Source organism: Cornus florida, unplaced genomic scaffold, assembly GCF_030987335.1.
Source record: "Cornus florida cultivar Cherokee Brave unplaced genomic scaffold, ASM3098733v1 CherokeeBrave_3.0.0_Hap2_Chr09, whole genome shotgun sequence".
NCBI classification, from domain to species: Eukaryota; Viridiplantae; Streptophyta; class Magnoliopsida; order Cornales; family Cornaceae; genus Cornus; species Cornus florida.
The window spans coordinates 97200424-97272512 of record NW_026775579.1 but is presented as its reverse complement, the minus strand read 5'-3'; the positions used below and the strand labels follow the sequence as shown (position 1 = coordinate 97272512).

General features: G+C 38.1%; 3 protein-coding genes across 3 annotated transcripts; 1 reads left to right on the top strand and 2 right to left on the bottom strand.

The window, feature by feature from the left end:
• The first annotated feature begins 34412 nt into the window (after nt 1-34412).
• Nucleotides 34413-40475, top strand: LOC132273213 (type I inositol polyphosphate 5-phosphatase 13-like). Its single transcript, XM_059774229.1, has 6 exons — nt 34413-35055; nt 35686-35938; nt 36213-37026; nt 38742-38866; nt 38996-39080; nt 40362-40475. The coding sequence occupies exons 1-6, from the start codon at nt 34413-34415 to the stop codon at nt 40473-40475; spliced, it is 2034 nt and encodes a 677-aa protein (XP_059630212.1).
• A 5006-nt stretch (nt 40476-45481) lies between these two features.
• LOC132273212 (uncharacterized mitochondrial protein AtMg00810-like) lies at nt 45482-46252 on the bottom strand. Its single transcript, XM_059774228.1, has one exon. It carries the CDS (start codon nt 46250-46252, stop codon nt 45482-45484), a length of 771 nt encoding a protein of 256 aa, XP_059630211.1.
• Nucleotides 46253-59465: 13213 nt separating this feature from the next.
• LOC132273211 (uncharacterized) lies at nt 59466-60330 on the bottom strand. The gene is made up of 3 exons (XM_059774226.1): nt 59835-60330; nt 59635-59753; nt 59466-59537 (listed from the first exon to the last, which is right to left on the bottom strand). The coding sequence occupies exons 1-3, from the start codon at nt 60328-60330 to the stop codon at nt 59466-59468; spliced, it is 687 nt and encodes a 228-aa protein (XP_059630209.1).
• Nucleotides 60331-72089: the final 11759 nt, after the last annotated feature.

Below are 72089 nucleotides of genomic sequence, written 5' to 3'. Positions count from 1 at the left end.
AAATTGTCTAAGGAAGGTACATTATGTTGACAGTACTTTTTATAGGCCAATTAAGGTTTCACTCAGGTTCAGAAGGTGTATTTTGGCTACAAATGCTTGCAAGTGATGTGAAGCAATATACAACCACTTGTAATAACACAAATCTTTGCAAAATAGGGCTATATTAAGGGTGTCTAACCACAGAGACTGTCGTAGTTTATTGAAGCATCCAATTAATATGATTTTGATTCAAAGAGAAAAGTTTGATTGATTTGATTATTTTTCATGAACATAAAATTAAATAAAAACTAAATTAAAATAAAGATAAGATCAAGAGAGAGAAATTCTTAGGGATTGACTTCACCAAGAATCTCGTATTACGGTCAACCATTCAACTTTGGGATTTCACAGTTTATGTATCATAAGAATTAAACTCAATAACATTTATTTAATTAGGGTTTTAAAGAAAAATGTTCCATGAATTTTGACGATTGTAGAATTATAGATTCTGTCGTTGTTTTTCTACACTTCATACAAAAATAAGAAAAACCTGCAAAAAACTAAATTAAAGATGGTATAGAATAAGCAGGGTCGAACCATACAAGATTTAAACTCGTGAATCAAAATTAAAACCAAAATTTAAGGAAGAATAACTTTTAAAACAATTTAATGATTTATTATTAATAAACTAAAAATAAAATAAATAAATAAGATGAAATAAATTTTGATCAAATAATAAGAAAAATCTCAAGGAAAGAATCCACCACCACAGCTTACTATAAATAAATTTGTATATTTCTCTGTATGTAAATTTTCCTATTATAAGCAAATCACTCCACCAGTCCAATTACAACTTGGAAAGATGAAGGAAAATAATAGCGTGAAATAATAATTGCTTGAGAACATATTTTACTTAATCTGATATATCTTTGGAAAATAGAAATAGGCATTCTCCGAATTACCATTAATTGGCAAACACGAAGAATCCTCTTTCTAATTTTTTTTATCAAAATAAGAACACAGAATAGAAGAGTAAAATAATGCTCTAAAGAGAAAATTTCATAAAAGAATTAAACTAAATTTACTTATATTTCAGCCATGGTGGCTTCATCACTCCCTTGAGAAGGGGTGTTTAAGCTAGCATAATAAGAAAACAAAATAAAAAAATAAAAACAATCTTCATAACAAAAATTATAAGAAATAAATTGAAGACAAAAATTCTCTCTAACTTTTATTATTTTATCCCACTAACAATGTATATACACCTCCTCTACATATGTCCCTATTTATAGAGTTTGAATAGAACGATTGAGAGGATAAAATTTTAATTACAAAAGTGGAATAAAATAAAATAAAATCTTCCTAAAATCTTGCTGCTTTCCAATTTGGTTTGATCTTTGACTTAATGTGATGGAAAGTCAAATTTGAATTTGACTGATCGTATAATCTCATAAACTTGCTATTTTTTGTCTCTTTTCTTCTTATTCTGAAATCAGCCCCTACAAAAATATGAAAAACAAGGATAAAAACATTTATCTAATAAAAAAGATTAATTAATCATTTATTATTAAGTATAAAATAACAAATTTAGTGTACTTATCAAATTTCAACTAACTATAAACCTATCTTCGGTTGGCACGAATTATTTACCTACCTACTTCTAATCTAATGTTGCAGTATAACTCGTCTTCCCTAGGCATAGTTTATGAAAACATTCATTCATGAAAATCATTTGAACACCATTGCATAATCTCCATTCTTATGTCTGATAGGCCTCTACCATATCGTTCAGTAAGAACAGATTGAGAATAATTTAAGAACAATTATATCTAAGACAAGGTTATAATTATGCAAAAACTATTATTTCATTAAAACGCCAACTGATCTGTAATCAGTTGCTCATAATTATGCAATCAAGATACATAAACATATAAATCCCCAAAGTTAAGAACGATCAAATAATAATACTCGAATTCGGATTACGTCAATGCCAAAAAAGAGGAATTAGCTACTCATATCGATGGAAGATATCATCTGTATTGTTGTAGACTTCATCATCATGAACCGCAATTCTCTTCTTGGGATCTCCACCTTTGAAACCCTAAAAGCCGCCACTAATTGAGAGAAAATTACTAAGAGAAGGGATTATGAATTTGTGGCCTTGTGCCTCCTTTTATAGAAAAATTAACTTCTAATAGGGTTTGGACGTGCTTTTAGGTTTTTTGGGGAAATCTGGGTCCATCTGGGATGAAAGATGACTTAATCAAGACAAATCCCACATCTGATAAGTCTGACTAATTGACCAGGGCTCGAGCCTAGAAGTTATGGCTCGAGCTTTTTGGCTTAGACTCGAGGCTTAAGGTTATGGCTTGAGCACAATCTTCAATACTTAGTCAAATTTCATCGAATAATTTTCGAAGCGTCTTTTTCTTCAACATTTATAATATTTTGGGAATATTTCTTCATGGTGCTTGATCACTGTATCATGGTGCTCGATCACTATCTGTGAGGCTCGAGCCTTGGAGTTATGGCTGTGGCTTTTTAGGAAAAGACTAAAGCCTTTTGACTTTGGCTTAAGCTCTAGCAACTTGGATCTTCCAAAGTGTCTCTTCATATTTCCGACGCCATTTGGGTTCGAGCACCTTTGCAAAGGCTCGAGCACCTTTGCAAAGGCTCGATCACCTTGAGTATGGCTCAAGCCTTAAAGTTATGGCTCCAGTTTTTTTGCCTTGATTGGAAATCTTGCTCTGTTTTGAACTCTGGCTCGAGCCTTAAGAAAATAGGCTCGAGCCCTGACAATTAATTGAACTTCTCCAAAACCATCATTTTGACTCTGACCTTGCTTCAAATGACCAGCAATGACTCTGTAATCTTCAATGTCAGTCTTTTCATCATAAAAGCTCGATTTTAACCATTCTTTTGGGAAAGTACCTAAAAACACGAAATAAATATAAATCAGTCTAAAACTGGATTAGAAGTACTACTTTAGGTCTTAACATATGCGTATTTAGGGGCTCGAATATGCAATATTTAGCGCTCATCAATAGGGATAGTTAGGTCATTTTACTCATGTATCACATCATTTTACACTTGTTTGGGATATTTCATTGTAATGCATTGCTCAGAATTACAGGTTAATCAAGTGTTCACAACTGTTGTTCTAAAATTCTGTATATATTGACAAGTGTCCCTTTTAGGGGGTATTTTGGACTTCACAAATGATGAACAAGTGTGTGAAACGTGTCTTGTGGTCCTAGTGTGACAAAATAAAGCTTGTTATGCATTGCTTAGTGATTAAGCTTGATATATATTGCTATGTATACATATATACAAGTTGTTAAACAGCATGCTCATTAGTAGACAAAACAATGAGTTGTATTATAAGCGCTGAATATTACATATTTGAGCCCTTAAATGTGCGTATTATAATGTTTTCAATTTTTACCATTTTTCAATTTATGGAATTTTCTGATTTTTCGAGGGCAGTTTCGTTTTTCTCGTTTTACGTGCCGAACACCATGGGGTGTGCCGGGTATGTCTGAGAGTTGATTGAACCATTTCATTGAGTTTGGAAGTCTTTGAAATACAAGGGTTGCCATTTCGGCATTTTTCAGTTTTCCGGACCGGAAAGTCCTGTGTGGAACCGGTACCAAAATTGTTGCGTACGGGAGTTTTGTTTGGTCCAGTTGCACCTCATTTATTTTATTTTATATGTTTTATGTGGCTGTGAAATATTCTGTGTATATATATGTATATATATATATATTGGTGGTAGAAAAAATAAATAAATAAAATAAGCCAAAAAGATATTTGTTAGTGGTGGGACCCACCACTTATGTGAATTAGTGGCCAAAAGGCCACATTTTGGCCTCATTTCTCTCATTCTCCCGTAAGCTCTCTTCTCTTTCTCATTTATTCATTTTTTTCTTTTTCTTTCTTAAGCAAAATTTCGATCTCTGATTTCTCTTTCATCCCTTGGAATTTTTGGGTGCCTTTTGCGGCAAATCGAAGAGTACGACAAGATCTATGAGTGGGTGTAAACAATCCCTTGTTTGGCCAAATCTTGAGTGGGGGTTTTTGCATCTAAGTGAGGTAGGGGTGTTTAATACACAACTTCTTAGATTTTTGTGAGTTATCTTGTGTAAATTGTTGCCTAGTATGCTTTAATTGTGTTAATACCTTTAAAGTGACTAAATTGTTGTATATGGAGCATATGATTATGTGTATTAGTTCCTATTGTGTGAGAAAGCATGCTAAAATGTTTATATTTCAAGCCAATTATGTTACATGAGTTGAATTTTGCGACTTAGAAGCATGATATAAAATGTTGGTGATTTTCTACAAAACATGTATATTGTGAATCTACTTGATTTGCATAAAATGAAATTTCTTGTTGGTATGGCATTTAAATATATAAAATATTTATGCACTCACTGGAAAGGAAAGGGAAAATTGGCTTTGAAAGTAATAAAAAGGGAAAATTGGCTTTCAAAATAAATAAATTTGGGAAATGGTTGTGGAAATAGGGAGTGGCATTGCATGACATTGCATCTCATTTCACGGCATGTTCATTCTTGACTTGGGTTGTTGATATTGATATTATGTTTACCCGGCATGGTATGATCCTAATTCCTGTATTTCTATTCGCTATGTGGATTCACGGGGTCTTAAAAGGTGTACATTAGGCGCCTCCGACTGAGCTTTTAGCTCACCCCATTATTTAACATTTTTCAGGTTTAGGAAATGAAGGGGCAGGCGACAACCCATCGCAAATTAAGACTGAACTAGAACTCTTATTTTGTTATCTTTTGTATAGAAACATGATCATGTAACTTTCATAAAAAAATTAGGTATAACTTGTATAGTGTTGTAATGGTAGAATTTGTGTAAATAAATATATTTCATGGACTGTAACTTAATGTAATTAAAGTGATTCCTTGTTTGGAGGAGATGGAGGAATGGGACATTTTGTACGTATGTGTTGATTTTGGGGATGTTGTATATTATTACATTATGCGTTGGGACAGGATAGATTAGTTTCGAGGCCAAGTGAGGCCATTGCATTTTATATGTGTTTTAGCAGGTCGTAGTAGGACCTTTTTTTGTTGAGATCATGCCAAAATTTTTATTTTTATTTTTATTTATTTTTTTATTTTGGGTCGTTACAAATTTGGTATCAGAGCGTTAGGTTCAAAAACCTAAGGACGATGGATAAGGTTGACCTAGAAGAGTTAGAATTGAGTTTAAAGGCGTTGCATGTTTATGTGATTATTACTTGTTTAAATTGAAAGAATAATTTATCACTATGTGTTTACTTACATGCTAAATGATAACGTGATAATTAATATTAAGTAAATGTGAAAGCATGCTTATTTGCTAAATGTTTATGTGTAGCTGATTATATGATTAAGTTGCCTAATATATGCTTGAATAATTACATGCTTAATTGTTAACCGTTTACTCTTGATGCAAGCATACTTAATTGATTACGTATTTCATGATTAAGTATTTATTTCTTATAACAGCATGAATTATATGATGTGATGACTTTTATTTGAGCACGATAGTTATAATCCTGTTTTGGGACGTAGTTACACACTTAGGCTCATGTTGTGGTCATTCATCCACTAAGGAGTGGATGTATGCATGACCTGCTGGTTTCTTTGTTGACGAGTTTGAGTGTTCGGGACAGTGTTGTATGTTGAGTTACGGAAGGTTTTGACCCACGTAAATGAGGGGCTTGATCACTTCTAAGTTTCTGAATGTTTTAGTTCTTATCAAACGAATAGTGTGAGCACCGTAGCTCGTAGATTGAGCTACTTTATGAATCCTTGTTTTAATCATTTGGTTGTCTTTGTAGAACCACGTTTAAAGACTACGTGAAGTGATGGATCCGGATGAAGTTGGGGAGCGAGCATGTGAAGGGCCATCCCAACCAGATAGGGTTTTAATGGGACAGGGCCGAGATAGAGAGGTGGATGATAATCTAAAAGTACCGGAGGACGATGTTCTATTAACAATGGTTGTAGCCTCAGCCTTTCAAAATTTAGCGAGTACCATAGCTCCTCAAGTGGTACCACAACCGACTATTCAGCCACAGGAGACAGAGATGGAGCAGAATCTTAGATGCCTGCTCCAGTTTAATAAACTAATGAAAATAACATTTGAGGGAGGTCCAGATCCGTTGGTTGTAGACGACTGGCTTGATGAAGTTGAAAAGCATTTTAGGGCAATAGCCGTACCCGATGATCGGTTAAGGATCACCTTAGCCACGTATAAGTTTGTTAGCAATGCGGCAGTATGGTGGATGACCATGACTAGCACGCATGATATTGACAGTATGAGTTGGGATATATTTAAGAGTCTTTTCTTTGATAAGTATTTTCCGCAGACTAAGAGATAGGAATTAAGGACGCAGTTTGACGGGCTTGAACAAGGTGACATGTTAGTGACAGAGTATAAGAATAAGTTCACTTCTCTTTCACGTTTCGCTACAGATATGTTAGGGAACGAAGAAGAGAAAACATGACGGTTTGTGTACGGTCTAAATCGTTTTATTAGGCCAGGAGTAACACTTTTGGGATTAAAGAATTATTCGGAAGCAGTTGTGAGAGCACTGATGGCAGAGGCAGAAACCAAGGATTGGCAAGTAAGGAGTGGTATTATAGGTTCTCAGGAATAAAGTATGAGTGTGGGTACTTCTTCTCGGAGCCAGGGCAGGAAGAGGCACAGAGGTGCTTCATTGTTTTCTCAGGAGCAGCGAACAGCATGTGTTACTCTTATTATTGGTGCTTCTTCAGGGTCCCTTAGGACGAGTTTGGTATGTTACCATTGTAGACAACCAGGACATCATAAGGCGGAGTGCCCTCTTAATAGACCTAGCTCTGGAGTTTGCTTTCGGTGTAGTAAGCCGGGACACATGAAGATGGATTGTCCACAGAGGAAATGAGATATTATTGTAATTAATCATGATGTAACGGGGGCGACCTGTGACTGTGATGTAACAGGGGATTACTTGTAACTAGGTAACGGGGATACCTGTGAGTTTTGTAACGGGAAATACCTGTGAGTCATGTCGTGTTGTAACAGGGGACACCTATGAGTCATGTCGTGTTGTAACGGGGGATACTTGTGAGTCGTGTTGCATGGTTGTCTGTGAGTCGTATTGCATGGTTGTCTGTGAATCGTGTTGCATAGTTATCTGGGAGTCATGTCGCATTGTTATATGTGCGTCTTGTCATATTGTTGTCAATGCATCGTGTCGTGTTGTAATGGGGGTTACCTGTGAGTCGTGTCATGTCGTAACGGGGGATACCTGTGAGTCTGGTGTAGTAACGGGAGCTACCTGTGACTGTTGTAATGGGGGATACCTGTGAGTTCTGTAATGGGGGATACCTGTGAGTTCTGTAGCAGGGGATACCTGCGAGATTGGGTGTGACAAGAGATGCTTGCACACTGTTGTTCTGGTAACGAGGGCTACCCGTGAGTTTAGACAGGCGCCTGTGCACTTTGTGCAGTGTCGGGTTCATATGTGCCAGGATGGTGGACATATCCCATAGTGTGGTTCCAGACTGGACGATGTTGACGATGTTTAGTGTGGGCCCTTGGGGCAGGGTATAGTTCGAGATATTTTGTATAAGTTTCAAGTTGTAATGATGTACCAGATGTAACCGTTATGTAGTAAAACAATGATGTATTTGTAAGACTATATGAGTATTCCAGATAGTTTTATTGGATAATAATGCGTATTTTGTGAACAGTTGAGCTCTCATTTAATGATTTTATTGATAGATTAATAACGGAAAGGTTTTAGCCATGTTACTTTAAAGGTTATTGATGTGGTGGTCAGCATTACCTAGTTGTTTGTATAAACGACGGGCATGAATTTTTACTTATAAGGTTCTTCTTTGGGCAGAATGGGACACGATATCTTAGGAGACGTTGTCTAGCCCTAGTGTTTGGGAAGGGGCATTATTCTCTTTTGCATATGGATGTTAAGTGTACAAGTTACGGATCGAGTTGTTTCGTCTCCGTTTAGTTTCTCTTTCTTCGCATAGCTTATGCAAGGTATCGATAGGTGCGTGTTCTGTTCTGTTGTGGTAGAAGGACTTGATCTTCCTTCTTCTTGTGTTAGTCCTGGCAAAGACTTTATTGTCTGTGAGTTTTGTATCTCCAAATAGGAGTTGTGCGTGTCAGCAGGCAAAAGAACTTTTTAGAGTTCTCTTTTTGTTGATGATTCAGAGTAAAGGTTTGTTCTGGATCGTTCGACTTACCTCCACGGTAGGAGGTGAAGTCCTTGGTTTTGTAGGAATTGTTCCGAGAGGTTATGATCGATATGGCATGAGACGTGACTTGTTTACCGGTGTATACGTTTTCTTAGGATCTTAGAGTTAGCAGTAGTATCTAGTAGTTATGGTATGACTCATGTGTGGGGAATGGTTTGTAATACCCCTAATTTTAAAAGGATAGTCCTGGTATTTTAGTTAATTATTTTATTGCATTTTAAATTTATTTAATTGTATAATTGCTTGTTTATTTGAATTACTTGTGCTTGTTTATTTGAATTACTTGTTTTTGGTAGAATGAATTACTTGTTACTTGTTTAATTGTGTGTTTAAATTACATTACTTGTTTAATTTTTTTATTAAATGAAATTATTTGATTTGTTTGCGTTAATTACATGGTTGGATTTAAATTGTGTGATTGTGTATCCTTAGGTGGTTTATTATAATGATTATAATTGTTTAATTAGGTAATTAAGTTAAATGAGTTTTTAAAATACATTCAGTACTTAGGGTTCTTTGAGAAGTCACGTATGTTGGCCGACGTAGATTTTAAATAGGGTTTTCTATGGGCCGACTAGGATTTAGTATAGGGTTTGAATTGAACCTAGGTCTTGTGTAAACCTATAAATATAGGTATTAAGTTTTGCCTAGGGTTTTAGAACCCTATTCACGACAGTGGAGGCAAAGAATGAACAGAGGAGGATTACCGTAGTTCGCCGGAGAAACTTAAGAAAACGACGCTGAGGTTTTGAACTGAAAACTCATAGGCAAGTTCTATTCCTAACTCTATCCCTTAGACTTGTGTTCTTTACATCTCTAATACAATTCCAGGAGTAAATAAATGTTGAAAGTAAACTGGTTCGCATGATTAAATTGTTCTAAACTGTATGTTTATATGAACTGTTATTTTTCGGTGTTAATTCTTCTTTGCATCCTTCTTGGGTTAGTTGAAGTTAATTACTGAGGAATGATTTTAAAACTCTCTAAAACACTAGAACCTAATTTTAAATCAGTAAAAACCTTGTCAACGGAGGACGGAAGTGATGGAAACCGCCAGAGATCAAACCGCGGAAGGAAAACAAGTGAACGGGGCAAACGGAGCAAGGAGACGGCTCCCCACAAGGGTGGAGCCGGCTCTAATGTAGGTTGAGGCGGCTCCACATAGTATGGAGCCGGCTCCACACAAGGGGGAAGCGGCTCCCCATGTGGGGGAGGCAGCTCCACCCCCTTTTGATGCTATCTGGGCGTAGTTTTGCTTCTAGGTTAAGTTTTTAAACTTTCTGGGATATTCAAGGACTGTACATGGGGGTTTAGAGGAGTTCTATGGTTGTATTAGAGCTCCCAAGGATGGGGGAATGAATAATAAATCACTTAAGGTTGTTAGGTTGAACATCAACCAGTTTCTAACAAGTTGTGCAAACTGTTCATGGGTGTGAGTGGTTTGAATTCCTTAAGTTATTCTAGAAACTTTCTGTGAGTAATTATCAAATACTAATCATGTATTTGTAGTATAAACTAAGCATGCTAAAATATATATATTTTTCCTATGCTTGCTATGGAATGATTGGTGTTTAAATTGTTTTATTTATAGCATCAATTATTGGACTGGAATTATAAGTATAATAATTGGTCAAGGCTTATTATGCTTACTGTGGAGTTAATTGATGTAGACTTTTAATCATGTTCTCTCAATTATATGGAATCTGGGGATAAGTTAATGATCGGTTGAGAATTCGATCTATAATGAATCAACCTTCGCAATAGCACGAATCATTGTAAAATAGGGCTATTGGTCGGGTAAGTCGAACCACTGGGACTGCGCTAATCTATGGCAACCTATGTGTCTAGAGTCTTTTTGAATGATACAGGGTGTTCATAGAGGATTTGTTGGTTGTCACTTAAGCTATGAAATTAAGATGCATAAAATAAAAGCTTGCAAGAATTTAAAGGAGATGAAATACAAGTAAAGAGGACTAGGGAAGTGAATCCGCCTCTATCCCTATACACATGCTAGATTAGAGTTAAATTGGGGAAAAAAATAATATATGATGGTCAAGAAATATATAGCAACATATAGTTGCCATATAATCAACAAGATGTACATTAAATCTCAAGCAAGCATGATCCATCAAAGGTGAACATATTTAGACTACCTAACTAAGGTGTAGCTTAACCACATTTATTTGAATGAAAGATTATCAAGCCCTAGATAAAATGATGAAGCACATGAAGGTAAGAAACAAACATAAACCATCAAAGGCATCGCCTAAGCAATGATCTATCAAAGTACTTATCAATATGCCATTAAACCATTTCATAACCTTATCTCCATTCTCACTATGAAAACTCAAACAATATAATTAATATAAGACATCATCTAAAATAAGATAATCAACTTAAATAAATCATCCATACAAATATCAACATTCATTACAACAAATGAAGTACTCTTGGTTATGAAAAGACCATAGAAATACATTGTAATCCCCAAAATAGAGCTTTACTAGATCATGCTTACAAGGAAAAGCTTCATCACCTCCCTAGAGGAGGAATTAGTTACCCATGGAAGCCCTAGAAGAAGGAAGAAGCTTAGAAGATCCCTCCATTTTTGAGCTCCCTATTCTTGGCCACAAGAACTTTATCTTCTCCTCCTCTTTCTCTCTCTAAAAATCTTGCCAAGATGAGATATGATATGTTTTGTGTGGTTCCCCCCCCACCTTGTAGACATCTTCTCCACCAAACCCTACCAAACAAGGCCCTTCTTTTTCTACCAAAAAAATCTCCAACCAATTCATAAAGATGGAAATCAGAATTAAGGGAATCAAGGTGCAAGTGGGCTGAAATGATGGTTCCCGGAGAGCATTCTGCCCAATTTTCGCGTGCTCAAAGTAAGCCCTTTGATCGCTCAAAATTTCATCAGCTTTGTACTCTTCCACTTGATCTACTTTGCACTATTTTGGTAAAACAGCCATAACTTTCTTCTTTGAACTCCAAATGACAAACTGTTTGATGATTTAGGAAGCTAATTCAAAGCTCTAAGTACGCCATGTTTTAATAGAAGTCCAGTTCTCAAGTTTGGTGGGTCTAAAATGAATAGAAAAGTTAAACTTCACTGCTGCCAGGCTGTTCTGTACACCTTTGGTAAAAATGACATAACTCTTTGCTCCGAACTCCAAATGAGGAAAACTTTATGTCTATGGAAAGCTGACTCATAGTCCTTCATATTTTATGTTTTACTAAAGACCAAATTCGCACATGCAAAGGGTCAGAATTGGAGGTCAAAATATGATAGAAAATGAACCGGCGCCCACGCTGTTGCAGCCTTGCACCAATTTGCTACTTGCAACTTGAAATGATTTGGCTTGGCCCGAAGACGTGGCAATTCTTCCTAGAACTTTTTGCATTGAGCGTCATGAGTCCCATGGATCATTAATCTTGGCCAAAATGAAGGTCCCTGACAACGACGTGCTTTGATTCTTTATGAACTCGTCAAAGCATCTCTTTTAACTCTCTTTGGGGAACCAACTTGAAAATAAACAAAAGCATGCAAATAAAGCTAGAATATGTAATATGATAAAATAATGGATTTAACTAATGTAAATAAAGGCGTTTAAATATGCAATATTCGGCGCTTATCACACCCCCAAACTTACATTTTGCTAGTCCCTTAGCAAAACCAAAATGAAAAACTCAATGAAATGACAACAATGGGAATGCTACCACAAAAATATCAATCATGGCAAAATGAAATATATACATAGCTCAAATATAACTCGAAACAAACAAAGGACTAGAAACAGGGTTATTAAGTAAACTACCATGCATATATGAAGCATTGATACAAAAATTGGCTAAACACATTTCAACATACATGCATCAGCATCCAAGTCTATATAAATAATTCAATTGTCATCTCTTGAATGGAAATCAACTCTAACTTCAGTGAAAGTGGATTGGATTCTCAACATGCGACTTTTACTTTCTTTTCCAATTCCAAGACACAAGTCTTCAAATAATTGAGTTCCCCTTTAAATGAAGTCACTAAGGCATGAATTTATTTACAAAACAACTTTTGTTGCTTGCTGAAAAATTATTATAACTAAAAAATAATGCATAAAATGGTTGTGCAATGCTGAAATCCTTTAAGCTTTCTAACCAACCCATGTAACAAGCGTTAGGCCAACAACTCCCAAACCAGATGGCTTTAGGGTGCTAAATGTAGAGACACTCCTAGGGCTTAATAGCTCGAATTGGCAAGGCTACGAATTCCAACGGACCATGTTTATTACAAAAAAAAAAAATTTGAATGACCGTGCAATGTTTAAGTCTTTTAAGCTTTCTAACCAACCCATGTAGCAAGCGTTAGGCCAACAACTCCCAAACCAGATGGCTTTAGGGTGCTAAGTGTAGAGACACTCCTAGAGCTTAATAACTCAAGTTAGAAAGGTTACAAACTCAAACTGGTCATTATTTTCTTCTTCTTTTCTTTTCTCTCTCTTTTTTTTTTTTCTTTTTTTTTTCATCTACTTAGAAAAATCATGCCAAAGGTATCCATCTAATAGGTTCATCAACTCAGATTAACTAGGTCAAGGTCAAGGTCAATCAAGTTGCATACCTCACAGTTAAGTTTCCGATGTGCATCTGTGCATTGTGAAGCATAAAAGAGTGTAAAATCCAGCGAGAATCTAATTGAGACATTTATACAAACTAATTTGAATCCATATGATCATTTTAAATTCAATTTTTTTTTTTATTTTCAAAAATTCATAATTGTTTCTATATACAAAGTATTAAACATATGCTTCATCTCCGACAAGTTTCAAATTATACTATCATTGCTTAGCAAAAATGTGGAACCAAAAATGCAATATTGCACCCCCAAACTTGAATTACACATTGTCCTCAATGTGGGACAACAACTAATAGAGATGACCAAAAATGACAGAGAATAAGAGGAACAAAAATACCCAGTAGGAGGAAAGTGCATGGTGAGGTGAAGAAAACTCCCAAGCAAAATCTAACAAAGAGAGGCCCCCAAACTTGAAATGTGCCACCTGAAATGGGACACAAAGAAAAGGCAGAAACAACTACAAAAATATTAATCATCACTAAAACATGGAAGAAGAAATGCTGAACAGAAGATAACAGAAAAGCTAGAGAATTTGCATTCAAAATGAAGTGGACATGATTACAAAAGGAACTGAAAGTCAAATATGTCTAACTAGAGCAACTCGTGCATCGCACAGTCCTAAAGTTTAAAAGTAAAACAAAAACAAAAAGGAGAAATATACACATGGGGAACAAAAAGATAAAGTCCAACACGGGCAACTAGCTACGGGGCCGGGGGAAAACGGGCGAAGATGGCATTGAGGAGAGATTGAATCTCACACCGTTCCTCCTGCGCCACGCGACGGTCCTCCGCCGCAACACGTCGGTCGTCTGCAGCAAGACGACGGTCTTCTTCTACATGATAATAGTCCTCACGCACGGTCCGAGTGCAGTCTACCAAAGAAATCTCAAAATGATCCATCTGCTCATGAATACCGGTAAGGTTAGCCCGGATGAAGGCCTGGTCCGGCGAAAGATCAACGAGAGGCTCGTCCCATTCAACGTCCTCCGCTATGAGATCATCCTCAGAAAAAGGAGGAGATGGAGAGCAGGGAAATGGAGGGGCAGCGAGCTGAGGGTGCCGAGAATGGCTAAGAACATTGGCCCACCGGCGGAGAGTAAATGTCTGAATCTTTTTGCCTTTTGGTTTATGAGGAGGAACAATGAAGCCTTTGTGCTTCAAGAGCTTGATGATGAAGAATGGCAATGGTAAAGGCCGATTTTTAGCACGCTGCTGCCGTGGATTGATACACTCGTCCCAGAACCGCATAAATATGTCCCAAATGAGCTCCGGGACAGAGAACCATTTGCCTTAGTCCATAGCATACAAGGCTTACAACATCAGGCCTCGGCGCTCGGTGCTGTGCGCCAAGGGGTAAACATTGTGCTTGAGAACGGAGTCAAGGAACCAAACTCGCTCCGGAAAAGTGGATTTGAGTGTAAAGCTCCGGGGTCGATGAGGGTCATCCACGTTGCAAATGGCAGCAACAAACTACTCCACAGTTAAAGTATCCGGCTCCTCATATAAAGGGAGATTCTCACAATTGATAATGTCATCGGGGCACTCCAGAGGACAGCTGGAGACCGCCACCATGTCAGCAAAAGTGAAGGAAAAAGGGACGCCATCAATGGATGTGGTGAGAGAGACATGCGGCTCTTTAGGGCAATTGAGATTTTGGTAGAAGAGGCACACCACACGAGGGTAGGTGACCTTTGCAATGGGTTGGCAAATGTGTTAAAGGCGCCGATTGACTAATTTCACGGTAACCCATGAAGTGGTGGGAAGAGTGTCAAAAACACCTGTGAGCGGAAATAGAAGCTTATAATTGAGGTTTTTGTCAAGCCAAGGGTCTCGGGGCTGCTCATGAGCAACAACGGGGACATTCGCAGAGGGTCTAGGATGACGAGAAGGGCTGGCACGAGACATTTGGAGAGGCGAAAGTGGATGGGGAATTTCAACGAGCACCTAGCGTGCACCAGGAGAAAGAGAAGGTGAGAGTGAGAGTTATGGAAGATCAAACCCAAAAATTTTGTTAACAAAACACGCTCAAGATTAAAGTAACATCAACAATCCCACCCAACCTCCATAATTTGCATTCCCACACTCCTTAAAATGAAGGTAACGAAAATGAAATGAAAAGAAGAAGTTCACATACCTTGAGAGGAAGATAGGGAGAAGGATGGATGAAGTAAGGAAGGAGGATGGGGGAGATGGGTATTTATAGTGGTTGAATGCATAAATGGGGGAGTGGAAAGGTTAGGGAAGTTATGGAGGGGAGGAAGAGGTGGGAGGTCATGGGGGTGTGGTGAACGAAATGGAAGAGTTGGAGAGGTGAGATGAACCAAAGGAAGAGGGAGCGTCGAGATTTAAAAGGGGTGGGGGAGTTCGAGCGCTCGAAGTAAGCCCTTCGAGCGCTCGAAGTATGGACAGTGGGCATGGATGGGCTTTCGAGCGCTCGAAATGGTGTCTTCGAGAGCTCGAACGGAAGGCAGTAGGGAATGGGATGCTACATGGATCTTTCGAGCACTCGAAGTGATGTCTTCGAGTGCTCAAACTTGAGGCAGTAGCCTTTTGAAGGAAGAATGAAAACATCGAGTGCTCGAAGCTTGGACTTCGAGTGCTCGAAATTTGACCAGTAAGCAAAAACATGGTTGAAATGACTGAAATTGTAAATTTTGCAATATCTCTTCAATGCATGGATGGAATTTGGGAAAATTTTTCAAACTTTGCAACATCATTACAATGCATGCATGGAATTTGGGGAACCATGATCCAACAATGCATTAAAAATGAAAGGTTATATACATGTGTAGCATTCCAAAGATCCGATGAAATTGCTGGAAAGAGATGGAAACATCCGGGAATGAAAATTAGAGTTAAGATAGTCTAAACTTTTGGCTTTTCTAAACCATTTTCCAAAAAATTTCAAGGCACAAGCAATTTGAAAAGTAGAGAAGCCTGGAAATAGAAAGAATTGTTTCCCTTGCTTTGCTAAATTTAAAGTCGATAGCTAGACAAAGCTAGAGCAGGCATTAATCTTCATAAATTAGGTTCGTCAAGAGGACTTTCTCAATTTTTCGGGTTGGGACTATGCCGTCAATGCAAGGCTTAAGCCGTTGGCCATTAACCTTGAAGAGCGATCCATTTGCAGGATCTTGGAATTCGATTGCTCCATGAGGAAAGACAGTAGTGACGATGTATGGACCATTCCATCTTGATCGGAGTTTACCGGGAAAGAGTTTCAAGCGAGAATTGAAAAGCCAAACCTTTTGTCCTAGGGCGAAAGACTTGTTGACAATGTGTTTGTCATGAAAAGCTTTAGTCTTTACCTTATAGATTTTTGCACTTTCATATGCATCATTTCGGATTTCCTCAAGTTCATTTAGTTGCAAAGCACGATTAGAGCCAGCCTGTTTGAGATCAAAATTTAGCCTTTTTATTGCCCAAAAAGCACGATGCTCTAATTTTACCGGGAGATGACACGCTTTGCTAAAGATAAGTCGATATGGCGACATGCCAATGGGTGTCTTGTAAGCCGTCCGGTAAGCCCAAAGTGCATCGTTTAGTCTTAGCGACCAATTTTTGCGGTCCAGTCAAACCGTTTTTTCCAAAATGTGCTTAATCTCCCGGTTAAAAACCTCTACTTGACCACTTGTTTGAGGATGGTAAGGTGTAGCAACCTTATGAATGACGGAATACTTAGAAAGGACGGATTTAAAATAACGATTTCTGAAATGTGATCCGCCATCGCTGATGATTGCTCAGGGCGTACCAAAACGACTAAAGATGTTAGATTGAATAAACTCCATCACGACTTTATGATCACTGGTTCTGGTCGCCGCGGCTTCCACCCATTTAGAAACATAATCCACCGCTACAAGGATATACTCATAGCCATAAGAAGGTGGAAATGGTCCCATGAAGTTGATTCCCTACACATCAAAAATTTAAATTATTAAGATGGGAGTAAGGGGCATCATGTCTCTTCGGGACATGGATCCGAGCTTTTGGCATCTTTCATATGATTTACTGAAATTGTATGCATCTCGAAATAGGGAGGGCCAATAGAATCTGCTTTGAAGAACTTTGTGAGCTGTCTTTTTGGCACTGAAATGGCCTCCATAAGCAAGAGTATGACAGAAATTGAGGATGCTTATGGTCTCAGTTTCAGGAATGCATCGCCGGATGATTTAGTCCGTGCAATACTTGAATAGTTCCGGATCTTCCCAAAAGAAATGTTTGACTTGGGAAAAAAACCGGTCATTCTCTTATTTGGACCAATGAGTTGGAATTTTACCTACCGCAAGGTAGTTGACAATATCCGCAAACCATGGAAGGTTTGCATGAGAAATCTAGAAGAGTTGCTCATCCAGAAAGGAATCACGGACGGCGGCGAAATCTGAAGATTTTTCAATAAGTAAGCGAGAGAGATGATCGGCGACAACATTGTCTGCCCCTTTTTTGTCCCGGATTTCAATGTCAAACTCTTGAAGTAAGAATATCTATCGAATCAAGCGGGGTTTGGTCTCTTTCTTTGCTAACAAGTGCCGAAGGGCGGCATGATCCTAGAAAACTATGACCTTGGAACCTAAAAGATAGGAGCGGAATTTATCCAAGGCATAAACTACAGCTAGCAACTCTTTTTCAGTAGTGGTGTAATTTAATTGAGTATCAAAAAGAGTTCGACTAGCGTAATAAATAACATATGGGAGCTTGTCCACACGTTGGCCCAAAACTGCGCCTAATGCATAGTCGGATGCATCACACATGATCTCAAAAGGAAGAGACCAATGAGGCGGTTTCATTATTGGGCAGATGAGAGGAGAGTGCGAAGTTTAATGAAAGCTTCCATGCAAGCTTCATCAAAATTGAATGGAACATCCTTGGCTAAGAGATTACACAAGGGCCGTGAGATTTTGCTAAAGTCTTTGATGAAGCGACGATAGAATCCGGCATGGCCAAGAAAAAAACGGATTTGACGGACGAAATTCGAAGGAGGAAGATTAGAGATTAATTCAACTTTTGCTTTGTCTACCTCGATTCCCCGTTTAGAGATGACATGTCCTAGAACAATGCCTTCTTGGACCATGAAATGGCTTTTCTCGCAGCTTAGAATTAGATTTGTCTCCTTGCATCTTTGGAGCACAAGAGATAAATTTTTGAGACAAGAATCAAAGGAGGAGCCAAAGATGGAAAAATCGTCCATGAAAACTTCCAAGAATTTTTCAACCATATCGGAAAATATGGACATCATACATCTTTAAAACGTTGCCGAAGCATTGCATAGCCCAAAAGGCATGCGTCGATATGCAAAAGCTCCAAAGGGATATATGAATGTTGTTTTATCTTGATCTTGGGGGGCGATTGCCACTTGGTTATAGCCGGAATAACCGTCAAGAAAATAATAGTAGCTTTGGCCGGCTAGCCTTTCTAGGATTTGATCAATAAATGGGAGTGGAAAATGATCTTTCCTAGTTGACGAATTAAGCTTCCGGTAGTCAATGCACACACGTCACCCGGTGGTGGTTCGTTGTGGCACGAGCTCACCCGCTGAATTTTCAACAACGGTGAGACCGAATTTCTTAGGAACAACTTGTGTGGGGCTTACCCACTTACTATCAGAGATGGGGTAGATGATTCCCGCATCTAGCAACTTTATCACTTCCTTCATTACCACTTCCTTCATGTTAGGATTTAACCGGCGCTGAACCTCTCTAGTAGGCTTTGCATCCTCCTCCATATAAATGCGGTGCATACAAATAGAGGGGTCAATTCCTTTCAAGTCAGCCACTGCCCAACCAATAACTTCTTTGTGCTCTTGTAGCACCACTAAAAGGTTGGTTTCTTGGTCCTTTAGAAGGTCCGATGCAATGATGACCAGGAGAGTTTGATTTGAACCAAGGAATACATACTTGAGATGGGCCGGAAGCGGCTTAAGCTCAAGTTGTGGTGGAGATTTCAGACATGGAACCGGAGGAGTAGTGAAGAGCTGAGAAAGTGGCTCTTTTGGAATTTTCCAAGGGGGAATATCCATGATAGCATCAACATCAAGCAGAGAATTAACTTCTTGGATGGATTGATCAATGTCAAAGTTTGAGAAGTCGAAATGAGATATGCAAGTTTCAAGGGGGTCTTTGCTTAAAATAAAGGGGAGAGATTCTTTGACCACTTCATCAATGACATCAACAAGTAAACAATCATCCTCATTGGAAGGATGTTGAGTTGAATGAAAGATGTGGAGTTTGACTTGCATGTTTCCAAAAGCAATGTCCATCACCCCGGTTCGGCAATTAATTGATACATTAGCCGTAGCTAAGAATGGCCTACCAAAGATTATGGGAATGTGCTTTTTTGGATCATGAACCGGTTCCGTGTCAAGAACCACAAAGTCTACCGGGAAGTAGAATTTGTCCACTTTGATGATAACATCCTCAAGAATGCCTCGTGGATGCTTGACCGATCTATCGGCAAGTTGCAAAACCAAGGAAGTCGGCTTTAGATCTCCCAAACCAAGCTGTAAGTAAACTGAGTATAGAATTAAATTCACACTAGCTCCTAAGTCGAGGAGGGCCCTCTCGATTTTGTTATCACCAATGACATAAGAGATTGTGGGGCCACCCGGATCCTTATACTTTGGAGGAGTGCTGTGCTGAATGATAGCACTAACATTTTTAGTTAACCTCACTTTCTTTGGCAAATGATTTTTAAAAGTGCGCTTTTGAGTACACAAGTCTTTGAGAAATTTTGCATAGGGAGGGATTTGCTTGATAGCATCCAAGAGGGGCAAGTTGATCTTCACTTGCTTAAAAACTTCCCACATGTCTTAAATTTTACAATTCTTGTTCCCAATATATGTTGACTCTTGAAGACGTTGAAGAAACTGAGTTTTTGGCTCATAAGTAGTTTCCACATTTGGGTTAACATGTGTGGGATTTCCGTGAATGGTATTTGGACGAGAAGAGCTTAGAATTTGATTGGAAGAGCTTGAATTTGGATTTTGCAAAGGAGGTTCTTTTTCATTTTTGTCTCCATCAACCTTGTTGTCAACTACTCTACCACTCTTAAGGGTGGTGATTGCTTGAACATGCTCATAACTCGGCCCACTCGATGGAGGGGTTTCATCAATCGCATGCATCCCTCTAGGATTTTTAAATGGTTGAGAGGGAAGCTTACCTTTGTCCTTTTGAAGCAATTGGTTCACAGAGTTAGCTATTTGGCCCACTTGATTTTCAAGCTTAGCTATGGATTGAGTATGAGAGTGAACCATTTGAAGAGTAGGCTGCAAAGATGTCAAGAGTTGCTTGTTGGAATCCATAATTTGCTTGTTTAATGATTCCATCATTTGCTTGTTTGCAGCCACAATTTCATCAGTTGGGTACACCGGAGGTTGATTGGAGACATTTGGATTGTACGGAGGTCGGTAGCTTGAAGAGTCCTGAAATGGTCTACCTTGATATTGAGAAGATGGTTGATTTTGATGCCCTTGATGTTGGAATTGGGAATTTTGTGGGGCATGTTGCCTCCACGAAAAATTTGGATGATCTCTCCAACCCGGATTGTAGGTATTGGAATATGGATTATTCCTGGATCTTGAGAACATGGCATTAGCTTGCTCTTGATTTGGATTGGAAAATTGCTCCGGTGTAGGGCAATCTTCCATGAGATGGAATGGACTAGTGCATGATGAGTATACCGAACTTGTCGAATTTTGAGATAATGAAATAGAGAGATGTGATGCCATCAATTGATAGAATTTATGAGCTATGGTATCCACTTGAGATGATTCCTCCCTTCTGATTTTGGTTGACAAGGGTTGGTGTTCTTTGCATTGGTTGAGGTCGGAGCCCTACAAGAATTATGTTGAAGTGAATTTTCGCTCAAATTCTCTAGTAGGGTCCAAGCCTCATCCGCATTCTTAGACATGAACATCCCACCACAAGAAGAGTCAACCATGAATCTATGGTGTTCGATCAAGCCAGCATAGAAAGCTTGCACTAATTGCCATTTTGGAATCAAATGATGCGGATATTTTCTAAGAAGATCTTGTAACCTTTCCCAAGTCTCGTGGAGTTGTTCCCCATCCGTTTGAGAAAAACTAAGAATGAAACCGCGCAACCTGATGGTTGAACAGATCTCAAGGAACTCATCAAGATGTTTATATGGATCTTCATTATCAAAGCCATGGAAAGATGGAAGCATTTGAATGGTACTTGATTTGATCTCATATTGAGCCGCATCGATGTTTGGCATCACTATACATGAGGGTGAAGCATAGGTGGTAGGGATAAAATGGTCTCTGAGAGTCATTGGCTCTACATTTGGAATTTCGGCCCTATCATTATTAATTCCCTCATTTCTGACATTTCCTGCATTTTCAGCCATTGTGTTAAATTCAGTTTCAAGTTCTCTTACGCTAGAAGATTCCCTAAGGTTTCGTCTAAGAGTTCTTTCAAGTGAATTTATGTCAACTAACGAGTCAAGAGTTAGTAAGGAAAGTGACCTACGGCCAAACATCAACAATACATAATGCAATCAACACAACAATTCATCATCATCAACTCCACATATAATGTTCCTTTTCTCCTCAATTTACTAGATAGAATTTAAATGGCCATGACAAGGATCGATGCTTATACACGAAATTTAAACAAGATAATAGCCTCAACAAGGGCTTCAAAACTAAATTATCACTAAGTTTAACACATGCACAATATTCACAATGTCGAACTAGAAGGTCAAAAGACTTACCTGGGGTCCTCTAGACTTACAAATTAGCTAGCTTTCCCTCGGCGAGCTTCGAGTCCTTAGAATCTCACTTACAACACACGATGGTCAAACTACATAAGAAATATTCACTATTCATGATATTAACAATCACACTAAAATTAACCCTAAAACTTCAGTTGCTAAACCGTTTGCAGTCCCCGGCAACGGCGCCAAAAATTAATCAGTTGAGAATTCGATCTATAATAAATCAACCTTCGCAATAGCGCGAATCATTGTAAAATAGGGCTATTGGTCGGGTAAGTCGAACCACTAGGACTGCAGTAATCTATGGCAACCTAAGTGTCTAGAGTCTTTTTAGAATGATACGGGTGTTCATAGAGGATTTGTTGGTTGTCACTTAAGCTATGAAATTAAGATGCATAAAATAAAAGCTTGCAAGAATTTAACGGAGATGAAATATAAGTAAAGAGGACTAGGGAAGTGAATCCGCCTCTATCCCTATACACATGCTAGATTAGAGCTAAATTGGGGGAAAAACAATATATGATTGTCAAGAAATATATAGCAACACATAGTTGCCATATAATCAACAAGATGTAAATTAAATTTCAAGCAAGCATGATCTATCAAAGGTGAACATGTTTAGACTACCTAACTAAGGTGTAGCTTAACCATATTTACTTGAATGAAAGATTATTAAGCCCTATATAAAATGATGAAGCACATGAAGGTAAGAAATAAGCATAAACCATCAAAGGCATCACCTAAGCAATGATCTATCAAAGTACTTATCAACATGCCATTAAACCATTTCATAACCTTATCTCCATTCTCACCATGAAAACTCAAGCAATATGATTAATATAAGACATCATCTAAAACAAGATAATCAACTTAAAGAAATCATCCATACAAATATCAACATTCATTACAACAACTGAAGTGCTCTTGGTTATGAAAGACCATAGAAAATACATTGTAATCCCTAAAATAGAGCTTTACTAGATCATGCTTACAAGGGAGGGGCTTCATCACCTCCCTAGAGGAGGAATTAGTTACCCATGGAAGCCCTAGAAGAAGGAAGAAGCTTGGAAAATCCCTCCATTTTTGAGCTCCCTATTCTTGGCCACAAGAACTCTATCTTCTCCTCCTCTTTCTCTCTCTCTCTAAAAATCTTGCCAAGATGAGATATGATATGTTTTGTGTGGTTCCCCCCCACCTTGTAGACATCTTCTCCACCAAACCCTACCAAACAAGGCCCTTCTTTTTCTACCAAAAAATATCTCCAACCAATTCATAAAGATGGAAATCAGAATTAAAGGAATCAAGGTGCAAGTGGGCTGAAATGATGGTTCCTGGAGAGCATTCTGCCCAATTTTTGAGTTCTCAAAGTAAGCCCTTTGAGCGCTCAAAATTTCATCAGCTTTGTACCCTTCCACTTGATCTGCTTTGCACTACTTTGGTAAAACAGCCATAATTTTCTTCTCTCAACTCCAAATGACAAACTGTTTGATGATTTGGGAAGCTAATTCAAAGTTCTAAGTATGCCATGTTTTAATAGAAGTCCAGTTCTCTAGTTTGGTGGGTCTAAAATGAAGAGCAAAGTCAAACTTCACTGCTGCCAGGCTGTTCTGTACACCTTTGGTAAAAATGACATAACTCTTTGCTCCGAACTCCAAATGAGGAAACTTTATGTCTATGGAAAGCTGACTCAAAGTCCTTCATATTTTATGTTTTACTAAAGACCAAATTCGCATATGGATAGGGTCAGAATTGGAGGTCAAAATCTGATAGGAAATGAACCGGCGCCCGCGCTGTTACAGCCTTGCACCAATTTGCTACTTGCAACCTGAAATGATTTGGCTCAGCCCGAAGATGCTACAATTCTTCCTAGAAATTTTTGCATAGAGCGTCATGAGTCCCTTGGATCATTAATCTTGGCCAAAATGAAAGTCCCTGGCAACGGCCTGCTTTGATTCTTTAAGAACTCGTCAAAGCATCTCTTTTAACTCTCTTTGGGGAACCAACCTGAAAATAAACAAAAGCATGCAAATGAAGCTAGAATATGCAACATGATAAAATAATGGATTTAACTAATACAGATAAGGGCGCTTGAATATGCAATATTCGGCGCTTATCAGTTAATACCTACATATACTGTTGTATTATTAATTGCAGGATTGTTGGTTGGGTAGTGTATAATCAGCATGTTAAAAAGAGGTTAATTAATATGCTCACTTATGGAACAAATGATGTTTAAATTTAATGTTCTTATTCTCAAATGTTGGATTTATGGATTTAAATGATATTTACATGTATGTTCTGTATTATCATTGCTGGATGGACGGGATGTATGCACCGGTATGGGACGGTGACATACTAGGGGGATTAGCTCAAAAATCACTAAGTTCTACCTACTCTGGAAATTAAAGAATGGGATTAACTAAAAGTTAAGTCCTATTAATTTGTAGTGTCATGGCAACGACTAGTTGAGCGACACTACTAGGGATTATGGATGGATTTTATATATATTATTATGGTACCTCGATATGAATTTGAGTCTCAGGATCGATGGTTAGGGAGCATATATGCATCGGGATGCATAGCTGGCTATGATGGTTGTAGGTGTACCCTGTTTAGACTTAGGTACACATGCCCACTTCGTGTGCGTTTTAGCATGTTACCTCTATTTAGGTTGAGACCGGCCTGTAGTCCAGTGAGAGTCATTTAGTGTGATTATATATATACTTATGGACTATTAGCTATTGTTGAATTGTTTAGGATGTACATGCGTATCGAGTCTCTGTTTGGATATTAGTAGGTTAGAATTTACATGTGGGCCTGACCCACTTCTATTTTTCAAGTACATGACAGTTCCAGACTTAGACTTGATTGTGCTGAGCAGAGATTTCTAATCACTCTACCGACGACGTAAGACTTCTTTCCATAGCCTACTTCTGGATGTTCTATCAGTTATTTTTATTACAGTTTGGATTATTATTAGGGGTCTACTAGAGATGAATTTCCGAGTTGTTTAATCTATCGGAGGTTTTGGATTATTGGGATTTAAGTATTTATCTTTAAAGGATTTTATTTTAGATTCTTTCAGCTTTTAATATTTATTCTTATTTCAGTTTGTCATCTGTGTTCATTTAAAGTACTTTAATTGTTTGATATCCCTCGGGTTTGGGCCTGGGCCTAATCAACCCGTGTCTCGGGGTATCACATGGTTAGTGGAAACCATTTCTCTAAGTCAGTCTTTCCTTAACATAATATTGGATTAAAGGTCAATGATCATTGATTTTAGTATGTTTAGTGGAAATTAGAGTACGTGATGAGCGCTGAATATATGCATATTCGAGCCCCTAAATATGTATATGCTAAGACCTAAAGTGATACTTCTATCCATAGCTAAACTAATTTATATTTAATGTGTGTTTGTAGGTACTTTGCCAGAGAAATGGCTAAAACCGGGACTTTATGATGATATCGAAACTTACAGAGTCATTGCCGGTCATTCAGAGCAAGCCGAGAGCTTAAATGGTGAACTTTGAAGCAATTCAAGCCCTAGAGCTCGAGCCCAAGTGTTGAGGCTCGAGCATCATAACAAAGAAGAGAAGAAAAGTCAACAAGGCCCAAAAGCTCGAGCCTTGTACCTTGGTGCTCAAGCCCTAACTTAGGGTGCTCGAGCCTTGACATTCAAGCTCGAGCATGAGGCTTCGGAATTTGAAGAGTTAATTTTAATTGAAAGGCAATGCTCCCAGGTCTCGTGCCTCACCTCTAGGATCAAGCACCATCCACTGATGCTCAAGCCTTGAGCCTCAAATGCTTAAGCCTGGTACCTAGTGCTCGAGCCTATAAAGCTTGGATTGAGTAATGTTAAAAGATTTCAATCCCAAAAATATTCTAAATGTTAAAGAAAAAGACGCTTCGGAAAATAATTGAAGAAAATTGGCTAAGTGTCAAAGTGAAGATCGAGCACCAATTCTTAAAGCTCGAGCATCAATCTAGAGAAGCTCGAGCAATATTCCTAAAGCTCGAGCCTAAACCTTAAAGCTCGAGCCTCTGTTCCTAAAGCTCGAGCCTTCCATGACATGTCAGATACAAAGTACGGAATTACTCTCTTTATCAGCCGTATCTCATCACAGATGGGCCAGAAGACCTAAAAGCCCACCAGATCCTTATTTTCTTCTATAAAAGAAGGCATAAGCCTTGATAGAAGAGGTCCAAAATTTTAAGTTCTTTTTACGATGTTATTTAGAAGGCTGGTAGTGTGGTGGCTTTTATGGTTTCTACAACTTTAAAAGTGAAGATCCTAAGAAGAGAAGGGTCGTCCTTGACGATGGAGACAACTCCAACACAGATGATATCCAACCTCGTCATGAGTAACTAATTCCCCTCTTAAGGCACTAATGTAACCTAATCTAATATTATGGTTTTATTGTTTTAACTCTGGGTTTATTTTAATATATGATGTTTTCTTGATTATATGACTATGAGCACTTGAGATAACTCAAGTAATTTTTATGCTTTAGTAGAATATAAACTATTATTCCCTTATCTTAGATGTAATAGTTTATGTTCTATTCTCAACCTATCTTATTAGACGGTATCTGGCGGAGCCCTGCCAGCCATAAGAATAGAGGTCATATAATGGTATTCCAATTTTTTTACAAAAGAATGTTTTCATAATCTATGCTTAGGAAAGGTGGTTCGTTTGCAAAGTAGTTAAAGTAGGTAGAGTAAGTAGGCGGATAGTCCACGCTAACCGCAGAGAGGTTATAGTTAGCTAATTTTGTAAAACATCTTTCTTTAAAACCCGAATTGAATGAATGTTATTGAGTTCAATTCATGTGAAAAATATCATTGTTAAATTCCCAGAGTTAGTATAATTAACCATAATATGATGGTTGTGGTGAAGTTAAAGCCATAAGATCTCTCTCTCTGTTCATTTAATTTAGTTTAATTTGCTCTAGTTAAATATTTAGTTTTAATTTTAGTTTGTTAAATCGTGACAACCAACAAACTTTCCAACCAAGTTACCTGTAAACCATTAGGACTAAAGTAAAGACTAATGCAAATTGTAATACCCCTAATTTTAAAAGGATGGTCTCGGTATTTTAATTAATGATGTTATTGCATTTTTATTGAATTATTTGTTTATTTGCTTATTTGCTTAATTGGTTAATTGTGTATTTATTTAAATTAATTGTTTAATTGTAATTGTGTATTTATTTAAATTCATTGTTTAATTATTTATTTAATTTAATTATTTGGTTAATTGTTGATTTAATTGACTTGTTTTATTTATTAGATTATATGATTTATTTGTTTTAATTCTGTGTATGCTTAGGTGGACTTAATTGGTTTAGAATTTATATGTGTCGTATCTAGTTTAGGTTTAGGGTTTTTCATTTTATGAAGTTATTAGTCGACTTATAATTGGGTTGGAATTAGAAGTAGGTTTTATAGACGCCTGTATATATATAAGTTATGAGTTTGCCAAGGGTTTTTAGAACCCTATTCACGTATGGTAAGGCAGAGAGAAACAAAGGGGGATTTGGGAGGAAAAGAGAGAGAAACTTAAGAAAAACATAGAGAGGCTCAAGGAAGAAGGAAAGGGTATTGCTCGTGGGTTGAACTAAGAGGCAACAGAGGAGGAGAACAAGGAACCGAGAAGGATAACAGTCTTGGGATTTGCCGAAACTCAGAGACGGTGGTTTAAGGTTTCAAAACTGAAACTGAAGGCAAGTTTTATTCTAACTTCTTCCCTTAAACCTATGTTCTGTGCATGCTATATAGTCTCCAGGAATTAAATTAAACTTTAAAATGGATGTTTTATGCATGTTAAATAAAATTGTAAACTATTGTGGTTTTGTTTAAACTGAAACTGTTTTGTGCATAAACTGTTATCAATTTGCTTTAAAGCTTGTTAATAATTTGTATTGGAATTTGAGGAGTTTCTGGAACTAGTGGGACATGAATTGAACCCTAAGAACTGTATTAGACATCACAATAGGTTTGGTAAAGTCGTCGGAGGCGAAGAAGGTGAACCAGAACGAGTAACGGCTCTCCATGAGAGAAAGAGTCGGCTCCATGGATTGAGGGAACTGGCTCCCTAGGGCACAGAGCCAGCTCCCAAGGTATGGGAGCTGGCTCCCAATGGTTGAGAGCAGGCTCTCATGCCAAACTTAGTATTGGACGTGGTTTGATAAACTGTTTTAGAATTTTTGAAATTCCTGGACTATTTTGGGTGAATAGTAAGGACTCTAAACATTATATTATGCTATATTAGAACCCACATAGCATAATTAATGTCTTTATGCTAATGGATTTAACAATAGGGAAGCTTAAACAATCTGGCATGCTGTTAAAGGATAAAGGATATAATCGCTTAATTTTTATTCTAGCGATTGAACGGACTGTAGCATTATTTTAGACATTGTTTTGGATGCACCATAGGGTCATATACATATCAGACTTTAGCTATGCTTACTCTGGATTTATAGTTAAGGATTAAATGGATATCAAGAAATTTATATATTAATTTGCATACTGTTAAGGATTGTAGAAAATTTAACTGCTAGTTTTGCTTTAGCAAATTAAATGGACTAGTATGAATGTATTTCTGGAATTTTAGTATAATGTGCTCAGTTTATATTTCTGATTATCATTATATCATGCGATGGATTTTAATTGATGAATGATTATAATTTATGTTCTGTCAATTATATGGATATGGATGATTTAAATTGTTTATCTTTACTCTAGCAATTTAAATGGAGGTTATATGATTATAATCATATACTGGATGCATAATAGGATCTTGCATATATCTGACTTCTATTATGTTTGTCTCTGGATGTATTTGATGTTCAAATGAGTGTGCGTCATTTATGGATCATATGCATTATATACACCGGTATGGGACGGTGGCATATTAGGGATGGATTAGATCAAAATTCTAATTCCTACCTATTCATACATACGGAATGGATTAACTAAAACAGTTAAATCCTACATGGATTCATGTCTTGTCAACTAAAACAGTTGAACGACATATTAGATGTTTGTTTTATTTTCTGTATTAAGGAGGATTTATATATATACTTATAGTACCATGATATAAGCTTGAGTCTCAAGATCATAGTTAGGGTGCGTATATCGCCTAGGATGAGTAACTAGATATAGTTGATGTTCCTTGGTAGGTCTAGGTACACATGCACACCGTAATGTGTGAATTACATGTTACCTTCTATTCAGGTTGATACTACACTATAGGCTAATGAGCGTCTTATAGTGTGTATGTATATCTATATCGACTACTTTAGTTATTACCGAGCTATCTAGGATGTATCTGCGTATTGGGTTTCTGTATGGATTGTAGTAGGATAGAACTTGCATGTGGTGCTTGACCTACTCTTATTTTTTAGGTGTTCGTCAGTTCCAAGCTTAGAACTTGATCGTGCTGTGCAGATACAAACACTCACTCCTCCGACTACGTAGGATTTCCTTTCATGTTTAGTTATGGATTTTGTTTCTGTATTTTGCTTATATTTGGGATTATTAGAGGTCCACTAGATGAATTCCCGAGTTGTACGGATATTGAAAAGTTTGAAATATTAATTTGAGGATTTTATATTTAGAATTCTTTCAGCTTTATTAATTATTTCTTTAATTCATTTTGTATTCCTGCTTGTTTACATATTAATTATCTGGTATCTCTTGGATCTGTGCTTGGACTTGATCACCCATGGCTCTAGAATCGAGGGGTATCACACAAATCTCATTTCCCTGTGGGTTCGACATCCTCTTTACGTAGAGCTATCTTACACAGAATCGTTCTATTGCGAGATCACAACAATTTTTGGCACCGTTGCCGGGGAGATTAGTTTTTGTTTAGTTTTTAATTATTTTATTTTGGTTTACCAGTCTTCGGACTTTCTGATATCTCACCTTAATTCTTTTTCTTTTTAGGTACAATTTAGCAGTGAGGATAAAGATGTTTAAGGGAGAAAAAACTTCGGTTTAGTAAACCTTTTGTGAGTTTTTACTGTTTTTCTGTTACTTGGAATACTTTCTTTTTGTTACTTTTAGGATTAATGGAACTAGTGCATGTTAACTCATCAAACTAGGTCAAAACCTTTAATGCATGATCCTGAAATAGAGAGAACTTTGAGTCAGTTAAGAAAACTTTAAAAACATTTGAATAATATAGATAGTTCATCTGATAACATGGCTGAACAACGTAATGCACCGGGTAATAATGGTAATGGTAATGCCTTAGTGATACTTTTACCAGGTTCTTATGTTTATTTTTGTTTGTTTGTTTTTTGTAGGTTTTTACCTAAAGAGACGGTTAATTCTATGTATTTAAAGCTTATTGTGATGTTCCCGGTGCTTAAAGAGATGCTCGGGGCCTTTTGGATCAATTCGGGACTCAACTACAAAGATTTGGTGAAGTTTCAGGCTTTAGGGCTCGAGTACTGATGAAAAATTTTGGACCCACTTTAGTATTTTGGGCATAACTTTTTACTCAAAACTCTAAATCAGGTACACTCATCTTCTCTAGAAATAAGACTCGAATTCCATTATTTTTGTGTCTAATAGCAATTTCAAGATTCGTACTCCAAATAGGTCAAAATAGAATTATAACTTCAGAAAAATTTGCTAAAAAAAACTATATGTTGAAAACAGGGCTCGAGCGCTGTAGTGCTCAAGTGCTATAAGGGTCAAGTGCCATTCTAAAAAAATTAGCTAAGTGTTTAGAAAAAGACGCTTCAGAAAAAAATTTGGCTAAGTATGGGATTTAGGGCTCGAGCGCTGTTTATAGGGCTCGAGCACGAATGACAGGGCTTAAGCGCTATTTTGCCTAGGAGTTAAAAATACATGCGGGAAAGCTACAAAATCACTCTTCTTTGTTTCCTTATGGGCCTAATTGTCCCTAAAAGCTATAAAACTCATCCAAGGGGGATTAAACTTGTTCTCCATTATAAAAGAAGATGAAAATACACATTGAAAGTGGACTTAACACTTTTCGGAAGACTTGGCGGCTTTTAAGGTTTTGAAGATTGAAGATTCCAATTGGCAGACCATGGAGATGGTTACTACACCAACAATTATGACATCATACCTCTCCATGAGTAGCTAAAACATTCATTAGGGAATTGATGTAACCCTAGTTCTAGTAGTATGGTTTGATTGTTCTTAACTTTGGGGAATTTTATATGTATATTGATTGCATGGTTGTGAGCAATTGACTTAGTATTCCTGACCAATTGGGTGTTTAATGAAAATTATTGGTTTTTTATGAAATTAATTTCTTGTCTTATAATTAATTTTGCTTTAATCAAACTCAAACTATTTTTATTGTGAGAGGTTGGTAGCTAAGAGCTTCTCTTAATGGTTTAAGTAGTGATCATGCAATGGTGTTTAATTAAATATGTATGAATGAATGTTTTGATAATTCATGCCTAGGGAAGACGAGTTGTACTGCACCCTATATTAGAGTAGTTAGGTAGACAATTCGTGCCAACTGAAGATGAGTTATGGCTTAGTATTTATTCATATATACATTCTTAATTGAATTAAAGTGTGCTTGTAGCCACTTGATTTCCGAATATGCATAGTGTGAATTCCCCATAGTTAAGACAATATACCATATTATGAGGCTAGTTGTGAAGTCAATCCCTAAGTTCTTCTCACTTTGATCTCATCCCTTATTAATTTAGTTTCTTTTAGTTTTCTTGCATTTTATAAATAGAAAACATCAAAAAAATTTCTCTTGAATCAAATAGGGATTAATTTTATACTTAACAATCCACCACAATCCTTGGGGTTTGACACCCTCAACATAACCCTATCTTACAGGGATTCGTTTTTATTGCGAGTAATTTTTATCATTGATAATACACCCATCAATTTCCTCTTTAGGCTAGGAGTACAAGCCAATGTCACCTATATATATGTTGTTATAGAAGTAAGCCTCCCAAGCCTAATTGAGCACCTTTATGAGCATCATTGCGAGCTACATTAACATACACTCAAGACACCAAGAACAATGACATATATCTAAGTTTTAACAATCATTTGAGAGCTTAATTCAACTCAGGATTATACATAGTGTGTGTGTGTGAATCATTAAAGATAGAGATGATGGATGTTGTAAGTTGTTTTTGTTGCTACTAAAGAGAGGTTCAGAGGTTCAATCCAAACTTGAGGCCATTTCAAAGGTTTTCAGAGGTTGAGGCAAGTTTGGTTTACCATTTTGCAACTGCAGAACTAGTGGCTATGCTCATATTCCAACTGTAGTTGACTTTGATGTCTCAAACCTTATTATATGCCTTGTTTTTTGGTTTAGCCTTTTGTCATGAGTATATATGCATGTTATCTTGCTATGAGTTGAACTCTTATCATTTAAGCAACTTTCTATAGTTGATTTAAGGCTGTACAAGTTGATCTTTGCACAGAGAAAATGTCATTTGGTGTTTTAACCTCTGAAACCCTAGGTTTTAGGGTTCTTGCATATATAATCCCTATTGAGCTGTGATTGTGATATACCTTGCTTGAATAGGTGTACAATGTTAATATAAGTTTGAGGGTACCATTTTTAGGTCTGTGACAATACAAAATTCTAGTTTTACCCCTCTGAGCATAAATTCTGCAAAATGTTGTTTTGCTGTTGTGGTTGATACTTTAAGCTGTATATTCACTCTTATCTTGTGTGATAGCTTAATTATTGTTGTAATACATCTTTATATATATATATATATATATATATATATATATATATATATATATTGTGTGAGGTGTGAGAGCTCATAGGGTCTAGGCAGGGTTGCTTAGGACAAAGGGAGTGCGTGTGTGCATTGTTATGAGTCAAGGTGTATGCAGAGTGAGAAACAGCTGAGTGTGTGTAATAACCCTATTTTTTAAAGGATTTATTTTATTGTATTTAATTAGTTTATTTATTTTATTTGGCTTTATTTGTATTTAATTGTTATTATTAATTAATTGGCTTGTTTAATTTAATTATGTGCAAATTATTTGTTTGATTATGTGCTTAAGGTTTATTTAATTATTATTATATGGTATTAATTTTAATTATTTACTTTTTTATTTTTTATTTTATTTATTTTTATCAATGGGTTGGGTTTTAATATGTTGGACCACAGGATTTGAGTTTAGCTTATTTTGAGGGACTTGTTGGGTTGTATTGGAATTAAAGCCTATGTAGTAGATTAAAGCCCATGTACTATATGATATGTATATTTATTTTATTTTATTTTATGATTATAATTATATATATTTATCTAGGATTATTATTATTAGGGTTAGTATGATACGTATAATCAAAAGAGAGAGATATAGAGCCAGAATTGAGAGGCAAAGAGGGAGAAGAGAAATTAACTAATCTAAAGCTGCTAGAGTTGGAGAAGAAGAACAGATAAGGCGAGTTCTTTTCTACTCTTCCCCCTTAGAACCTATAAGTTTTGCACCTTATGCTTGACTTTAGGGTTTAATTCAGAAGAAATTGAACATGATTACATGCTTTAATTTTATCTATATTGAACTGTATATATATATATATATATATATATATATATATATATATGTCTTTGTTTTTCTAAATTTGTTGACTTAGTTTTGAAAACTCTAATTTGATTAATTGTTGTTGTTTGATGAATTTGAACCTTATTTATGCTTTTATTAATTATAATTGAATGATTTAAACTGTTATGTACAATTGTTAAGAAATGATTTTCAGACAATGTAAGACAGAATTATTTCTGTCAGTATTTTGAACAACGGTTCGTTAAGTTTGTTTTCGATTAGATAATAGTGTTTTTGAGGATTAAACGATCAATTGAGAAAAATCCATTAGCTGTGTCATTTCAGTTTATGGCCGAAACCTATTATTTAGGATTCCGAAATTGTATTTTTTAATCTATTAAGAGATATCGGAATATTTTTGTGATTTTGGTTGGAGGTTGAAACGAAATTCGATTATGGGTTATTGATAAGTTTGAATGTTGAACCGTCAATTTCTTATTAGATCTTCTTATTACAATACGCCATGTTCTAAATAAATTCAATTGTGGGTTAGTGATAAGATTGAATGTTGAAGTGTCACTTTCTTATTAGATCTTCGTATTATAATAAGCCATGTCATTGTCTAAGATTTAGACAAAGGAAATAACAATGAAATGTAGTCCTTTTGTTCGGAGGTATTATACATGTCATTTTATAGTTTTGGTGAGGGAGGTTAACAAATTAATTAATAGTAATGATACTTGCACCGAATTGTTATATAGAATGTTTTTTATTAGTTATTTATACATAATATATATAAGTAGAGGCTCTATTTTTTTATTTATGAATAAATTGATTAATTAAATAAAAAAGTGTGGCAATGTACTATACATAAATAACTAATCAAATATATTTTGTGTAATAAATCGGGTGCAGGTATCACGTTACTTAATTGTGCATAATAGAAGTAAACGCTCACTCCTTATTTGTTGGATAAATACCAAATAAAAGAAGTATGATGAGCAATTATCGCTACTCTTATATGAATTAGTCAGGTTCGTCCTTAAGCAGCAAACATCGCCTGTCTCGGCGCACTCTTATTATTTTATTTGTTTAAATATAACTTGAATTATATGAATTACTCAGGTTCGTCTTTACGCAGAAACCATCGCCGCACTCACATGCAACGTCCTGCACATCTCTAGTTGTTATCTCACAAGAATGGTTTTTTGTAAGCTGCTCAGAGAATAGAAGGCAATATTCTCGATCTGTCTCCAAGGATGGACGTAGATGGCTTCCAAGGCTTCCAAGGCGACTATAAACACACGCTGACCGACGCTATACCGCATTCCCACAGCCAATGCCAATGCCAGAAACTGCATAGCAACCGCTCGGATGAGCCGCTTCCGGAGTTCGTGGGAAATGGCGGTGGCAATGGAGTCTTCAAACTCCCAGTTCGCTCTGCCGTCAATCCCGGCCGTCCGCCCTGCCTCGAGTTGAGGCCCCATCCGCTGAGGGAGACTCAAGTCGGCAAGTCCTTGACAACTATTGCTTGTACGGACACTCAGCTCTGGGCCGTTCAGCAGTCTGGTGAGATCAGGGTCTGGAACTTCTCCGACGCTTACCGCCAGCAGCAGCACCACCACCCGGGGATTCCGAGAGGAGACGAGGATGCCGCACCCTTTTATGAATCGGCTCATATTTCTTCGCCCGCAACGTGTTTGGTAATTGATTCAGGGAGTAAATTGGTTTGGAGTGGGCATAAGGATGGCAAAATCAGGTCCTGGAAGATGGATGATGATCACCCATCATCATTAATGGAAAAAAATGATAATCATCGTCATACTTATACTCCTTTCCAGGAAGCTCTCTCTTGGCAGGTTCATCGTGGACCCATTCTTTCCATGGTCATCTCTTCTTATGGTAACCCAATTCATCCATTTAATTATTAAAATTGCACGCAATCTCAAATTCTTTATATGAGTATAAAGTTTCCAAATGATTGAGACGAATTATGTTAATTCCTAAGAAAAATATTTATTAATTAAGATATCGGGATAATGTGTTGGAATATGCATGAAACTTTAATTATCATTGAAATCACACCAGAGCATGCTTCTCTCGATTGTAGGGGTGGCAAAATTTGATGCAGGTTTGGGTTCCTGACAAGATTATTAAACAGACACGTCTTGTTCAGATTGACTTGTTTAACAAAATACTCATTGTTTGACATGACACAATTATGACCTGCCAACATGAATTGCCACCCCTAGTTGATTGGTATTTCAAGCTTTTGGGTACAAAGTTCAATTTTCAGTCAACTCAGGAAAGCACTAGTCTTTCTCCAACATTATTTTGTTTATGCTACATTATGCAATTTTTAACTTATTTAGTGATTGATTTTGATAGGACTGGTACCAAAATGCACATAAGTACAAGAAAAATATCTTCTCATGCTTTTAAAAGTTACGTGGTTCAAATCCACCCCATCCCCCACCCCCTAAATAATGTTGTTCAATTTCACTCACAGCACTTTACGTTGCTTTGATCCAGGTGATCTATGGACAGGTTCTGAAGGTGGTATTCTTAAGGTTTGGCCATGGGAAGCCATTGGAAAATCCCTTTCTTTATTGCCAGATGAAAGACACATTGCTGCTTTATTAGTGGAGAGGTCATCCATTGACCTTACGAGCAAAGTCACCATTAATGGTGTCTGTAATATTTCTTCTTCTGATGTGAAGTGTTTATTATCTGATAATATTAGAGCTAAAATATGGGCAGTTGGGTCTCTAACATTCTCATTGTGGTACGTTTACACTTCAGATGTTGTCCTCTATGAGATTAATATACTTCTGCACTTTACATTGGCAATCCAACAATTTAACAACATTGTTGGAAGTTAATGTTACATCGTATGTACACAAGAAATTTTTATTCCTCTGTAATATATAATCAAACACTTCAAAACTGATAATTTTAGGGGGAAAGCATCACTTTCTTTAGTGCCTTGTTGCTTGTAAATGAACTTCTACATTTCCCTTGTTTAATCTCAATTATCCTTATTGTTGGCTATTCTGCAGGAATGCTCGTACACGGGAACTTTTAAAAGTATATAATGTAGATGGTCAGATTGAGAATCGAGTCAACATGTCATCAGTGCAAGAGCTAGCAGTTGAAGATGATATGAATGTAAAGTTTGTTTCCAAGTCAAAGATGGAGAAATCCCAATGTATTAATCTTTTTCAATGGTCATGGAATGCTATAATGGGAGTTGCAGATGCTGTTCATCAATTTGCAGCAAAGGGTGCAGAGGCATTCTTTGAAGATACTAAAAGAACAGAAGCGCTAGTGATAACTGTAGATGGAATGATCTGGAGTGGATGTTCAAACGGCTTACTTGTTCAATGGGATGGCAATGGAAATCGTTTGCAAGATTTTCATCATCATCCATATGCAGTTCAATGCTTTTGTACTTATGGGTCACAAATATGGGTTGGCTATGTGAGTGGTATAATCCAGTTGTTAGATCTTGATGGAAAATATATTTCAGGATGGGTTGCTCATAGTAGTCCTGTGATAAAATTGGTAGTCGGGACTGGTTATGTTTTTAGCTTGGCTGCCCATGGTGGTATACGTGGATGGAGCATCACATCTCCAGGACCTCTTGACAACATACTGCACAGAGAATTGGCAGCAAAAAAACTAATATACACAAGGAGAGAAAATATTAAAATTTTAGTTGGAACATGGAATGTTGGTCAAGGAAGAGCATCTCATGATTCACTTGTGTCATGGCTGGGTTCTGTAGTATCAGATGTTGGCATTGTTGTTGTTGGGTTGCAAGAAATTGACATGGGTGCAGGTTTTCTTGTCATGTCTTCAGCAAAAGAAATTGTGAGATCTTCTAAACAACTCTTTTACATTTCCTTTATGGAAGCAATTCTTTTACATTTCCCTTATGGAAGCAACTTCATAAGTGCTGCATAAATCGACTGAAGAGGCCAACATACCCACAATCATGCATCAAGAAAAAGTAGAGTATAGCAAATTCACATAAATTTTATTTGAAAAACCCAACCAGGAAAAACCACAAGACCTGATCCAGACAGACACAATCCATTATATGAGAAAGAAGTTGCAATTAGATTGACAGTTCCCACACCCTAGAAACCGTAGTTATCTCTTGACACAGACTGATGCTAAACTCTCCACTCAAGTCTTTATGCCATCCAGCCTCTTGTTAACAGACTTCGCTCCTCACCAATTCGTTTTTCTAGTGATTGTCCATCCTTCTGCTTTGAATTCTGATCAGTTGGTCAGAACTGAATTGATAAATTTCTCATTGATCAACACTCAATCACATATGATGGTGTCTAAGGAAACCCCAGATTGAGTAATTGGAAATATTCACTCTATCTCAAGGACTTTCTCTGTCTTGATGATTAGAGACTTCAATTCAATGCCTATACTAATAATAACCGATATTTATAGCAAATATAGGAAGCCCATTCAAGTAAGTAGTTTGAATCCTTTTAAAATCCTGTTTTGACAGAGTTTCCAAAAACATATATCCTACAGGTTCGATTGATACCCTCAGGTATTGCTTCGATCCAACGACTATCCATTAATACCCTCAATAATTCACACCCTGCAATATAGACGGTTGACCTATCAACCAATGATCTCTAGAACTTGCTCTATCGATCGATCTCTGCTGTTTAGTAAAAGCACAATTTTGAAAAATGCTTAAAATCCTTATCTTTGAAAAGCCTTTTTCCAAAAACAAATTAAAATAAAGCTTTGAGCCTCTCCTAGATCAATCTATGTCAATTTTAGTCTTTCTAAGGTCATCTCACCTATGCCCTATATATGTGATTGAAGATGCGGACCTGTTGCTGTGTTTTTCGTCATTTTTTGTCCTCCATTTGTTGTCGTTGGTTGAACTCATATGACTCAAGACACTTTGACACATTACAACCCAAGATTTGAATAGAAATTGCCAACACAAGACTCATTTACATAAAATAATACATTAAAATGGTGTCAAGTTCCCACCTCTTCCCTGTCAAAGGAGTTAAATTATGTATTGATGCTGAAGGAACATCATACTTAGCCTTGAGTTATTTTACCATTTTCACTTATTTGGTGCATTTTCTCGTGTATTTTAGACTATAGGGAACTGCTTTTTTGGGAATAATTCTTGAATACAGAAAGTTGAATTTTTTTAATGACTGGATTGCTTATATGTTAGTTGAAAATTATGATCATTTTAAGAAACTAGTCATTGAAAAAACTGTATCCTTCTGAATGATGTAGACTTTAAGGTGTCAAAATTTGATTCATTCTCATGACACAATTCCTAGATTCTACTTTTTCCTTCAAATACATCTAATCTTAATTATTTTCGCATGATTTTAATTTTTTACAATTCTCTATATCCCCAAAAATTTTAGATACTGTGCAAATTGTAGCGATTATATAATAAACTAGCATTTTCTGCAACTATCTTGCTACTACTAAACCTGTTCTTTATTTTTAAATATTCTTGTTTTGACTTTCCCTCCTTTTTTTGTATAAATCTCTATTAATTGATTCTATGCCAATTATAGGTCAGAGTTAAGGGGAGTGCCATTGGGCAATGGTGGCAGGACACAATAGGAAAGACCCTGGATGAACGATCAAGTTTTGAACATGTAGGGTCTAGGCAGCTGGCAGGCTTGCTCATTGCTATCTGGTAAGTGACCTTATTTTTTATGTTGGAGATTGAACTTTCAAACACAAAATAAGCCTTTCTGCTCCTCGTTATGGAGGCATCTTTCTCCTTTCCAACTTAATCTCTAATGTTGTGGGTTGTTTGGCCTAGGGTTAGAAAGAATCTTAGAATGTATGTTGGTGACGTCGATGTTGCAGCAGTCACATGTGGCTTAGGGCGAGCAATCGGTAATAAGGTATGGTTGTCTTCCTTTAAGGTCATTCGTCATGCAGTGGAGGTTAGATTTCGGTTAAATTTTTGTTTTTTGTTTTTTTTTTTTCTGGAAAAAATGGAAAATGAAAGTGTTGGAGATTTTTTAGCTCATTTATTTCAAATTCTAGGGTATATTACATTTACACAAGGTGGTCGAAATAGGCCTTTATTACATTGACCACTCTAATGGCTGTTAAGTTGTTATGGACGTAAAAAAAAATATGGATGAAATGTCAATTATATCCCTGAATTTTATAAGATTCAAATAAAAAAAATACATTGTAAACTAAATTACTAAATTAACACTCTTTCTCTCCATCCACCTAGAACTTCCACCACTGCCATTTCTCTCTCTCTCTCCACCCATTTGCAATTTTCCAGCACCACTACCATTCCTCTTGTCTTTCTCTCTCTCTCTCTCTCTCTCTTTCCACCCACCTGCAACCTCCACCATCACCCCTTTCTCTTTCCACCCACCTACATCACCAACTCCTCATGAAAAAATCAATCTTCGCACCCTCATTCTCCATAATAAACCCTTCAAAATACCAACTATACACCGATTCAATCTCAGAATCTGAAGGAGCCTCTTAAGGTAAGAAGTATAGTCGGAAACCATTGCCGCAATCATCGTGTATTCGGTAGAACCAAAGCCTAAGAGCCACCATTGCCGTTGAATGGGTCTTCTTCAGATTTGCATGGGTTTTTGGGTTTTCTAAAGAATGGGGCTTCCAAAGATTTGCTATTCCAAGTTTGGGCTTAGTGTAATTCTATTTTGCATATGTATATATTACCATCAATTGTATTGGTGTTTGGTAGGACTATGAAATCAGAACTAATATATTGGGGTTCCAAGACAGTAGCATGCAAGTGCAAATGAAAATTAGTAGTTAGTTCATATATGTAAACGTATACATATTGTTGGAAATTGTGTCTCAAATTCCTATTCTAATTGGGATTCTATTTTAGAGTTGTATTCTATTAGGTAATTTCTTATTTGGCAAGTCTTGGCCTCTAAGGAATTGTAATCCTTGTCCAACAAGGAATTATGTTTGTAACTCTATAAATAAGTACATATGTTATGGGTTGAGACTTAAGAGATTGAGGTAGAGAGACTCTAGAATTTGCACAGAAACAGAGCGAAGGGCTGAAATCTTGTAATCTCCGATTTTACACATAGTGAAAACTTTCGCCGGATCTCGACCGTGGATGTAGGCTGTTGCTGAACCACGTACAAATCTTTGTGTGGTGTGTTTACTTTTAGGTTGTGATTCTTGATTCAACTTGGGTTCGTTGCGTTTGTCATAACAAACTGGTATCAGAGCTTTCGGTTCGAAGCAGGGATGTCGTCCAAGTTTCTGGATATCGAGAAGTTTAACGGCAGAAGCGATTTTAACTTGTGGCGGGTTAGGATGTAGGATTTGTTGATTTAACAAGGATTATCCAAGGTGCTAAAGGGGAGGGATGCACTACCAGAAAATATCAAGGACAAAGATGAGGTTACGGAGAAAACACACAGTACAATTTTGTTGTGCTTGAGTAACGAGGTTCTGCGAGAGGTTGCTAGAGAGATTACAACGAATGGGTTGTGGTAGAAGTTGGAGTCCCGGTATATGGCGAAATCTCTTGCGAATCGCTTATATCTAAAGAAGCAGTTGTTCACTCTTCAGATGCACGAAAGGTCGTCTTTGAAAGACCATCTTGACGAGGTAAATAGTATCATCATGGATTTAAATAATATTGATGTCAAGATAGAGGATGAAGATTAGGCTATTATTCTGTTATATTCTCTACCACCCTCTTATGAGAACTTTGTCGATACAATAATGTATGGTAGAACTGCCTTGTCCATGGAAGACGTGAAGGCAACTTTGAATTCTAAGGAGTTGCAGAAAAGGGCGTTTGAGGGCAATACAGAAAGTTCGGCAGAAGGGTTATTTGTTAGAAGGAGAACGAATAAGAAGGGAGGGTCTGGTAGCAATGGTCGTTCTAAGTTTAAGAACAAAACGAAGGTGTTGAGATGCTTCATCTGTCACAAGGAAGGGCACTTAAAAAAGGATTGTCCGGAGCGTAAGAAGGGAAAGGTAAAATCCTCTGAAATTAAAAGTGTGGCTGTTGTAGAGGGTAATGGTTCAGATGGTGGCAATGTCCTCACAATTTCAGTCTACAGCTCTTGCGATGAGTGGATTCTTGATTCAGGTTGCTCGTTTCATGCTTGTCCAAATAGGGAATGGTTTACCTCTTATCGATCTATTGATGGAAGGGAAGTTCTGATGGGGAATGATGCGGCGTGCAAGGTTGTAGGTATCGGTATAGTTCGAATCAAGATGTATGATGGCATAGTAAGAACACTGACTGATGTCAGGCATGTACCAAAACTGAGAAAGAATTTGATTTCCCTGGGTACGCTAGATTCCATTGGATGCACTTATAAGGCTAGAGGTAGAGTCATTCGGGTTTCCAAGGGTGCTCTTGTGGTGATGAATGGACTGAAGAAGCATGATTTATATACTCTGCAGGGTAGCACAATTACGGGTTCAATTGCTGTATCGTCTTCAGATCTGGATTCAGATACTACCAGATTATGGCATATGCGGCTTAAGCATATGAGTGAAAGGGGGATGGATGTTCTGAGTAAGCAGGGCTTGCTTGGTGGTCAGAAAACTGGGAAGTTGGATTTCTGTGAGCATTGTGTCTTCGGGAAGTAGTGCAAAGTGAAGTTCAGAGTAGAAATTCACAGGACCAAAGGTACGGTGGATTATATTCATTTTGATCTTTGGGTCCCTTTCAAGTTACTTCACATGGTGGTGGTAGATATATGATGACACTGATTGATAACTTACGTTCAGCAACACCATTCTGTTGAGAGGTGTGGACACAACTAGTATGATCAATGATACCTCGATCAACACAAAATGAATTCATTGTAGATTTATATACTCCAAGGCATTATCAGAACGAATAACGTTAATGCGTTTACTAAACTGAGTAAGAATTTCATTATAAAACTAGGCAACAATATGAGGTAACTCCGACCTCTCTTTCATTAAAAATAACCATGTCATCCGAGAATAATCATCAACAAATATAAAAAAATAATGATATCCATTCAAATTGGTAGTTCTAGAAGGACCCAAATGTCCGTGTGGACTACGTCAAATGACTTAGTTTGACGACTTTGACTACAACACAAAAAAGAACTATGGTGATGCTTGCTCTACTGACAAGCCTCACATTCTAAAACAGACACATAACTTAAGGTAGGAATAGCTAATCTCAACTTGGCCAAGGACGGATGACCTAAACGAAAATGCCACTGAAGAGGTGAGACCGTAGTACTCAAGGTTGATGACATAACAGATGGAGGTTCACTAGGATCCAGATAATAAAGCCCGTCCTTCTCATGTCCCGAACCAATCATCTTCTTCGTCCTGAGGTGCTGAAAAACACATGATATGGGAGAAAAGGTTATGGAACAATGTAATGATTTAGTTAATTGACTTACAGAAAGCAAATTAAAAGGGAAATTAGGAACATAGAGACTGGAAGATAAGGATAATGAATTGGTAGGGTGAAGAACACCTTCCCAAGGATGGGACGAGAAGAGCCATTAGCTAAAACAATTGGTTAATAGATTTCAAATTAGAAAAGAGAGATGATATACCAGACATATGTGAACTCGCTCCAAAGTCAATGACCCCAAACGGAGATGACTTGGCCACACACGCAACATTACCTGAATTGGCAAAGGTAGCAACGGAAGTGGGTGGAAAAGTAGTTTTCAACATCTGAATAAGCTCGTTAAGTTGAGTGGTGAGTGCATCACGAGAACCAAAATCACAAGCTTCATATCCAGAACTGGTGCGAGGCTGTGACTGTGAAATACCATCAAGAGCCTGATGAACATAATTTGGCTTACCATACTTTACCCGACAATAAGGTTAAGTATGATTCGTATCACCACAATGATCACATTTCCTATCTCCGCGTCCACTAGAACGACCACCACCACGAGAACCACCATGAAAAACACGGCCGCCACAACCACCACGTTGTGCATGCACAGTACCATGACCTCTATTGCTAGAAACTAAGGCAGAAGACTCTATGGAAGTTACAGCGAAGCTTTGTCCCAAAGAGGACCTCAATAATCGAGAATATGCATTGGCAGCCATAGTTAACTTTTCACTAGCAAGAATCTGATCTTTAAAGCCACGAAAATCAGAGTCTAAACCGGAGAGCAAAGAAGCAATCATAAAGTCCTCTCAGTGACGCTTTTGTTGCTCTAAGTCTGTAGTAAACGGTCGATGTTGCAATAATTGATCCCACAAATTTTTAATGGTGCTGTAGTACTCAGATAACGGTTTTCCAGATTGCTTAGTAATGAAAATCTGCTCATACAACTTATAAACCCGAGAAACATTGCTCTGTTGCGAGAATAATTCCGCGAGAGATTCCCAGATCGTCTTAGAGGACTCACAAAATGCAACTGTAGTAGCAATACGAGGTCCTATACTATGCCATAACCATCCCATAATAGAATCCTCACACATCCAATCCTCATATTCCTTGGACTTTGTGTCACTAGGGGGTCATCAGTCAAGTATTTCAATTTGCTACGTCCACGCAAAAAAAATCTGTACGGCATGGACCCAAGCAAGATAATTAACATCGTTCAACTTTGTTGAAGTAATCGACTTAGGCATATCATCATCCTTGAGTGGTGGTTGTGGTTTATTCTCAGCCATGGCAAAGTTTGGATCAAAATAAAATAAAGAGCATATTCAAAAGGAAATTTCAGACCAGAATATAAGGATAGGAGGCAAAAAAAGAAACAGAAGCAGTAGGTGATCTAAGTGCTGGAACATATTCAAAATGGGTCAGAAACTCAAAACAGAATGCAAAACCTGGTTGGCAATTTTAAGATGCATCTCGAGGAAAGTTTAAGTACAAATTCTGGCAGCCCAAGCATCGATAAACAATTTAGAAGGCAAAGAGTTCCAAAAAAAAAGTCCCAAATTATAGAAAACTGGTCAAACGAACTCCTTAGATCCAAAAAAGTTGTCCCAGATGCAGCAAATCAATAAACAACCAGCAATCAAGTTCTTTCCCAGTCGAAATGCAACATATGTGATGAATCTCAACCAATAAAAACAACTAAAAAGGCTCCAAAATCCAGATCGAAAGCAAAAGGGCTGAAACTCGGAAAAAGTTACGAAAATTGAGAAAACAACTCAAACAGCCTCAACTCGAATCACAAATACCACCATAAATCCCAGAAAAATCAGGTGATCCAATCTGTACAAATTTTGACCCCAAAAAATTCTGACGTCATTCTAACATCAGCATGTGTCAGATGATGTCAGCGTGTGGTTGCTGATGCCAGACCCCTTCCGATGTTCTGCAACTTGACAAAGATAAGTTCTTGGCTTTGATACCAAGTTAGAGCTTGTGAGGGTAATTTATTTCTAGGGTTAGAGAGGAAAAGTGGAAGGAGGAGGAGGAGAAGAACAGAAATTGGAGAACATAATATAATGGTTGTAGGGTTTCTGCACCACCTCACTTATATATATTTTGAGATAAGAAAATTACAATAATGCCCCAAAGTAAACAAGTAAAACAGTAAACACTCTCTAACTCCGACAAAGATGAACCATTTAATCAAATCTCCAATAGATAATGTGTTCCATGTGTTAATTTTAAAAAGTAATGTAATTATTCAATAATAATCACTTTTGAAATAAGGCATGAATTTAAAGAAAAGAAACTAACACAGAAATTGGGAAAAACTGGAGTATATTTTATTACTTTCTAATACAAAGCAGCCTGACCTTTATAGGCTTAATACAATCAGATCAGAATCCAGTAAATTAAGGAATATACAATCAAATCCCTAAGATCAGAAAATAAAATAAGTCAACCTAAACTTTAATACACCAGCTATATTAGCCTGTAATTAGTACAAAATCAGACAGTTAATACTTTCCAAATTTATCTAACAATTACATAAATCACGTAATTCTCCAACACTCCCCCTCAAGCTGGGGAATAAATATCTTCCATCCCCAGCTTGTAGACAATTCTTTGAAACGCAGGACTGGCTAACCCTTTGGTTAGTACATCAGCTAGTTATCCTCTTGTTGAGACATACGGAGTACAAATTAGTCCATTATCGAGCTTTTCCTTTATGAAGTGGCGATCAACTTCCACATGCTTGGTGCGGTCATGTCGCACTGGATTATGTGCAATATTGATGGCTAACTTGTTATCACAATATAACTTCATCGGCCTCTTAACTGAAACTCCAAGATCCTTCAGGACTATTTTCAACCAGAATAATTCACATAATCCTAAAGCCATGGCACGAAATTCAGCTTCTGCACTTTACCTTGCAACTACTGGCTGCTTTTTGCTCCTCCATGTAACAAGATTCCCACCTAGGAAGGCACAATAACCCGAGGTTGATCTTCTATCTGACACTGAACTTGCATAGTCTGAGTCTGTGTAAACTTCTAAGTTCAAGCACAATCCTCTCTTGAACAATATGCCTCGACCTGGACTAGATTTTAGATATTGCAGGATTCTGTATACTGTTTGGAGATGTACTTCCTTTGGGTTGTGCATAAATTGGCTCACTGCACTAACTGCATAGGCGATGTCAAGCCTGGTGTGAGACAAGTAGATTAATCTTCCAACAAGTCTTTGATACATTCCTTTGTCAACTGGCTCATCATCAACAGCTTCTCCAAGCTTATGATTCGGTTCATTGGGAGTCTTCACGGGCTTACAGCCTATCTTTCCTGTTTCTTTCAGTAAATCAATAACATACTTTTGTTGTGAGACGAAAATTCCTTCTTTGGAGCGAGCAACTTCAATTCCCAGGAAGTATTTCAGCTTGCCTAGGTCTTTTATTTCAAATTCCGTGGCCAGTTTAGCTTTAAGAGTTTCCCTTTCAGCTTGATCATTGCCAGTGACAATAATATCATCTACGTATACAATGAGGACTGTAACTCCCCCTGAAGAAGAGTGTTTTATGAACAAAGTATGATCACCTTGACTTTGTTTGTACCCATTGCTAACATTGCTCTTGCAAACCTGCCAAACCAAGCCCTGGGGGATTGCTTCAGTCCGTACAGTGCCTTCCTTAGTCTGCATACCCTATTCTTCTTCGGAAAACTAAATCCTGGAGGAGTGTCCATATATATTTCTTCTCCAAGATCTCCATGCAGAAATGCATATTTTACATTAAACTGCTGCAAAGTCCAATCAAAGTTAGCAGCCAAAGACAATAAAATTCTTATTGTGTTCATTTTTGCCACTAAGGGCAAAAGTTTTTTGATAATCAACACCAAAGGTCTGGGTATATCCTTTTGCTACTAGCCTTGCCTTGTACCTTTCAAGAGATCCATCTGCATTGAATTTTACTGAAAACACCCATTTGCATCCCATAGTTTTTTTTCCCTTCTGTAATTCGACAATCTCCCAAGTCTTGTTCTTTTCCAGTGCGTCCATCTCAACTTTCATGGCCTGCTTCCATTCCCTGCTGTTTAATGCCTCAGACAATGTTTTAGGAACGGCTATTGAGTTTAGCTGAGTAAGGAAGGCTCTATGTGAGGGAGATAATTTTTCAAAGGAAACAAAATGAGAGAGTGGATGTTGTGTATACCTTCGGGTACCTTTTCGAACTGCAATGGGTAGTTCTAAATCAGTCTCATCAAACACAAGAGTGGAATTGTTTACCTGAGTAGTGTTTTTCTCCTGAGTGGTTTCTTTCCCAAGCATAGGTTCTGACTTTTGGGCTTGCTTCGGATTAGTCTTGCCTCCCTTCCTTCTCGAAAAAACTTGAAGTGGTTTAGTGACTACTGGATTGATTGATGGAGTTGGATTTTTAGGAGGAGATTGTGGTTGAGATTCAAGAGATGTCACACTTGGATTTTGAAGCGGAGGAATATCAGAATTGGGATCGGAAGTAGGTAGTGAAACCTGGGAATGAATGTGATCCGGACTTGGAGAAGCCGCGGTAAGAGGGGAACCAAAGGAAACCGAGGCAGGAGTGGTTGCAGAACTTGGACTCAAAGATGGTGGTGACAATTTGGGCATAAGATTGAAATCGAGGACATCGGCATCATCATCCTTTTCATCACTTGTTACCTCCCCCTGAGGAGAAGGATGATGAAAGAAACTCTCATGTTCAACAAATGTGACATCAATTGAAATGTAGGTTTTCCGAGTAGGCGGATGGTAACATTTGTAACCTTTTTGAGTTGAAGAGTAACCTATAAAAATACATTTAAGTGCTCGGGGATCAAGTTTGCTTCGATTGTGAGCATGAACATGAGTAAAGATAACACAACCAAATACCCGAGGAGACAACCTGTTTGGAGTAAGGAAGTCTGGAAAATGATGTGAAAGTGTTTCCCAAGGACTTCTAAAATCTAAGACTTTGGTAGGTAATTGGTTGATGAGATGAGTGGCTGTAAGAACGGCTTCCCCCCAAAAATATTTTAGAACTTGTCTTTGAAAAAGAAGAGCACGGGTAGCTTCAAGAAGATGTCCATTCTTTCTTTCGGCCACCCCATTTTGTTGGGGTATGTCAATGCATGAGGACTAATGAACTATTCCCTCCTGATTCAAATATGGTGAAAGAATTTGGTTAAAATATTCTCTCCCGTTGTCTGTCCTCACCCTTTTAATTTTCACCCCAAACTGTGTTTTTATCATGTTATGAAATATTGGAAAGATATTGGCTACATCAGATTTTTGCTTCATGAGAAAAGTCCAAGTTACCCGCGTACAATCATCTATAAAAATGACAAACCAACGTGCCCCAGAATAATTAGCAACCCGTGAAGGACCCCAAACATCACTGTGCATCAAATAAAAAGGAACTGATGATTTATTATTGTTCAAAGGAAAGGAAACACGTTTGTGTTTGGCAATTTCACAAATATCACAATGAAGTTGTTTCAAATCAACATTTTTAAACAAAGAAGGAAACATAAGACTAAGAGTTCTGAAGGAAGGATGACCAAGCTAAAAATGATGAAGGAGAATTTTGTCTTTATTTGTGAAGGAATCAGACAGAAGCACAGATAAACAACCAATTCCAGTACTCACTTTTCCACTCATGGGCTCGAGACAGTAGAGACCATCCTTTTCTTTAGCGTGCCCAATCGTCTTACCCGAAGCTCGGTCCTGAAACACACATGAATTTTTTGAGAAAATAAGATTGCAGTTCATATCCTTGGTGATTTGTTTGACAGATAAAAGATTGGTTGTCAATTTGGGCACATGTAAAACATTTTTAAGACACAAGGAAGGTCCTAAGGATATGTCCCCCTGTCCTGCAACAGTGACTAAATTCCCATCAGCTATGGTGATCTTTTTATTACTTGGGCATGGTTTATAAGAAGAAAAAGATTGGGATGAGTTGGTCATATAGTCGGTTGCGCCTGAGTCGACAATCCAAGAATGTGGGTGGATTAAAACATTATCTGAGACACTAAGAGCATGAGAACCAGAATACATACCAGAAAGTGCTAATGAACAGGCACCTGTAGGTTCTTCGAGTGAATTAAGAAGGGATCGGAGGCGATCAATGTCTTCCTTACAGAATTCTCTGCTGCTGGAATTCGGTTGATCACTGGTATTATTAGTGCTATTTTGTGCAACGTGGGCTTTTCCCTTTTGCTGCCAGCTTCTTCCTCCGGAATTCCAATTTGACCGATTCATGTTTTGTGGCCTTCCATATAGCTTTTAGCAGGTGTCCTTCATATGACCAGTTTTCTTGCAATAGTTACATACCAGATTCTCTTTGAATGTCCTTTTCGGGTCAAATTTCTTATAATCAGTAATAGCTGAAGACTTCTTCTCCAAAGTTCGCTCACTAGCAGCGGTTGTAAGGAGTGCCGATCCTTCCAATGGTTGCGAATCCAACATAACTCCTCTCCTGCTCTCTTCAACACGAATAGTTGCAATTGTTTCATTTAGGGAGGATAATCCTTTCCCAAAGTCTGAACTCTTACAGTATCGAATTCCGGATTAAGGCCTGCTAAGAAATCATAGATTCGGTCTTTTTCTATGAAAGCCTTTAACAACGCAGCATCCTCACTGTTCTTCATCTCGAGAACCTGGTAATAGTCCAACTCGTACCACAAATTTTTCAGAGTGTTGGCATACTCTGTTACAGTCTTGTTCCCTTATTTTGTGGCAGCTAGCTTCACCTTGATCTCGTACACCTGGGCTGCATCATTTTTCTTCGAATAAGTCTGTCTGATCGCCTCCTATATCTCTTGAGCGGTTGTCAAAAACATGACAGTATCACTTATCTCGGGTACCATAGCATTCCATAGCCATGACATGACCATTGAGTCTTCTTCGTCCCAAGCAGCAAACTTTGGATCTTCTTTCTTAGGCCCTTTTCCAAGAAGATGGTTGAGCTTGCCCTTCCCTTTCAGAAAGGTTTGAACAAGTTGAGACCACTTTAAATAGTTCGTTCCATTCAGCCTATACGCAATTTGAATGTTCTGTAGATCTCCAGGAACCTGTTGTTGGATTGTAGGTTCCTCCGATTGAGAGCTGGTTTGTGTAACCTCTGACATCTCTTTTTTCTTCTGTAAAAAACTGAACTCCAAGCTGCTATGAAATCTGTAAATGATGAAATATTTTATCCCAGAAAGAGTACCTAGTGCTCTGATACCATAACACAGAAATTGGGAAAAACTGGAGTATATTTTATTACTTTCTAATACAAAGCAGCCTGACCTTTATAGGTTGAATACAATCAGATCAGAATCCAGTAAATTAAGGACTATACAATTAAATCCCTAAGATCAGAAAATAAAATAAGTCAACCTAAACTTTAATACACCAGTTATATTAGCCTGTAATTAGTACAAAATCAGACAGTTAATACTTTCCAAATTTATCTAACAATTACATAAATCACATAATTCTCCAACAGAAACATTAGTAAAATCTTTCTAAAAAGCAAGATCTTTTTCTTAAGATTTTTTAGGATATTATTATCCTAAAGAATATAAAGGAAGTTTAGTAATTTTTTTCTTTTCATATCTTCCTTTTTAATCCACATCCTTTTTGTTTTCAATTCAAAGTTCTCTTGAATTTTATAATGCTTTTGTTTTGTCAAATCTTTATTTCTTTCAAAATGTGAAGCTTTGGAAAAAAATTTGTTCAAAGCTAAAGCTTTTTGAGACAAATAATTCACCCTGGAAGTAAAATTAGCATTCTTGAACTTGTTTTTCTCATTTTTTTTTTGGGTAAGTGCTTTTCTCATAGATTTACCAAATTATCTCTTGGAAAATATCTATTCTTCTTTTTACAATACAAACAATGATGAAAATTTAGGATATTTAGGAGAATCATAAACTAATGTAATTAGCTATGAAAGAAAGAAAATAAATCTGAAGGAAAAAGAAAAAGCAGAGCGCTAATTCAAGCTAACGAATTGCTTAGACACCCACAACTCAATACCTAAAAAAATGGGAGAGGTAAAAACTTCTGTAGCAAACAATTTATATTGATAATACGCCAAAAAGATCCTTGATTACAACTCGGAACAGCCCTTTTATAGGACATAAAGGATGCCCTAGCAAAGATATAATCCTCGCCCTTCAAATAAATGTAATATAAAGGCTAGTATTTTCTCTAGCAGAATAAAGAGCTAAAAAATGACTAAACAGCTCTTAAATGGTCACATGACTTCTTAAAAGGCACATTACTTGTGAAATAAAACCAAAATGACAATAATATCCTAAACATGAAATAAAAACAGATTTAAGACTTATAAATGACTCAAGACTCAAAACAATCATATAATTCTATCACATCATGAGCTGACCCTATTTATGGAAACTAAGTCTAGTCTTCTTAGGATGTTCAACTATTTGAAGATGGTCCTCTTCCACTTGCTCTGCATCAGAAACTTTAGGTAGTTCTTTCACTTTTTCAATATTTGTGTTAGAAGTAGATGGTATATTTGATTCATCAACAAATACTAAACCACTATCATCTCCTACAAGTTAATTCATCCATCTGATTTTTCCATTCGACTGGTGAAGTTTTGAATGGTCTCCTTTGATTTTTCTAAATCAATTATAAGTTTCAATCTTAAATTCAAGAGACTTTTTTAAATTTTATGATGATCAAGTTTAGTTTCTAAAAACTTCACTTTTTCCAAAAGAGATTCTTTTTCATTTTTTTAAATCTTCAACTAGAGATGCAGTTTTTTCATGTTTAGGTTTGTAATTATTTCATTCTAATTCAATATCTTTAAGTTTTTCAGTTTTTAAATTGAAGGCATCACTTTCAAGATTTTCTATGAAGCTACTCCGATGAGAGAGAGAACTTCTTGTGACAGAGACGCAGCCTGAGCCTACTGCTCCGACCAGTCACCGGAGTCATCTACTCCGGTGAAATCCTCTGCTACTTTCCTTGTTTGTTTATCTTTTCTCTCTTGTTGTGCATTCTTTTTTGGAAGTCACTAGATTGCCTCGTTTGTTTTAAGGTGGTTTCGCGAGATCCGCTTCCACTTACAAAAGTGATTTGATATTCTTGGATGATGACTCGGTTGGTAAGAGAAAGGAGGATCTAAAGGCTTGTTTGGTGGGGAAATTCGACAAAGAAGTAGGTAATAGAGATCAAATTGCAGCTTGAGCTTCACGCGCTTGGAAAGTCTCGCCGGCGGTGGTGGTCTCACCTTTGCCGGATTCTTTGCTCCTTTTTCGGTTTCCATCTAAGGTGGCGGCTAAGAGAGTACTCAAGGAAGGACGCAGTGAGGTGCTCTGAGGTGTTAAAGGTGACTGGGGGAAGGCCACTCTTCGTCTAGATTCGTAGAGTTTAAGGGTGGGGTGCTCTGAGGTGTTAAAAGAGAAAGGGCTGAAAAATGTTTCGATGTTCGGCCTTCCTCTTCACCTATGGAACCATGCTCTTTTTGTGACAATTGGGGATTTGTGTGGAGGTTTCATTTGGGTGGATGCAGATGAATCCATTGATGCTGAGAGTGTTCGGATCACCGTGTCAGACGGTTGTGCTTGCCTGCCTTTCATTTTTGTTCATCATGACCAATTTTGCTATGAGGTGGCTGCTTGGGAGGAGACTCTTCCACAGCTCGTCCCGATGACGGACAGCCTGGAATGGGGTGATGGTTCTCACTTGCTGAAGGAAGTGGATTGGTTGAGGTGGGTCTCCATGGGTGATAAAGGGATGGTGGAGTTTCAGAGATGGAAGGAGTGGAGGGAAAAGCTTTGGGATTGTAACACTGCTTGCTTTAGAAAGATCTTTACTCAGCGAAGAAGGGAGAGATCTTCTTCCTCGAAGGTTGGTGGCCGGAATCTTGGTCGCCGGGATTTACAGAGGGGAAGAGGGTTTGGTTTTAGCAGACAGATGTTTTTGCAGAGTTGGGAACGAAGGTTTCATCGAGGTAGGTTTCACGCGCATCAGGCGCGTAGATGGGGGAGTGATGGTGACCACACACGTGGTTGGCGCAGAGATGAGAGTCGTTTCAAATGGGTTTGCAGCTGTAACCAATTTGAATTCTGGCAATGGGGCGAGGAAAGATAAGATGGGCTCAAGCGGTGGTGGGCTTGCTTCTGGGCAATGATTGGGCCAACGATTGGGACTATGGTTGTGCGAGGTCAAGACTCTTTTCCTTGTGGGCCGGTTTCTGGGCCTAATTTTAATGAAGTGCATGGATCATCGTTATGTGGGCTTGATAAAGGTAAGGTAGCCCATTTTGAGGTCAATGTTTGCTTGGAAGATCCTTTAACTGAAATGGGCTGTGGTTTTTTTACTGGGCGAAGTTTAGTGCTTGTTGATCCCGGACTTTTTTGCTTCGGACTAGATGTGGCCAACCGGTTTGGACCATTTTTTTCTGTTGTTGGTCCTTCTCAGTCGTCTGGTTCGTTGCTTCTCAAAGACGGACGGCGTGCAAAGACGCATTCTCAGAGGCACCGGTTGAGATTTAAGAAGAGGATCCTCCTCCCTACCATGCAAAGAAAGTGGACTCGAAAGGAGAAACAAAAATGGATTCCTCGTTCAAACTCTTTCTCGGTAAGATGGTCTCTTTGAAAAGCTCTTCGCCTTTGGTTTCTTCTTCTTCTACCCATTCTTTTTCTTCTGGATTGCTGAGGAATTGCTTGGAGGATTTGTTGGGGCCGGTGTCCTCTGTTTCCAATAACCTTTCCTCAGACTTGAAGGATGGTTTGGAGAGCGGGCGGAAGGAGTTTCTTGGGGGTTTTCAAGTTGAGGGGTTGGGTCCATCTCGGTCTATGGTTCAGAAGGGTAAGGGTGTCACAGCTTGTGTGGGACGTGATATGAAGATATGTCTGGATGATGCTTCTGCGACTGTGTTGTTGAGTGAGTTGTGGACTCACTTAGCCTTGAAAGGCTTTCAGAGTGAGACGAGTAGGCCTTTGGCTGCAGAGGAAAAAGGGACCCCGCTGGCTTACTGCTCACCTCCTTCGTTGGTCTTTGGGGATGGGGATGGGGATGGTGGGTTATGTTCTTCGTTTTATGAGGATTTGGAATTGGTTCAGTGGAATGGCAGTGAGACGGATTTTGATTTTCTTTGCTCCTTTAGCTGTTGTTTGACTGGATGAGGCGTTTGAGGCTGGGGCTGGTTTTGATGCAGGGATGGCCGATGTGGAAGAGAATTGGGTGAGGGAGAAGAGAGTTGAGATTGGCTCTTTGTTGGGAGTTTCTTTTGAAGGTAGAATGGAGGAGGCGACAAATTTGTTTTTAGAGGTTCTAAATTCTCAACATTTGGAAAAAATGGGTTGTAGGGGGAGCTTTCCGGTGGGGGTGGAGGAGAAGGGAGTGTCAAGCCTAACGGCACTTGTCACTTATGAAAAAAGGAGCAAGGGTTCTAGGGAGAAGGGTTGTTGAGGGAGGGGAAAGACTGTTAGCTCTGTTGTTTCCCTATGAAGCTACAACTTCTCTCATGGAATGTTCGGGGTCTCAATGACCTGGTTAGAAGAAAAATGGTGAAGGCGGTGATTCGTAAAGGGGGTGGGCATGTTGTGTGTCTGTAAGACACAAAGATTGCGACGATGACGGATTTGTAGGTGTGTAGTGTTAGAACAGTTATATGTATATATGTATTTATGTTGGGGTCCAATTGTAATTAGATATAGGGTTTGTGGCCATTATGTAAATAGGCCTTTCTTGTATTGTATATATACCCTTTTATGTTTTAGGGTTGATATATGGAAAACAAAGAGCTGCGCCTCCACCATTTTTGCTCTGCTCCATCTGCTTTCTCCTCTCTCCCTTTCATCACACATTAAAACTTTCACATGGTATCAGAGCACCGATCTCAACCTTGAATTGTTTGTCACTATTTGCGCGAAGAGGGTGTCATCGTTGTGCTTGTGTGTTGGCTTCGTGATCATCAAGAGATTGAGTTCCTATTAGTTTTTTTTCTTTTTCCATCTTCTGTTCTCACACGACCAGTTGCAGAGGTGCATATCTGTTCTTTGCCGAAGGTTGAATCTGTTCTTCGCCGAAGCTCTGGTCCGTAGTCCTCAGATCTGAAGCTGGAGTTATGTTGCCGTTGCCACTGCCGCTGCGTGTACTAGCCACGATTCTCTATTATGAACCCCAGTTGCTTGAATTTATTGTCGGTAGTAGATTTTTGTTCTCGTCGGCACTAATCGCGGAGAAGAAAAGACGTGTTTGGTTGTAGGTGTGAAGCTATCCCAAACCAAGATATGCTATCCTGATCCAGGTTTACATAAACCAAATTTGTAGACATGTTTGGCTATAGGTGTGAAGCTATCCCAACCTTGGTTTACTAGAACCAGGTTTGCAGAGATCTGATTCTGGTTCAACCCGATTTTCTGGATCCGGCCCATTTGAGATCCGGGTCTGTGTTTTTCTGCTTTCTTTGGTGCCGAAGTTTTTTTTTTTTTGCTTGTTTATCTTCGGTTTCTCTCGAGACAGTAAGTTTTTTTTCTTTTCTCGGTTCATCATGTCAGACTCTTCTGATTTTGCTACCTTTGCCCAGTCAGGTCATATTAAATGTTTTTCAGATGCCCAGAGTTCATCCTCCCCTTGGGTTCTTGACTCTGGGGCCTTTATTCATCTAACGGGTAATGAGTCTATACTTTCTAATTTTCATAAGTCTAGCTCCACATCTTTTGTTACTTTGGCAGATGGTAGAACACATCCCATTATTGGTCAGGTCACTGTTAAACTTACTACTTCCCTCTCATTATCTTCTGTTCAATTGGTTCCACAATTTCCTTTTAATTTATTATCTGTGAGTCAATTGACTCAAGCACTCAGTTGTTTTGTGACCTTTTATCCTTCTTTTTGTGTCTTTTAGGACCTCAAAACGAAGAAGATAATTGGTGGCGGCCGTAAACAGAATGGCCTCTATTACTTGGATTGTCAGTTGTTTACTAGTGAGGTGTCTACTAGTGAGGTGGCACTCCATTCACAGGTTTCTGTACACAAGTGGCATTATCGGTTAGGTCATCCCTCCTTGAAATACGTAAAGTCTGCCTTGCATTTTCTTAAGTCGGTGTCTTCTTTAGACTGTGATTCGTGTCAATTGGGTAAGCACCATAGAGTGTCTTTTCCTCCTCATATTGCTAATCGCCGGTCTTCTTTATTTGAATTGGTATATACTGACATTTGGGGTCCTGCGCGTCATGTGAGTAATTCAGGTTTTTCATATTTTGTTACCTTTATTGACGACTATTCAAGGATGACTTGGTTGTTTTTAATGAAAGACCAGTCTGAACTTTTTTCCATATTTCAATTATTTCTTAAGGAAATTGAGGTCCAATTTGGCTGTGTTATAAAAATTTTACAATCTGATAATGCTATGGAATATGTCAAAGGTGCTATTTCTACATTTTGTGAGTCTCGTGGTATTTTGCACCAAATTTCTTGCTCTTATACTCCTCAACAAAATGGCATAGCAGAACGGAAAAATAGGCATTTAATTGAAATAACTCAAACTTTAATGATCCATATGCATCTTCCAAAGCCATTTTGGGGCGATGCTGTTTTAACTGCTTACTATTTAATTAATTGTATGCCATTTTCTGTTTTTAACTGGAAATGCCCTTATTCTTTTGTTTTTCCTAGTCGACTGTTATTTGCATTTACTCCTCGTGTTTTTGGGTGTGTGTGCTTTGCTCACATATTACATCCTGGCATTGATAAATTGTCTCCTCGTGCCATTAAGTGCGCCTTTCTTGGGTACTCTCAGACTTAAAAAGGTTATAAATGTTGGGACCCTAACACTCGTCGTGCTTTTGTGTGTATGGATGTTACTTTTTTTGAGGACACTCCTTACTTCTCTGCCCATGGTTCATCTTTAAATACTGATTCGTTGCTTTCGCTACCGATTGTGTCTACTTCATTAGAGTCTGTCACACCACTACCACTTCTAGTGTCACCGCCACTTCAAGTGTATAGTAGATGACCACAAGTAGCAGCCCCCCAATTGTCTACTTTTATTGAGGCTCCTGTTAATGTTGATGATCTTCCAATTGCCTTACGCAAAGGTATTCACTATTGTGTTACTACACATCCTATTTCTAACTTTGTCTCATATAATCATGTTTCACCCACTTTATCTTGTTTTTTATCCCAATTGTCTGTTATACTTGTTCCCAAAACTTTGCAGGATGCTCTTTCTCATCCCAGTTGACGACAAGCCATGATCGATGAAATGGATGCTCTTCATCATAATGGGACATGTGATCTTGTTCCCTTACCTCCTGGTTCCAAACCGGTTGGTTGTAAGTGGGTCTACACTATTAAATATCTCCACGATGGTTCTATTGAGCATTTGAAAACTCGTCTTGTTGCAAAGGGGTACACCCAAACTTATGGTGTTGATTATGATGAGACTTTTTCCCCTATTGCAAAGATTTCTTCTATACAAGTCCTTATTTCCATTGTTGCCAATCGTAACTGGCCGTTGTTTCAACTAGATCTGAAAAATGCTTTCTTACATGGTGACTTAGTTGAAGAAGTTTATATTGAGCAACCACCTGGGTTTGTTGCTCAGGGGGAGTATCGGCATACCGTTTGTCGCCTTAGGAAGGCCCTGTATGGATTGAAGCAATCTCCAAGGGCTTGGTTTGGAAAGTTCTCTGCGGCAGCATTAGCATTTGGTCTTAAGAGATGTCAAACAGACCATTCGGTGTTTCACCAGCACACTACAGCTGGTTTCATTTTCCTTGTGGTATATGTAGATGACATTGTGATCACAGGTGATGATTCTAAAGGTATTGTTAAATTGAAGTTGTTTCTACAAAATCAGTTCCACACTAAAGACTTGGGTCAACTCAGATATTTCTTGGGTATTGAAGTTGCTAGATCCAAGAAGGTATAAGTTTATCTCAAAGAAAATATGTGTTGGATTTATTAGAAAAAACAGGTATGTTGAGTGGACGTCCTGTTGATCCTCCTATGGATCCAAATACAAAACTCTTGTCAGATGAGGGTGATCTATTTGATGATCTTAGCAGATATCGACGACTTGTTGGGAAATTAATTTATTTCACTATCACTCGACCGGATATCTCATATGCAGTTAATGTCATAAGTCAGTTCATGGGATCTCCTATGATGCCACATTGGAATGCAGTTCTTCGGATTATCTAATACCTTAAGCAAGCTCTAGGTTTTTGGTTGCTATAGGGTGGAAGGTTTCACAGATACTGACTGGGCTGGTTCTCCCTCAGATAGGAGATCTACTACAGGCTACTGCACATTTGTTGGTGGAAATCTTGTTACATGGAAAAGTAAAAAGCAAACAGTGGTAGCACGGTCTAGTGCTGAAGCAAAGTATAAAGCGATGGCCCATACCTCTAATGAGTTAACATGGATACAACATTTTCTTGAGGAACTTGGGTTAATAATCAAGACTTCTATTCCATTGTTCTGTGATAACCAAGCAACAGTTCATATTGCATCCAATCCGGTATTTCATGAAAGAACCAAGTATATTGAAGTTGATTGTCACTTCACTCGAGAGAAAATATTGAGTGGGAACATTTCTACTCTATTTGTGAAGTCTGAAGATCAATTAGCTGCTATGTTTACTAAGGCTCTTGGTCATAATCGGTTAAAAACAATTTGTTCCAAGCTGGGATTATATGATATATATTCTCCAACTTGAAGGGGAGTGTTAGAACAGTTATATGTATATATGTATTTATGTTGGGGTCCAATTGTAATTAGATATAGGGTTTATGGCCGTTATGTAAATAGGCCTTTCTTGTATTGTATATATACCCTTTTATGTTTTAGGGTTGATATATGGAAAACACAGAACTGCGCCTCCATCACTTTTGCTTTGCTCCATTTGCTTTCTCCTCTTTCCCTTTCATCACATATTAAAACTTTCACATGTAGTTTGTTGGGGGAGGGGGGGGGGGGGAGGGAAGATTTTTGGAGTGGTTTACTTTGGATGTAATTGGCTCTGTCATAGTTATTAAAAGCCCAAGGCGCACCGATGCGCTAGAGGTCCCTTGGAGCCTAGGCGCGAGGCGCGAGCCTGAGTGATGTGAGGCGCACAAGTAAAATTTTAAAACAATAATTCTTAGCAAAAATAACACAATTAAACAATGAGCATCCAATAATAAAAACACTAAATTAGTCTAAATATATCACAATTAAACCAATAAAGCAACCAGTAAAATAGAACAATTAAACTAATAAAGCTATTTATTCATAAGAAAGATTCAAAAGCAGCAAAACATAAGCCAGTTAACCATATATTATAAATTTATACTTGATGTCTTAAGCAAAAGCTATCATTTGACTCCAAAACAGATTCTTCAAAAGATACTTAGTAGCCTACCAAATCTATAAAGTATCATAGTCAATACTTAACTTAGTAGCATACCAAATCTATAAACCAAGCAACAAAATATTAGTTTTAGTTTTGAGTTTTGACAAGGACTCCTAAAACCAAAGTTACCAAACAATGTTAAGGGACCTAAATATCATCTTCTTCACCAAACAACATAGTCTCATCATCGTCCCCATCAAAAGATTTGTAACCCTTAGCATCTTCTTCCTCTTCTGTCTCCTCAGAGTTTGCCTCGTCATCATCTATGATTCGTAGTGAAGACGAGCATGAAGGTGTTGTCCTCTTTGTTGCCCTTGGAGCTGATCTTGATCTTAAATTATGGCTGGACTCTCCAACCCCGGTAGCTCTAGCAACTGCACCCCATGTCAAAGAGTCATTTTCAAACACCAACTCATTTTCAGCATCTACATCTTCATCCATTACTCCAACCAACCACTCATTGCTATCATCTATATCATTTAAAAGGATGGGATCGATCCTATCACGCATGTCATATCGTCGTTTTAGTGCTCAATTATACTTGATGAAAACCAAATCATTCAATCGACATTGAGTTAGCCGGTTCCTCTTCTTGCTATGAAGCTGCATTAATTCAAATAATTAATAACTAATAAGTATAAGTGTATAACTTTTTATAATCTAATTTTTTATCATTGAATTACTAATACTACAAACTTACATGTTCAAATACACTCCAATTTCGTTCACACCCAGATGCGCTACATGTGAGGCTAAGCACTTTAATGGCAAACTTTTGCAAATTAGGAGTTGTAGAACCATATGCGGACCACCAATCGGCTGTTATTTACATATTATTAGTAAAAAATTAACAAAATTAAAATTCAAATATACTAAAAAATGATTAATTGACTTGTTTACCTGGTGCCCTTGACTGTCTTTGTCTAATAGCAATTGATGAGCCAAATAGACCATCAGCTTTCATATATCTACTCAACTCTAAAGAAATTTTATCTTGCACTTCAGTGGTTGGAACCAATCTTTCTATGCATTGATATAAACCACCCATCACCTCTTCATCTTGCTCAATATTTGGATTGCTATAAAAATATTCTGGGTTCAAGAAATGCCCAGCTGCATGCAAAGGGCGATGGAGTTGGATATTCCACCTAGTATCAATGGTCTTAAAGATGTCCTTATACTTCTCCTCATTCTCACCAAAAGCTTTAGCTATCGCTTCTTTAGCCCTTTCCATAGCCTCATAAATATATCCCATTGGAGGCATTCTCTCACCATCAACCAACTTAAGTACACGAACAAGAGGACTTGCTACTTTGAGAGAGTACACAATGCTTGTCCAAAATGTAGGCATCAACACAATCTGTGCTACATTTTTCCTTCTATCTCTTTTGCCCATTTACTGGAGATCCATTCTTGTGAAGTGACATCTTCCTCAAGCAATCCTTTTGATGATGGATGCTTGATAACGTGATAAATGAAGTGGCAAATCAAGTCGTTACAGGTCTAAGCAACTCTTTATGTCCAGTATAATGCCTCATCATGTTCAACAAACTCGAACAGTTATAAATATAACCATTTAACATTATAGCTCTCTTTATGGTCATCATTATCTTTGGGATCTTAGCAATGTCCTCCAACATCAGGTCCACACAATGTGCAGCACAACACAAGGTGACCAATACAAATGTCGGTGCCTTCCCTCCAACATTCTCCCTATTGTAAAGAAAGAAAATATGGATTAATAGAAGGCTAGAAGTAATAAACCTAAAATTTCCACATCAAGTACATATTGAAATTTATACTTGCCACAACATTAAAAGAGGCACTATCAGTGACTACTTGAATCACATTTGATGCTCCAATTTACTGCACGAACTTGTTAAGCAAGTCAAACATTTTTTCACCGGTCTTTGAATAAGAGGAAGCATCAACAGATTGAATGAACATTGTCCCTTTAGGACAATTCACCAGAAAATTAATCAAACACCTGTGTCTTTTATCCTCCCATCCATCTGCCATAATTGTACATCCGTATCTTGCCCATTCCTCTCTATAATCCCGCATTAAATTGTCTGTATGCTCCAGTTCTTTCTTGAGGAGGGGAACTCTCACCTCATGATAAGAAGGAGGTTTCATTCCTGGACCATGTTGGCCAATAGCTTCAACAACTGGTGCAAAACTATCATAATTAAGGGCATTGAATGATATCCCAGCATTATACATCCATCTTGCAAACCGTTGACATGCTCGGTTTCTAAGTTCTTTCTTGCAAGTATTATCAATTGTTGTTTGCTTACCCTTGTCATTTTTTCTATTTTGCATAACTACTTTCGAAGGAGGGGTGAAGTACAAATCAATAGGACCTTTCTGTTTTTGCTTTTTTGATTGAATATTATTGCTTCCAGTTCCACTTGCCACCCTTTTACCATTAACATCAATTATTGTTACATGATCCACATCTTGATCATCCATGTCATCAAAATCAGGCAACAAATTTGTGTGTTCCTTTTCTTCTTTCTTCTTGCTCATGTATTCTCTAATCTTTTCTTTCACATGTTCAGGGCACTTTTTACATGCTTGTACGTTTCTATATCCCCCTATAATGTGTTGCTTAGCCCTATAAATACCTCATTTCATAACTTTTTCACAAAAATTACATGTTGTTGCATTCCTATCTTGTGGGTTTTGCAGGTGACAGTAATTCCAACCTAGATCCTTTGACATTTTTTCCTATCTATTTGCAATAAGAAATAGAATGGAGTCAATGGACCAAGTTAAATTCAGCAAACAAACATTCAGCAAACAAGCATTCAAGCAATTCAGCAATCAGCATTCAGGCACAAACATTCAAAAGTTAAATAATGTAGCAAATTCTAGCAAACAGAGCATGTATTTAGTCCACAATAGCAAAGCAGCATTTTAGGCTAGAGAGAAGACTCAGAAAGGAGGGGGAAAAAAAATATACAGAGGCCCTACATGAAGAAAAACAGAGACCCAGAAAAAAATAAAAAATAAATAAATAAAGCCAAATGAGAGAGAGAAGAGGAGAGGAGAGGAGAAGAGAAGAGAAGAGGAGGAAAAAAAACAGAGACCCACAAAGAAGGAAATAAAAAACAGAGACCCACAAAGAAGGAAATAAAAAAAAAATAAAAAACCAAGAAAGAAGAAAAAATGGAAAGAAAAAAAAAAAAAAAAAAAAAAAAAAAACAGATAAGAGAGAGAAGATGAGAAGAGAAGAGGAGGAGGGGAAAAAAAATAGAGCCGGAAAAAAAGAAAAACAGAGACCCATAAAGAAGGGGAAAAAAAAAAAAAAAAAAAAAAAAAAAACAAGAAAGAGAAACAATGGAGAACCAGGAAAAAAAAAAAACAAAAACAAAAACAAGATGAGAGAGAGAAGAGGAGGAGGGAAAAAAAAAAATAGAGCCGGAAGAAAAAAAAAGAAAAACAGAGACCCATAAAGAAGGGAAAAAAAAAAAAAAAAAAAAAAAAAACAGATGAGAGAGAGAAGAGGAGAAGAGAAGAGGGGGAAAAAAAACTTAAATGAAATTACTACTAACCTGGAAAGTGGTTTCGTTGGAAGGAAGGAGGCAAAACCAGATTCTTCAACTTTTCTTCTCTTCTTTTCTCTGTCGGAAGGAAGGAGGCAAGCCAGTTTCTTCAACTTTTCTTCTCTTCTTTTCTTTTTTTCTTTCTTTCTCTCTCCTCTTTCCTACTTTTGAGTTTTGACTTTCCCACTTTTGACTTGGGTTAGTAGGCATTCCACGTTTCTTCTTCAGCTAGCTTGATTTGAGATGACAAAATTCTTTATTTTTTACTTTTTAAGCTTTAAGTTTCCAAAGCAATATATATATATATATATATATATATATATATATATATATATATATATATATATATAATAATATAAATAACAAACAATCAAACAAAGATCATATATGCTGCATAATACATGAGGCGCGCCTCATACAAGCTCTAAGGCCCATCCCAGGCGCGCACCTAGTGAAGGTCGCTGCACCTGGGCTATTGTGAGGCGCCACTGTTGCGCCTGTAGGCGCCTTGCGCCCAGGCGCGCTTTTGACAACCATGGGCTCTGTGGGTGGTATTCTTATGATGTAGGATAACCGGTGGGTCTCTATGATGGACTCTCAGGTTGGGCTCTTCTCTAGGTGGGGGATGAAGTAGCAAGCACCCCTAGTCACTCTCTCGCAGGTAAGCTGCGTTTTTTGAAGAATGATCTTAAAGTTTGGAACAAAGAGGTTTTCAATAATCTTGTGTGTAGGAAAAATTAGGTTTTCTCTGAGATTGCAGATATTGATAGATTGGAGGGCCAGGGCACTTTAACGGATTCATTAAAACTTAGGAGGGTAGAGTGTCAGACGGAGTTTGCTGAAATTGCTGTCATGGAAGAAATCTCTCGGAGGCAAAAGTTAAAAGCTTTGTGGCTCAAGGAAGGCGACAACAACACGAAATTTTTTTATTGACTTACCAATGCTCACAGAAGGGGCAACAATATTGGGAGGATTCGGGTGGATGGGGAGGTGTTTTTCAAAGAGGAGGAGATTTGTAAGGGTTTTGCTGATTTCTTTTCAGTGTTGCTCACTGAATTGGTTGGGTGGAGACTATTACTGGCAGGGCTTCATTTTGACTCTATTTTAGGTGAGGAGTGTTCTTTACTAGAGGTGTCTTTCTCTGAAGAGGAAGTTTTGTCTACTTTGAAGAGCTGTAACAGGGATAAAGCCCCAAGTCCATGGGTTTTCCATGAGATTCCTTTTAGAGTGCTGGGAGGTGGTCCGAGAGGAAGTGATGGGCTCTTTTCACGCTTTCCATGCTCATGGCTTTTTTGAAGAGAGTTTGAATGCCACTTTCATTGCCTTCATTTCGAAAAAGGAAGGGGCACTGGATGTTAGGGATTTTCGTCATATTAGCTTAGTGGGATGTTTTTACAAGTTGATAGCTAAAGTTTTGGCCTCTAGTTTGAGGAAGGTTCTGGATGGCGTCATCTCTGACTCTCAGAATGCTTTTGTGGGAGTTCATCAGATTTTGGATTATGTTCTTATTGCCAGTGAATGTGTGGACTCCAGGTTGAGCAATGATGTTCCAGGTATTTTGTGCAAGCTATACATTGAGAAGGCATACGACCATATGAGTTGGGGTTTCCTCCTCTACTTGATGGAGAGGATAGGGTTCGGGGGGCGATGGACGAGATGGATTCTTTTTTGTATCTCTAGTGCTCGTTTCTCTGTCCTTGTGAATGGAGCTCTAACGGGGTTTTTCTCTAGTTCGAGGGGCTTGAGACAGGGGGATCCGCTTTCTCCTTTCTTTTTCTTTTTGTGATGGAGGCACTAAGCAGATTGTTGAAAATGGCTATTGAGCTTGGTTTTTTAAGAGGCTTTCAGATGGGCAGGGATGTTGCTAGTCAGTTGGAGATTTCTCACTTGATATTTGCGGATGATACCTTAATTCTTTGTGATGCTAATGCATCCCAGCTGAGACATTTGAGATGAATTTTGGTTTGGTTCCAAGTTGTCTCTGGGCTTAAGGTGAATGTCAAAAAGAGTGTTTTAGTGCCGGTTGGGGATGTATCTAAAATTGAGATGTTTGCTCAGATCCTTGGATGTCGCACTAGATCTTTCCGCATTTCTTACTTAGGCTTACCTCTGGGAGCCCCTTCGAGATATGTGGGGAGCTGGGATCCGGTGGTGGATAGATTTGAGAAGAGGCTGGCGGGTTGGAAGAAACAGTACCTCTCCAAGGGGGGGCGGGTCACTCTGATTAAGAGCACTCTATCTTGCCTTCCCACATATTTCATCTCATTTTTTCAGATTCCTTCTTCTGTGGCTGAGAGAATTGGGAGATTGCAGCGTAATTTTCTTTTGGGGGCCGGGGGGGGGGGAGAGGAGAGGAGTTCAAGTATCATCTGGTTCGTTGGGAGCAAGTGTGTTGTCCTTTTTGGAGTGGAGGTTTAGGGATTAGAAAGATATTTCCTTTCAATAGGGCTCTTCTTGGGAAATGGCTTTGGAGATTTGGGGTTGAGAGGCATTGGCTTTGGAGGAAAGTTATTGCCAGCAAATTTGGGGAGAGCAGTGGTGGGTGGAGTTCTCTTGAGGCGCGTGGTCCTAGGGGTGTGGGGGTTTAGACTTGCATTCGAAAGGGGTGGGACATTTTTTGCAAACATGTTCATTTTCGGATCAAGGATGGTAGGAGGATCAGATTTTGGGAGGACCTTTGGTGTGGGGAGCTTCCCCTTGCTCTTTCATTCCCACGGCTTTACGGGATTGCTTCTGATAGGCAAGCCTTGGTGGTTGACTGTTATCATCTTGATAACGGAACACTAACTTGGGATATTCAATTTAGGAGGCATTTTTAGGATTGGGAGATTGAGGAGGTCACTCGTTTTTTGGAGTTGCAATATCGCCAGGTGATTTCTCATAGGGAGTCTGATTGTTGGCTTTGGAGTCCTCACTTTCAGGGTCGTTTCGAGGTAAGGTCCTTTTTTAGGTGCCTTACTGTTGGTGAAGGTGGTCCTTTCCCTTGGAAGGCTATTTGGTGTTCCAAGGCTCCCCTTAATGTGGCCTTCTTTGCTTAGACATCTGTCTTGGGTAGGATTTTAACCCAGAATAATTTGAAGAGGAGGAATTAGGTGGTTGTCAATCGCTGTTACTTGGGCCTGCGCGATGAGGAGACAGTGGGTCACCTTCTATTGCATTGCAACATGGCCAGAGATTGTTGGGATTTGATGAGGGTTATTTGAGGTCCCTTGGGTTATGCCCTGTTCCTCTAGAGGGTTGATTGAGGCTTGGAGAGGTTTCTCAGTTGGGGCTCTCATTCGGGATGCTTAGAGGGTTACCCCTCTCTGTATTTGGTGGTGCATTTGGCTCAAGAGGAATCGGAGATATTTCGAAGGAAAGGAGAAACCTATTTCTATGCTTAAGTTCTCCATCATTTCCACTCTTTTTAGTTGGGTCTCAGGGAGGGATTATCGTTCTATTGAGGAGATTGTAATTTTTTTGGCCTCTTTAAAAGTTTGAGGCGTTTTGTGGCCTTTTGTTTCCTTGGGATTCGCTCCCCTTTTGAGCGCTTTTTATAAAATTCTTACTTATCAAAAAAAAAAAGTGTTTCTAAGTTTCCCAACTTCAAGTTTAAGTTCATCTCTCTCTTTCTCAACCATTGTTAGTTTTGCACTCAACTTCTTATTTCTTTTTCTCTTAAGAAAATCACTAAATAATTTTTTAATCCGACTGGCCATCATCAAATTAAGAACAATAAATGTTGATGCAACACTGAGGTTAGCTTTCCGATATTCCTCTCCCTACAAATATTGGGCATTTATGTTACATTGGTATTTACTTTGATCTGAATTTTTTATGCACATGGAAGAAGGATACTATCCTAAAATTAGGTCATATATCCCATCACCAGTGTAAAACGCTTTTGTTACTGTTATTATTCTATCAAGTATATCTTTTTGAATGATGAGAAGGCATTATATGGTCATGATCATCCTAAAATCTGTCCAAGAAAGCTACTTCTACCATAATTGCCACAGTTAGTTTTGAAACCCTTTGCATCTGAATGACTACTATGGTAGAAAAGACGGTTCTATAAATTCCTTCTGCCATTGACCAAATGATATTATTTTGACATAATGTGGATTCTTGTGGCTATTTCAAGGGTCTTTTTTCCCTTAATATTATGAATTACATTACTAACATTTCTGAGCAGGGGGGTGTAGGTTTGAGATTGAGAGTATATGATAGGATAATGTGCTTCGTGAACTGTCACTTTGCAGCGCATTTGGAAGCAGTCAATTGCCGTAACGCTGATTTTGATCATATTTATCGAACAATGGTCTTCCGAAAATCGTCTAACCTCCTCTATAGTATTGTGCCATACGTTCTTTTGTCTTGCTCTCTTGCCGTCTCCACATATTTATTTTGGCAGCTTTATTCTTTTGGCTTGCCACTGGTCCTCTCTGTTGCAACTGGAATCTCATTTGCTGTTCAAATGATTCGTTATACAAATGTATGAGCTCTTTTTTGGTTGGTACTACAAAGGTCAAAATAGTTTCTTGCATTTTTTTAGTCACCAGTTTTTAGTAATGCAGTTGTGTTGCTACAGCAGGTTCCAGGCATCACACCTGAAGAGAAACCTGAGTTCGCTGAAGCTGATATAGTCGTATTTCTTGGTGATTTTAACTATCGGCTTTTCAGAACATCTTATGATGAAGCAAGGGAATTTATTAAGAAAAGAAGCTTTGATTGGCTTCTAGAAAAGGATCAACTGAGAGCATAAATGAAAGTTGGTAAAGTTTTCCAAGGAATGCGTGAAGCACTCATCAGATTTCCTCCAACTTACAAGTTTCAAAGGGGGAAAACCGGTTTAGGAGGTATGATACAACCATTAATGGTACTAATATTTGCCTCAACTACAAAGTTGGTTGAGAATTACATCTGAGTCCAATATAAGGAACAATGATAAATATGGCATTACCTTTCAGAAGGTTTTTCCTCCCATCCCTGCGTTTATTAACTAAGGTTCTATAGATTGTTGAAAAGGGCTATTGAGCTGGGTTTTTTGAGAGGCTTTCGGATGGGCAGGGATGTTACTAGTCAGTTGGAGATTTCTCACTTGATGTTTGCGGATGATACCTTAGTTCTTTGTGATGCTGATGCGTCCCAGCTGAGACATTTGAGATGCATTTTGGTTTGGTTCCAAGTTGTCTCTGGGCTTAAGGTGAATGTCGGAAAGAGTGTTTTAGTGCCGGTTGGGGATGTATCTAAAATTGAGATGTTTGCTCAGATCCTTGGATGTCGCACTAGATCTTTCCCCATTTCTTACTTAGGCTTACCTCTGGGAGCCCCTCCGAGATGCGTGGGGAACTGGGATTCGGTGGTGGATAGATTTGAGAAGAGGCTGGCAGGTTGGAAGAAACAGTACCTCTCCGGGGGGGGGGGGTCACTCTGATTAAGAGCACTCTCTCTTGCCTTCCCACATATTTCATCTCATTTTTTCAGATTCCTTCTTCTGTGGCTGAGAGAATTGGGAGATTGCAGCGTAATTTTCTTTTGGGGGAGGGGGGGGGGAGAGGAGAGGAGTTCAAGTATCATCTGGTTCGTTGCGAGCAAGTGTGTTGTCCTTTTTGGAGTGGAGGTTTAGGGATTAGAAGGATGAAATGGCTTTGGAGATTTGGGGTTGAGAGGCATTGGCTTTGGAGGAAAGTTATTGCCAGCAAATTTGGGGAGAGCAGTGGTGGGTGGAGTTCTCTTGAGGTGCGTGGTCCTAGGGGTGTGGGGGTTTGGACTTGCATTCGAAAGGGGTGGGACATTTTTTGCAAACATGTTCATTTTCGGATCAAGAATGGTAGGAGGATCAGATTTTGGGAGGACCTTTGGTGTGGGGAGCTTCCCCTTGCTCTTTCATTCCCACGGCTTTACGGGATTGCTTCTGATAGGCAGGCCTTGGTGGTTGACTGTTATCATCTTGATAATGGAAGACTAAATTGGGATATTCAATTTAGGAGGCATTTTTAGGATTGGGAGATTGAGGGGGTCACTCGTTTTTTGGAGTTGCAGTATCGCCAGGTGATTTCTCATGGGGAGTCTGATTGTTGGCTTTGGAGTCCTCACTTTCAGGGTCGTTTCGAGGTGAGGTCCTTTTTTAGGTGCCTTACTGTTGGTGAAGGTGGTCCTTTCCCTTGGAAGGCTATTTGGCGTTCCAAGGCTCCCTTTAATGTGGCCTTCTTTGCTTAGACATCTGTCTTGGGTAGGATTTTAACCCGGAATAATTTGAAGAGGAGGAATTAGGTGGTTGTCAATCGCTGTTACTTGGGCCTGCGCGATGAGGAGACAGTAGGTCACCTTCTGTTGCATTGTAGCATGGCCAGAAATTGTTGGGATTTGATTATTAGGTTATTTGAGGTCCCTTGGGTTATGCCCTGTTCCTCTAGAGGGTTGATTGAGACTTGGAGAGGCTTCTCAGTTGGGGCTCTCATTCGGGATGCTTAGAGGGTTACCCCTCTCTGTATTTGGTGGTGCATTTGGCTCAAGAGGAATCGGAGATATTTCGAAGGAAAGGAGAAACCTATTTCTATGCTTAAGTTCTTCATCATTTCCACTCTTTTTAGTTGGGTCTCAGGGAGGGATTATCGTTCTATTAAGGAGATTGTAATTTTTTTGGCCTCTTTAAAGGTTTAAGGCGTTTTGTGGCCTTTTGTTTCCTTGGAATTCGCTCCCCTTTTGAGCGCTTTTTATAAAATTCTTACTTATCAAAAAAAAAAGTGTTTCTAAGTTTCCCAACTTCAAGTTTAAGTTCATCTCTCTCTTTCTCAACCATTGTTAGTTTTGCACTCAACTTCTTATTTCTTTTTCTCTTAAGAAAATCACTAAATAATTTTTTCATCCGACTGGCCATCATCAAATTAAGAACAATAAATGTTGATGCAACAGTGAGGTTAGCTTTCCGATATTCGTCTCCCTGCAAATATTAGGCATTTATGTTACATTAGTATTTACTTTGATCTGAACTTTTGATGCACATGGAAGAAGATCCTGTCCTAAAATTAGGTCATATATCCCATCACCAGTGTAGAACGCTTTTGTTACTGTTATTATTCTATCAAGTATATCTTTTTGAATGATGAGAAGGCATTATATGGTCATGGTCATCCTAAAATCTGTCCAAGAAAGCTGCTTCTACCATAACTGCCACAGTTAGTTTTGAAACCCTTTGCATCTGAATGACTACTATGGTAGAAAAGACGGTTCTATAAATTCCTTCTGCCATTGACCAAATGATATTATTTTGACATAATGTGGATTCTTGTGGCTATTTCAAGGGTTTTTTTTCCCTCAATATTATGAATTACATTACTAACATTTCTGAGCAGGGGGGTGTAGGTTTGAGATTGAGAGTATATGATAGGATAATGTGCTTCGTGAACTGTCACTTTGCGGCGCATTTGGAAGCAGTCAATTGCCGTAACGCTGATTTTGATCATATTTATCGAACAATGGTCTTCAGAAAATCGTCTAACCTCCTCTATAGTATTGTGCCATACGTTCTTTTGTCTTGCTCTCTTGCCGTCTCCACATATTTATTTTGGCAGCTTTATTCTTCTGGCTTGCCACTGGTCCTCTCTGTTGCAACTGGAATCTCATTTGCTGTTCAAATGCTTCGTTATACAAATGTATGAGCTCTTTTTTGGTTGGTACTACAAAGGTCAAAATAGTTTCTTGCATTTTTTCAGTCACCAGTTTTTAGTAATGCAGTTGTGTTGCTACAGCAGGTTCCAGGCATCACACCTGAAGAGAAACCTGAGTTCGCTGAAGCTGATATAGTCATATTTCTTGGTGATTTTAACTATCGGCTTTTCAGAACATCTTATGATGAAGCAAGGGAATTTATTAAGAAAAGAAGCTTTGATTGGCTTCTAGAAAAGGATCAACTGAGAGCAGAAATGAAAGCTGGTAAAGTTTTCCAAGGAATGCGTGAAGCACTCATCAGATTTCCTCCAACTTACAAGTTTCAAAGGGGAAAAACCGGTTTAGGAGGTATGATACAACCATTAATGGTACTAATATTTGCCTCAACTACAAAGTTGGTTGAGAATTACATCTGAGTCCAATATAAGGAACAATGATAAATATGGCATTACCTTTCAGAAGGTTTTTCCTCCCATCACGAATTGGTCCAAAAGCATTGAAATTTATATTTTCTCTACCTATTCTTTACAGGATATGATTCAGGAGAGAAGAAGCGCATTCCAGCCTGGTGTGACAGGATACTATATCGTGACAACCGGCCAGCTTCAGCAGTGGAGTGCAATTTAGAGTGCCCTGTAGTGTCTTCGATTTTAGAGTAGGTTTGGTGGTGCAGTTTGTTCCGGTTAAATCTTTTTCGTACTGCTTTATGACCTGTTATGCTTATTTGACAGGTATGAGGCTTGCATGGATGTGACAGAGAGTGATCACAAACCTGTCCGGTGCAAATTCAATGTCGATATTGCCCACGTTGATATGTCAATAATGAGACAAGAGTTTGGTAAAATTGTCGAATCCAATTATCAGATCACGTCTTTGCTTGAAGATATATGTTATGTTCCAGAAATAGTAGTTAGTACCAAAAACATAATCCTTCAAAATCAAGACACTTGCATTTTAAGAATTACCAACAAGAGTGGGAAAAAAAGCGCTATATTTCAAATCATATGTGAAGGTCAGTCCACCACCAAGGAGGATGGGAAAGCATCAGACTATTGTCCAAGAGGTTCCTTTGGTTTTCCCTGTTGGCTTGAGGTAACGTATCCTGCTTCTACATTGATGCTAGTACTACTTTATCTCAAAACATAAATTAAAGTAATGGAGAAGATATGCCTTGTTGAAAATATTACTAGAAAAGGAAGCCATGTCTTAAAAAAATTTCAAATTTCCGTCTTTTGTTGGCCCTGGCACACCACTACACAGGTATCATCCATTTGCAGTGGAGGCTTAGGGCTCTACCTTTAAAATAAAGCTTACACATACCTTAAAAGTTACCATTCGTACCAAAAGGTCCCTATGCCAAATTGACTCACCATTGACAAAAAGATAGATGGTTTACTATTTTTATTTTTCCTCCTTAAACTAGTCGATGTTCTGCAAGAAGGCATACCTTTGAGAATCCGTTTATAGTCATTTGTTTAATTATTTTTATTTTTTTTGAGAGAGATTCAAACTCACTAATTATACTGCAATTTTGCAAATTTGTTTGCGGTATCTCTTAATTGGACCAGCCCATTAAATGTTTTATACTTGTGTCTTAATTTTGTATTTAGAAGAGATGTTCCAAGCTTTTCTCACCAATCTCACTTACCAATTCGCAAACTATGGTGAATTGCCATTTATCTAAAGCGTACTAGAGAGACTCAATTTTGAGAGTTATCATAGCATACTCCCAAATACTGACCTATATTCTTTACCTTCCATTTGGAGACATTCAATTGTTACATATCGTGACAGCACCTTGCCAGTTCCTTTTAATCTTATTCGTACACCTTTTTTTTTTAGCCTTTCATATAACAAAGAAAGGCTAAGAAACAGAGGGAAGATACTCATCAATGGGTACAGACAACCAAGATGCAGCTATGGAAGCATGCTTTGAAGGTGTAGATGCAGTTAG

Bases quoted from the DNA above. Each gene is read 5' to 3' on its own strand.
- LOC132273212 (XM_059774228.1), bottom strand. From the start codon at position 46,252: ATGCAGACTAAGGAAGGCACTGTACGGACTGAAGCAATCCCCCAGGGC.
- LOC132273211 (XM_059774226.1), bottom strand. From the start codon at position 60,330: ATGGGCAAAAGAGATAGAAGGAAAAATGTAGCACAGATTGTGTTGATG. The intron at 59,754-59,834 runs GTAAACAAGTCA...TGTAAATAACAG, and splicing joins AAGACAGTCAAGGGCACCAG to CCGATTGGTGGTCCGCATAT. The intron at 59,538-59,634 runs GTAAGTTTGTAG...GAATTAATGCAG, and splicing joins ATTGGAGTGTATTTGAACAT to CTTCATAGCAAGAAGAGGAA.
- LOC132273213 (XM_059774229.1), top strand. From the start codon at position 34,413: ATGGACGTAGATGGCTTCCAAGGCTTCCAAGGCGACTATAAACACACG. The intron at 35,056-35,685 runs GTAACCCAATTC...GCTTTGATCCAG, and splicing joins CATGGTCATCTCTTCTTATG to GTGATCTATGGACAGGTTCT. The intron at 39,081-40,361 runs GTATGGTTGTCT...GTTTACTTTTAG, and splicing joins GGCGAGCAATCGGTAATAAG to GTTGTGATTCTTGATTCAAC.